This window comes from Gorilla gorilla, chromosome 15 (genome assembly GCF_029281585.2).
Source record: "Gorilla gorilla gorilla isolate KB3781 chromosome 15, NHGRI_mGorGor1-v2.1_pri, whole genome shotgun sequence".
NCBI classification, from domain to species: domain Eukaryota; kingdom Metazoa; phylum Chordata; class Mammalia; order Primates; family Hominidae; genus Gorilla; species Gorilla gorilla.
Window position 1 is genome coordinate 71,330,121 of NC_073239.2, and position 72,089 is coordinate 71,402,209.

General features: G+C 41.5%; 2 protein-coding genes across 2 annotated transcripts; one reads left to right on the forward strand and one right to left on the reverse strand.

The window, feature by feature from the left end:
- The first annotated feature begins 9,118 nt into the window (after positions 1–9,118).
- CDKN3 (cyclin dependent kinase inhibitor 3) lies at positions 9,119–32,429 on the forward strand. The gene is made up of 8 exons (XM_004055192.5): positions 9,119–9,307; positions 12,119–12,201; positions 13,759–13,814; positions 20,952–20,996; positions 23,693–23,915; positions 28,111–28,142; positions 30,066–30,169; positions 32,203–32,429. Exons 1-8 carry the CDS (start codon positions 9,299–9,301, stop codon positions 32,287–32,289), a joined length of 639 nt encoding a protein of 212 aa, XP_004055240.1. The 5' UTR covers positions 9,119–9,298; the 3' UTR covers positions 32,290–32,429.
- A 6,725-nt stretch (positions 32,430–39,154) lies between these two features.
- Positions 39,155–55,720, reverse strand: CNIH1 (cornichon family member 1). Its single transcript, XM_004055194.5, has 5 exons — positions 53,451–55,720; positions 48,587–48,655; positions 44,338–44,450; positions 42,483–42,626; positions 39,155–40,068 (listed from the first exon to the last, which is right to left on the reverse strand). Exons 1-5 carry the CDS (start codon positions 53,733–53,735, stop codon positions 40,041–40,043), a joined length of 639 nt encoding a protein of 212 aa, XP_004055242.3. The 5' UTR covers positions 53,736–55,720; the 3' UTR covers positions 39,155–40,040.
- Positions 55,721–72,089: the final 16,369 nt, after the last annotated feature.

A 72,089-nucleotide genomic window follows, 5' to 3' on the forward strand; every position in this document is an offset into this window, starting at 1 on the left:
CTACCACCATTCATGTAAATATATGAAGAAATTAGAACAACCCTTGACAAATTGACAGTGTCGAATAAATTATTATTCTACAAAGCCATCCCAGATATTTCTCTTCTATGTTGATTTTTCCTTTCTCTTATCTTTTTTCAACCGTTGTTATTTACCTACATGACAGACCTTAGTTTTTCTTCAAGTTCCTTACAAAAAAGATCGTATCCCCCAACAATGCTGTCAACCATTAAGGTAAAATATCCGACTCACTGAGTTTCTTGCCACCATCTGAGAGCCTTCCCACGGCTAAGTCCAAGGAGAGCTGACTAGTTTGTCAGATGAGGTGTCATGGAGCTACAGGCAGTCTCCAACTTTGTCTTCATTCCTCCAATAAATGTTTGTTCACGTGCAAGAGGTTTTTCAGATGCTAAGCAAACAGTAGAGAACAAAGCAGAAAAAACTGAGCTAACATTCTAGTGGTATTGACCAAACCACATATTGATAAAACCCTTCAGTACTAAGGCATTCTAAATTCTAACCAAATCAACAAGAACTCAAGATATAAATCAAATGTTCATATATCATTTACAACAGAGATGTACCTTTCCAGTGATCAACATATCCCCATTAACATATTTAAGATTAAAGTACAGATCCAAGTTTTCCTAAGGATGCAGTATAGTGCTTAAGAGTATCAGCCTCTAGTGTCAACTTGCCTCAGTCAACTTCCAGCTCCACCCCTTACTAACTGGGCCAGTTAACCTTAGGCAAGTTGCTTTCATCTTTTTGAACCACCTCTCAGGAAAACTAAGCAAGTTAAAGGAAAAGATGCAGGCAAACATCTTAAAACAGCGCCTGGCACCTAATAAGCCCTTTAAAAAAATGGCAGCTATTACTAATTATTGTTACTTAAAGACCACTTAGTTCTCAATAACCTCTGCCCAACCACTCAGCTCCATTCTGTGTCCAAAGCAGATTCTTATTCCATCAGCTAGCCAAGAAGTATGTATTTTCTTTTTGAATTTTACACATTCCTGCCTGTGGTTCAGAATAAGTTTTTCTTTTGATGACCTTTTCTGACCACCCAAGGAGGCAGCAATTGTCTCTCGGTTCTTTGGGTCCCCCCTGAATATAGAGAATGAGGGGCATCTGCTAACCCAGATGCTGCAGTTATCAGTCCCGGTCCTCAGTTCCCAGATGACCCCCCTCACCTCATTTATTCTTCCTTCTTTTCAGCCCTCCTGAACCTTCCACTCCATTTTCAACTCAGCTATTTATTTTGCTAGGATCACTCAGTCTCTTCTAGCTTTCTTCCCCCACTAGTATCTAACAGAACAGCTCTATGCAGCACAGGCACACTAAGGCAATATACTTCATTTTAAAAACTTTTTTTTTGGAGACAGGGTCTTGCTGTCACCCATGCTGGAATGCAGTGGCAAAATCATAGCTAACTGTAGCCTTAGACTCCTGGGCTCAAGTGATCCTCCCACCTCAGCCTCCCAAGTAGCTAGAACTACAGGCACCTGCCACCATACCCAGCTAATTTTTTTAATTTTTGTAGAGACAGCATCTTGATATGTTGCCCAGGCTGGTCTTGAACTCCTGGCCTCCAGCAATACTTTTCTCTGCCTCCCAAAGTGCTGGGATTACAGGCATGAGCACTGCACCTGGCCTAATTTCTTAGATTTGGAATACATAAGCAAAACAAAAAGAAGTATAAACATATTAACAGTTTTGTACTAACCAAATAAAATGTAGAGATAATCACATGCCTGCAAAAGGGTACAAGCAATTAGGTGTTTATATAATTAACAACTTTATAAGAAATCAAAATAGCCAGGCACGTTGGCTCACGCCTGTAATCCCAACACTTTGGGAGACTGAGACAGGCAGATAACCTGGGGTCGGGAGTTCAAGACCAGCCTCGCCAACATGGTGAAATCCCCTCTCTACTAAAAATTACAAAAATTAGTCCAGCATCATGGCAGGCACCTATAATCCCAGCTACTCGGGAGGCCAAGGCAAGAGAATCGCTTGAACCTAGGAGGCGGAGGTTGCAGTGAGTCGAGATTATGCCATTTACTCCAGCCTAGGTGACAAAGAGCAAAACTCTATCTCAAAAAAAAAAAAAAAAAAAAATCAGGCCAGGCACGGTGGCTCACGCCTGTAATCCCTACACTTTGGGAGGCCGAGGCGGGGGATCACAAGGTCAGGAGTTCAAGACCATCCTGGCCAACATGGTGAAACCCTGTCTCTACTAAAAACAGAAAGAAAAATCAGCCGGCTGTGGTGGTGCATGCCTGTAATCTGAGCTACTCCGGAGGCTGAGGCAGGAGAATTGCTTGAACCCGGGAGGCGGAGGTTGCAGTGAGCCAAGATCTCGCCACTGCACTCGAACCTGGGCGACAGAGCAAGACTCCGTCTCAAAAAAAATAAAAATAAAAAATTTAAAGTGTTTTGTGCTAACCCCAAATGTGTGAAAGACATAGATATTCATGGGACGATGGGGGCTCCATTCCAGAAAACTTAAAATACTATAAAATCTCTATAAGTACATCTTCATTTTTGGTCAGAATTTTCAATCATATCATTAATGATATTTTGTACGTTTTTCTTCTATTTATTTTCCTTAACAATTTCATGTATGGTTGACGCATGCTAGGTTCATTAAACATTGAATTGAAACAAAGCTTTGCTGCTTTGAATGTGCTTAATATTTCTATCTTAATTTTGATTCTAATGTTTATACTTAGCATCCTATCACGTGTTAAGAATTTTTTTCAATTTCTCATATTTATAAAAAAAGAATGAGTTAAAAATTTCTTTAAATAACAAAGATTTTTCCCCTTTGCCGTACTTTTAGTATCTATAAATAACGTGTAGATTAGTCTTCCAAAATTTAATCCTCTACACACACAATTAAAAGATGAATTGATTGCATTTGCTGCCCCAACAGCCACTTCCTGTGCTTTACCCACTTGTACCATCCATCCATGTTCCTCCCTTCCATCCCTTGTCTCCATCCCAATCCCAGCAGCAGTATATCCAGCTGCTTATTTTTTTTTTGAGATGCAGTCTCCCTCTGTCACCCAGGCTGGAGTGCAGTAGCACGATCTTGGCTCACTGCAACCTCTGCCTTCCAGGTTCAAGCGATTCTCCTGTGTCAGCCTCCCGAGTAGCAAGGATTACAAACCACCACCCCCCCCCCCCACCCCACCCCCCACACCACTACCCCCAACTAATTTTTGTATTTTTAGTAGAGACCGGGTTTCACCATGTTGCACAGGATGGTCTCGAACTCCTGATCTTAAATGATCCGCCTGCCCTCCGCCGCCCAGAGCGCTGGGATTACAGGCGCAAGCCACCGCGCCCATCCCAGCTCTTCTTAAAATGAAGTGGCAATTACAGGTTTGGGGTTATGTAAAAGTTGAAACAGCAGAAACTCAGGGACCTGAGGCAGTGAATGACAAGACCAGGAAGAAAAAGCACCATCATCACCCCGCAGAGGCTGCAGTCAGGGCTGGAGTTGAGACAGAGAGAAGCAGCTAGCCAGAGACAGGCTGACAGGTGATAGGGCAGGGTGGACGTTCTCAAAATCCAGGAGTCAGATAAAGGAGAGTGGAAGGAAAAGGTCAGCTGATTATAAGACCTTGACCTCAAAATACTGAGATTAGGATGGGAATAAGCCTGTGGGTAAAATGGTCCACTAACAAATGACACAGAAGACACCCATGGTTAAATGAGCTTATTCTACTGAATGTGAAGCTGGATGTTAGTTGCTTTTGTGGTCTTCTGCTATCATTTTCAACTTTCCTGGGCCAGGCCCCCTTTTCCAAGGGTACAACCTGGTTCCCATCTTAGAGCTCAATTTCCATTCAGGGGTACTTTGTTTTTAAGCATACTTAAACGCACACCTGAGTGTGCTTCACCATCCCACACTCCACAGCCCACCCACTTTCTGGAACTATTCAGCCCTCAGTAGCCTCGTAGCAAAGCAAGAATGGCAAATGCTTCCACCACTCCCTTTTCCTCCAATACACCAGCCCAACCTTAAGGATCCTCGCCTTTGAGAGAGGAGGGTCAAACATAAGGAATGATAGCCCAAAACACCAACAGCCAATCGTGTTTCAGTGTTTCACCCAGAGCCAGCCTGGTTTACTTTCAAATATATGCAACTGCATTTAAAACTGTCCAACTCTGCTTAAGGAGTCTTCGGTCATAGCCATAAAATATAAGTGTGTGCAGAATCAGTGGGTTCTTGGTCTCACCGACTTCAAGAACGAAGCCACGGACCCTCGCAGTGAGTGTTACAGTTCTTAAAGATAGCGCGTCCAGAATTTGTTCCTTCTGATATTTGGACATGTTCAGAGTTTCTTCCTTGTGGTGGATTCGTACTCTAGTTAGTCTAGTTAGCTTCAGGAGTGAAGCTGCAAACCTTCTCGGTGAATGTTACAACTCTTACAGCAGCGCATCTGGAGTTATTCATCCCTCCCCGTGGCCTCAGGGGTCTCACTGACCTCAGGAGTGAAGCTGCAGGCCTTTGCGGTGTTACAGCTAAGGCAGTGCCTCTGGAGTTGTCTGTTCCTTCTAGTAGATTTACAGTCTCATTGGTTGGGTGAGTGAAGCTGCAGACTTTCACGGGGAGTGTTGCACTTCATAAACGCAGTATGGACCCAAACAATGAGCAACAACAAGATTTAGTTCAAAGAACAAACCACCAAAACTCCCCCAACCACAGAGGCAGACTCCAAATTAGGCGCTAGCTCGCTCAGCCTGCTTTTATTCCCTTATCTGGCACCCCCCCCCACATCCTGCTGATTGGTCCATTTTACAGAAAGCTCATTGGCCCATTTTACAGAGAGCTGATTGGTCCGTTTTGACAGGGTGCTAATTGGTGCATGTACAAACCTTGAGCTAGACACAGAGTGCTGATTGGTGCATTTACAATCCTTTAGCTAGACACAAAAGTTCTCCAAGTCCCCACTAGATTAGCTAGACACAGAGCACTGATTGGTGTGTTTACAAACTTTGAGCTAGACACAAGAGTGCTGACTGGTGTGCATTTACAAACCTTTAGCTAGACATAAAAGTTCTCCAAGTCCCCACCCGACTCAGTAGCCCAGGTGGCTTCCCCTAGTGGATCCTGCGCCCTGGCTGGAATTGCCCGCCAGTCCCGTGCGGCGCGCCGCCACTGCTCAGCCCTTGGGCGGTCCTCAGCCCTTGGGCGGTGGATGGGACCGGGATCCCTGGAGCAGGGAGCGGCGCCCATCGGGGAGGCTCGGGCCGCCCAGGAGCCCACGGAGAGTAGCGGGCGGGGGCTCGGGCATGGCAGGCTGCTGAGGCCCGGGGAGAATTTGAGCGCAGCGTGGGCGGGCCGGCAGTGCTAGGGGACTCAGCGCACCCTCCGCAGCTGTGGGCCCAGGTGCTAAGCCCCTCACTGCCCAGGGCTGGTGGTGCCAGTCTGCCGCTCCGAGTGAAAAATGACAGCGTGCTGACAGTCCTCACAGCCCTCGCTTGCTCTCGGCGCCTCCTCTGCCTGGGCTCCCACTTTGGCGGCACTTGAGGAGCCCTTCAGCCCACCGCTGCACTGTGGGAGCTCCTTTCTGGGCTGGCCAAGGCTGGAGCCGGCTCCCTCAGCTTGCCGGGTGGTGTGGAGGGAGAGCGGGAACCGGGGCTGCGCGTGGCACGCGTGGCGCTTGCGGGCCAGCGGGAGTTCCGGGTGGGCGTGGGCTGGGCGGGCCCCGCACTCCAAGCAGCCGGGCCGGGCAATGAGGGGCTTAGCACCCAGGCCAGCGGCTGCGGAGGGTGTACTGGGTCCCCCAGCAGTGCCAGCCCACCGGCGCTGCACTCGATTTCTCGCCGGGCCTTAGCTGCCTTCCCGCGGGGCAGGGCTCGGGACCTGCAGCCCGCCATGCCTGAGCCTCCCACCGCCTCCGTGGGCTCCTGTGCGGCCCGAGTCTCCCCGATGAGCGCCACCTCCTGCTCCAGGGCGCCCAGTCCCACCGACCACCCAAGGACTGAGGAGTGCGGGTGCACGGCAGGAGACTGGCAGGCAGCTCCACCTGCAGCCCCAGTGCGGGATCTGCTGGGTGAAACCAGCTGGGCTTCTGAGTCTGGTGGGGACGTGGAGAACCTTTAGGTCTAGCTCAGGGATTGTAAATACACCAATCAGCACCCTGTGCCTAGCTCAGGGTTTGTGAGTGCACCAATCGACACTCTGTATCTAGCTACTCCGGTGGGGCCTTGAAGAACCTTTGTGTAGATACTCTGTATCTAACTAATCTGGTGGGGACGTGGAGAACCTTTGTGTCTAGCTCCAGAATTGTAAACGCACCAATCAGCACCCTGTCAAAACAGACCACTGGACTCTACCAATCAGCAGGATGTGAGTGGGGCCAGATAAGAGAATAAAAGCAGGCTGCCCAAACCAACAGTGGTAACCGACTGGGGTACCCTTCTACACTGTGGAAGATTTGGTCTTTTGCTCTTTGCAGTAAACGTTGCTACTGCTCACTCTTTGGGTCTGCATTGCTTTTACGAGCTGTAACACTCACCATGAAGGTCTGCAGCTTCACTTCTGAAGCCAGCAAGACCACGAGCCCACAGGGAGGAATGAACAACTCCAGACGCGCTGCCTTAAGAGCTGTAACACTCACTGTGAACGTCTGTAGCTTCACTCCTGAACCAGTGAGACCACAAACCTGGAAGGAAAAAACTCCAAACACATCCGAACACCGGAAGGAACAAACTCCAAGTCGTGTCACCTTAAGAGCTGTAACACGCACTGCGAGGGTCCGTGGCTTCATTCTTGGAGTTAGTGAGACGAAAAACCCACCAATTCAGGCCATACGAGTGTAGAGCCCGCCCAGCGCGCGCCTACCCAGAACTCGTGCTGGCCCGCGAGGGCTGCGTGCAGCCTCGGTTCCCGCCCGCGCCTCCGTCTCTCTCCACACGGCCCCTCAAGCAGAGGGAGCCAGCTCTGGTCTCTGCCAGCACACAGAGGGGCTCCCACAGTGCAGCGGCCGGCTGAAGGGCTCCCGAAGCGTGGCTAGAGTGGACGCCAAGGCCGAGGAGGCGCTGAGAGCGAGTGAGGGCTGCTAGCACGTTGTCACTTCTCGATAGGTGCACCTAAATACTGGTTCATTATTTGACCAAAGGCGGGATTCTACGTCTAGACATGCATACCCACCTACATTCTCTTGTACACAGTACCATGGCCATTTCTAATATGAAATGGAAACTTACACATCAAAACAATAGCTATAAATATGTGGTGGGTGTGGTCTGTTCCTTAACCCTACTAAGGCCTTCATCTGAGGAAGCAGATCTATATTAAAAGACAGCAGTATTTCCCAAGTAGCCCTTGAGTTCACACAAAAATTTTGTTTTCTAATTTGGCCTTTGATTTGATTTTGTTTTCTAATTTGGCCTGAGATAATCAGCCAATATGGTCACCATATTGAACAGCACAGATCTAAAAGGATTTCCCGAGTATGGAAAATCTCTGTGGGTGTCTAGGATGGTTAATTTTGTGCATCAACTTGACTGGGCCATGGTGCACAGTTATTTGGACAAACATTATTCTGGATGTTTCTGTGAAAGTGTTTTTGGATGAGATTTGCATTAAATTGGGAAACGTTGAGTAAAGCAGACTGCCATCCATAATATGGATGGGCCTCATCCAATCAATCAGTTGACGAGCTGAATACAACAAAAGGCTGACCCTGCCCTGTGCAAGTGGTGATTCCGCCAGTAGACAGCCTTCAGACTTTACATGCAATATTGGCTCTTCTTTGTTCTACAACAGCTTTTGGACTCGAATTACAGCCTTTCCTGAGTCTCCAGCGCACTGGCCTCCCCCCATCAGATTTTGGACTCGCCAAGCTTCCACAAGCACAGGAGCCAATTCCTTAAAATAAATCTGTTTCTATATCCATATATACACATCCTATTCATTCTTTATCTCTGGGCAACCATGACTAACTAATACAGTCTCTAAATCAAACTGTGGTACCTTCTTTACTAAGGAATTCCTTCTAATAGCTCTATACCCATTGGCTTTCACAACATGAATCAGCGTTTGAAATTTCTGCATATTTTTCTCAGATCTGCTCCAGGCGACTTCCTTTCCCATGGCTAGTTAAATGGGGACTGGAGAAGGGGGAGAAATACTCAAACACATTTTTAAAAGATTACAGCTAATTATGTAGACACACTGGCCCTTAGACCTATCTTACCTGGCATTTTATAATTTCCCTTTCACACAATATAATTCAATTCATATTTGGGGGACAGGAATATTGATCTACACTGTAACTTGTCTAGTTTCTGGAATGATAAAGAAAACTTCAAGCATATAAAATATGTTTATACTCTAAATTTTTAGTTTTTTCCCTAGTATTTGTATGTCTAGATATAATTACAAAGTCTATGTGATGTGTTTTTTATGTGACGATCCAATACAGTGCTTCCCCGAGCCCTTAAAAAATAAAAAAAATAAAAATACAACTTAAAGAAACAAAAACTCCCTACCATAGCCGCTACAAGGGAGGCTAAGGCGGGAGGATTGCTTGAGGCCAGGAGTTTGAGGCCAGCCTGGGCAATATAGTAAGACCTCCGTCACAAACACAGAAACTCCCAACCCGGGTTCGAGACCAGCCTGACCAACATGGAGAAACCCCGTCTCTACAAAAAATACAAAAATTAGTCAGGCTTGGTGGCACATCCTTGTAATCCCAGCTATTCGGGAGGGTGAGGCGGAGACTCGCTTGAATCCGGGAGGCGGAGGTGGCGGTGAGCCGAGATCGCGCCATTGTACTCCAGCCTGGGCAACAAAAGCGTACTCCAGCCTGGGCAACAAAAGCGAACTCCGTCTCAAAAAAAAAAAAAAAAATCACCTCCCAACCGTATGGACCACGCTGACATCCTGCCATCAGAAAGCAAAGCTTTCCAGCGTCCCCCAAGCGCTAGGGCCGCCTTCTGACTCTTCCGCCCCGCCTCCGCCCCCTGCACTCTCCCAACTGGCGGGAGGAGGGCGCCCTCCCAGCCAATCAACGGCCCACAGGGCCCGCCTCCCGCGCGTCTTTCAAAGGTCTTCTAGGAACCAATCAGCGATTAGAGGCCGAGTCTTCGGACACCCAAAGGCGGAGTAAGAAACCAGAAGCGGATCTGATTGGTTGCTGGAAGACGCCGCGCCCACCTCACAGAAGGACGAACCAGTGAGCTAAGCTGCGGGGCGCGGGCTCGGCCGGAGCACCGGTGAGTCGCCGGCGCTGCAGAGGGAGTCGGCACTGGTCTCGACGTGGGGCGGCCAGCGATGAAGCCGGTGAGTCGGACGTGCTGGGGCTTGGAGGAGCGAGGCGGCAGGGACGCAAGCGGTCCCGGGGACCCGATCCTGGGTCGGAGGGCAGCCCTAGCCTGGTAGCAGTGCGACTTGCGCCGTAACCGTTCTGCGGGTCGGGGAGGTGACTCTGCCCCGCACGGGCACGAGAGACGAAGGAGCAGGGTCGGTGGCCGACGAAGGAAAGACGGACATTCGCTGTGCACCTGCTGTGGGCTGTCACCTGTCCCCTGCGGGGTCTCATAAGCCTCCCAACCGCCCAGCCAAAGAGGGCCGAGCCTCGTTGTACCGAGGAAACCGAACCGAGGAGCTTGAGTGTCAGCGATGAGTGGGCGCGATACCCCAGCCCCGAAGGGTGGCCGGGCGCTGCCTGCGCCCACAGGGCCTGGCGAAACCTTGAGTACGAATGCCACGCCGCGGCTTGTGGGCGACACCACCGCTGTCACCATGCCCCAGGGCCACCTGGCAATGCTGCTCTTTTCCCGTGACGTTCAGAATCACAGGGCCTGGGGAAGCAGAAACGTCCAGCTCTGTTAGGATTAATAAACCTGGTGAATGGGCCACACAAATTTGAAATATGAATCATCAAAGTTGCTTTAAAGAAAAAACAGATGCAGGCAAGGATCTGAAGATCCCCCACCTAACCCATATTTCCTACTGCCCGGCTTGACAACCTACTGGAAGTCTTTCCTTTGGGTGCAGTTGATTATAATACTTCAGATAGAGCCAAAGCAACAGAAATCCATAGCCTAGGTCCGGGTGGTGGCTCGCGCCTGTAATCCCAACACTTTGGGACGCCAAGGCGGGCGGATCACTTGAGGCCAAGGGTTGGAGACAAGCCTAGCCAACACGGTGAAACCCCGTCTCTACTAAAAATACAAACATTAGCTGAGCGTGGTAGTGCACGCCTGTAGTCCCAGCTACTCGGGAGGCTGAGCCACGCGAATAGCTTGAACCCAAGAGGCAGAGGTTGCAGTGAGCTGATATCACGCCACTGCCCTCCAGCCTGGGCGACAGAGCAAAACCCTATCTCAAGATAAAAGAAAGAAAAAAAAAATCCGTAGCCTAAATTAGCCGTCCTGTGATCTTCTAGTACCAAGACCGTTGTAGAATACAGCTTCAGAGCTAGAAAGGGCATTAGGTGGTTACAATTGCTAATCCCCATGTTGCCATGTGGAGGGACATCAGCTGTCCTTCACTCCTGGCCTCTTTCTCCACCTGTCCCCATTAAGTTATCTGATCCCCGAGTTTGGAAGGAACTGAACACCAGTATCTCAACTTTTTCTTTCCTTCTTTCTTGGGATCTACCTGCCTGCCTGCAGAAGGTGCTTTCTGGTCCACTCTCTGGCACACAGGAGCCCCAGACTGTCCATGGCCCCTGTGACTGGGTGGATACATTTGTCTAATTCTGGGGTGAACAAGGGGCAAGCCCACGTGGCAACAGCTTTAAGCTGCATACTCCATTTGATATACAATAATAAAACTCCATTTCCTTATCTTTCAATTGGTTTCAACTAGGGAGTGAGAAAAGGGTATGGGTTTTGTTCTGTTTTGTTTTTGTTTTTCTTTTTCTTTTGATTCCTTAAAATTTCAACAAGGAGTGTAGAAGTCTTCCATGTCAAAATGCTGCAGGATTAAGTTCCAACTGCTTAGATCAGCATACGAAGTCTATCTCAATCTCTCTAGTCTAGTGATTCATAAAGTTGGAGGCAGGTTATTTCACCTACACCACCCCCACCAAACTACTAGGCCATGTGGGGATGTTTTTTGAGAAAAGGGGTGGGCAAAACTACTTCTTCATCTCCTCTACTCCATCTCTATTTTGATATCACAGTTCCTCAATACACAAGCCCTTGGCTTAACTTCTTTCCTTTCTTTTTTCTTCCTTTTTTTTTTTTTTTTTTTTTTGGCAGAGTCATGCCCTGTCAGCCAGGCTGGAGTGCAGTGGTGTGTTCCTGGCTCACTGCAACCTCTGCCTCCTGGGTTCCAGGGGTTCTCCTGCCTCAGCCTCCCGAGTAGCTGGGATTACAGGCATGTGCCACCACGCCTGGTTAATTTTTGTATTTTTGGTAGAGCCAGGTTTTGCCATGTTAGCCAGGCTGGTCTCAAACTCCTGACCTCAGGTGACCTGCCCACCTTCGCCTCCCAGAGTGCTGAGATTTACAGGCATGAGCCACCGCACCCTCCCTTTCCTATCTTCTTTAAAACCTGCTCTTCCTTCAAAACCCAGCTAAAGCGTTTCCTCTGTGAAGCCTTCTCCAGCTACCTACGTGGTCACTCTCTTCTCTGTTCCACAGTGTATAGTTCTGCTTCCATTTCAGCACTTATATAATACCTTTCTTCTGTAATCTATGCACACATCTGTCTCTCCAGCCATACTGAAGGCAGGCTATTTATCTTATGGATCTTTTGCATCTCCAGTGCTTGGCAAATGAAGGTGGCCAAGAAATATTTGTGAATGAATAAATCTCCTCACTTTATAGTTGAGGAAAATCGAGATCCAGAATCAACTGAAGTGGCTTGTCAGAGAGTATACAGTAAGTGGCAGAACCAAGATCAGAAGCCAGATTTCTTGGTTCCCAATCCAACTCTCTTTCCACTATGCAGTGCTATAATTATTAATAGGAAGGTAAATAGCAGTCATTTATTATTAATATTGCTGATCTCGTTGATATTCTGGATTGATGGCTGAATACATTGCAAATATGAATTCAGTGTGTGTTTAGACAAGGATTAGCTATCCTAAAACTACAAAAAAATTCTTTACAGTTATTTAACATAACATTTCTTTTGAAGCCCAGTTCAATACAAACAAGTGAGTTTGACTCATCAGATGAAGAGCCTATTGAAGATGAACAGACTCCAATTCATATATCATGGTATGTTAGCATTTCTGATCAATGATGAGCTAAAATCACAATCTACATCATAAATGTAAATTTAGTTACATCATAATCTTAGTAGAATATAGTTCACATATTGAAAATGTTAAGGGCTTATCCCCGTCTGATTATATAATTCTAATCATTAAAGGATCTTCTAACTCCATGATTCATTTACTATCTATAATACAGAATAAGACCCTTTTTTTTTTTTTGGCCCGTCTTTATACATTCTAACTCCATGATTCATTTACTATTTATAATATAGAATAAGACCCTTTTTTTTGTTTTTGGCCCTTCTACTAACTTAGTAGAAGGAAGTAAGTAGGAAATAGAGGTAGGATTGAAATGATCTCCCATTTAGTATCAAAATCTACTTATTCTTTTATGACAAAAGAATAATATACCAAATATGAGATGAGATATTTAATCATTTCTCATTAAATCAAATCCTAGGTAATACTTAGAAGTAATGTCACAGTAATGCATCTATCAACAGACTCTGTTTAAGATAAAAGCCACATCAATGCAATAACAAAAAGTTTCTACATAAAATCAGCCTTTTAATCTTGGCAAGTGACTTATGGTTATACCAGATTCTTTACAATGAGCAATCAAATGCTTTCTCTCATCACTGCAAATATAATAGTCTCTCTTCTTAAGAAAGCACTATCCCTACTGTCAGAAGAGAAAGAGTGTCCTAAAGGTCTTTTGTCCTGCTATCAAATAGCATTACTTTCCATTTCCACTTAAAACTCCCATTTAAACACAAAAATTCATCTAATTTTCAAAGTCAGGTGGTATTTAGATGATGCCTCCTGTTTTCCTTTAAATCATCTTCTGACATGCAGACAAGGTGAGCCTCTGTCCCTGAGTACTGCAAAGTGGGAATATGATTTCTTCACATTATTTCTTTTTAACCAAAAACCTGTGGTTTTCATCATATGAAATTATATCTGTTAAGGAAGCTCTATTAAAAAAATCTTAAAACAGTAATGTAGAATAAAATGCTGGGGAGAAAATTGTCCGATAGTCATTTTCCAATTCATTTTCCTAAATCACTAATGCAAATTATCTCAGGTAATATACCACAGGATAACATAAGTACACCGTATACTACCGGTTGGCAATCTAGGCATTATTATCTTTAAGGTAAATTTAAATTAACTTGGTTTTTTGTTTTCTTGTTTTTTGTAGAGACAGGATTTCACCATGTTGCCCAGGCTGGTCTTGAACTCCTGGACTCAAACAGCCTGCCTGCCTTGGCCTCTCTAAGTGCTGGGATCATAGGCATGAGCCACTGCACCCAGCCTAACTTGTCATTTTTAAGACTTAAATAATAACAAAGCAAATAAGTCCCTGTTTTAAAACTTTGTCTATGTTTTTTTTTGTGACCAACATATTGATACTTAACTGTGAATTCTTACTTTGTGACTACTGTAAAACTTTAACACAACTTTATTTGGTGGCAAGCACCCATATTGATTAAACTGAATTTCCATTTATAACTTTTTAAAAACTTAACTAAACATGATAAATTTTTCTTCTTTTCAGGCTACCTTTGTCACGAGTGAATTGTTCTCAGTTTCTCGGTTTATGTGCTCTTCCAGGTGGGTAACACAATAATGGGCTTCCTATCAATATGTATATATTTTTAAATATATTTTTATTGCAGTAGCTTTTGGGGGGACAGGTGGTGTTTGGTTACATGAATAAGTTCTTTAGTGGCAATTTCTGAAATTTTGGTGCACCCATCACCAGAGCAGTATACAATGTACCCAATGTGAAGTCTTTTATCCTTCATCCCCCTTCCACCTGTCCCCACCAGCCCCCGAAGTCCAATGTATCATTCTTATGCCTTTGTGTCCTCAAAGTTTACCTCCTGTTTATGAGTGAGAACATACGATGTTTGGTTTTCCATTCCTGAGTTACTTCACTTAGAATAATAGTCTCCAGTGACCGGGTGCAGTCACTCACACCCGTAATCCCAGCACTTTGGGAGGCCGAGGTGGGCAGATCACGAGGTCAGAAGATCGAGACTATCCTGGACAACATGGTGAAACCCCGTCTCTACTAAAAATACAAAAATTAGCTGGGCATGGTGACACGTGCCTATAGTCCCAGCTACTTGGGAGGCTGAGGTAGGAGAATTGCTTTGACAGGAGGCAGGGGTTGCAGTGAGCCGAGATCGCACCACTGCACTCCAGCCTGGCAACAGAGCGAGACTCTGTCTCAAAAAAAAAAAAAAAAAAAGAATAATAGTCTCCAGTTCCACCCGGGTTGCTGTGAATGCCATTTTGTTCCTTTTCATGGCTGAGTAGTATTCCATGGCATGTGTGTGCGTGTGTGTGTGTGTGTGTGTATGTATATCTCACATTTTCTTTTTTTATTATACTTTACAACCCCACTTTTTGATGGGGATGTTTGTTTTTTTCTTGTAAATTTGTTTAAGTTCCTTGTAGATTCTGGATGTTAGACCTTTGTCAGATGGATAGACGGCAAAAATTTTCTCCCATTCTGTAGGTTGCCTATTCACTCTGATGATAGTTTATTTTGCTGTGCAGAAGCTCTTTAGTTTAATTAAATCCCATTTGTCAATTTTGGCTTTTGTTGCAATTGCCTTTGGTGTTTTAGTCATGAAGTCTTTGCCCATGCCTATGTCCTGAATGGTATTGCCTAGGTTTTCTTCTACAGTTTTTAGAGTTTTAGGTCTTAGGTTTAAGTCTTTAATCCATCCTAAGTTAATTTGTGTGTGAGGTGTAAGGAAGGGGTCCACTTTCAGTTTTCTACATATGGCTAGCCAGTTTTCCCAACACCATTTATTAAATAGGGAATCCTTTCCTAATTGCTTGTTTTTGTCAGTTTTGTCAAAGATCAGATGGTTATAGATGTATGGTGTTATTTCTGAGGCCTCTGTTCTGTTCTATTGGTCTATATATCTGTTTTGGCATGTGTACCGTGCTGTTTTCATTACTATAGCCTTGTAGTATAGTTTGAAGTCAGGTAGCGTGATGCCTCCAGCATTGTTCTTTTTACTTAGGATTGTCTTGGCTATATGGGCTCTTTTTTTGTTCCATATGAAATTTAAAGTAGTTTTTTCTAATTCTGTGAAGAAAGTCAATGGTAGCTTGATGGGGATAGCATTGAATCTATAAATTACTTTGGGCAGTATGGCCATTTTCATGATATTGATTCTTCCTATCCATGAGCATGGAATGTTTTCCCATTTGTTTGTGTTCTCTCTTATTTCCTTGAGCAGTGGTTTGTAGTTCTCCTTAAAGAAATCCTTCACATACCTTGTAAGTTTTACTCCTAGGTATTCTATTATCTTTGTAGCAATTGTGAATGGGAGTTCACTCATGATTTGGCTCTCCGTTTGTCTGTTATTGGTGTATAGGAATGCTTGTGATTTTTGCACATTGATTTTGTATCCTGAGACTTTGCTGAAGTTGCTTATCAGCTTTGGGCTGAGACAATGAGGTTTCTAAATACACAATCATGTCATCTGTAAAAAGAGACAATTTGACTTCCTCTCTTCCTATTTGAATACTCTTTATTTCTTTCTCTTGCCTGATTCCCCTGGCCAGAACTTCCAATACTTTGTTAAATAGGAGTGGTGAGAGAGGGCATTCTTGTCTTATGACGGTTTTCAAAGGGAATGCTTCCAGCTTTTGCCCATTCAGTATGATATTGGCTGTGGGTTTGTCATAAATAGCTCTTATTATTTTCAGATACGTTCCATCAATACCTAGTTTATTGAGTGTTTTTAGCATGAAGGGGTGTTGAATTTTATCAAAGGCCTTTTCCAGATCTACTGAGATAATCATGTGGTTTTTGTCACTGATTCTGTTTATGTGATGGATTACATTTAATGATTTGCATATGTTGAACCAACCTTGCGTCCCAGGGATGAAGCTGACTTGATCGTGGTGGATAAGCTTTTTAATGTGCTGCTGGATTCAGTTTGCCAGTATTTTACTGAGGATTTTCGCATCGATGTTCATCAAGGATATTGACCTGAAATTTTCCTTTTTGTTATGTCTCTGCCAGGTTTTGGTATCAGGATGATGCTGGCCTCATAAAATGAGTTAGGGAGGATTCCCTCTTTTTCTATTGTTTGGAATAGTTTCAGAAGGAATGGTACCAGCTCCTCTTTGCACCTCTGGTAGAATTCAGCTGTGAATCCATCTAGTCCTGGGCTTTTTTTGGTTGGTAGGCTATTAATTACTGCCTCAATTTCAGAACTTGTTATTGGTCTATTCACGGATTCGACTTCTTCCTGGTTTAGTCTTGGGAGGGTGTATGTGTCCAGGAATTTATCCATTTCTTCTAGATTTCTAGTTTATTTTTGTAGAGGTGTTTATAGTATTCTCTGATGGTAGTTTGTATTTCTGTGGGATCAGTGGTGATATCCCCTTTATCATTTTTTATTGTGTCTATTTGATTCTTCTCTCTTTTCTTTATTAGTCCGGCTAGTGGTCTATCTTGTTAATCATTTCAAAAAAAACAGCTCCTAGATTCATTGATTTTTTGAATGGCTTTTTATGTCTCTATCTCCTTCAGTTCTGCTCTGATCTTAGTTAGCTCTTTTTTTTTCTTGAGACAGAGTCTCGCTCTGTCGCCCAGGCTACAGTGCAATGGCACAATCTCGGCTCACTGCAAGCTCCACCTCCCGGGTTCATGCCATTCTCCTGTGTCAGCCTCCCTAGTAGCTGGGACTACAGGCACCCACCACCACACCCAGCTAATTTTTTTGTATTTTTAGTAGAGACGGGGTTTCACCGTGTTAGCCAGGATGGTCTCGATCTCCTGACCTCGTGATCCACCCGCCTTGGCCTCCCAAGGCGCTGGGAGTATAGGCATGAGCCACCGCACCCGGCTTGATCTTAGTTATTTCTTGTCTTCTGCTAGCTTTTGAATTTGTTTGCTCTTGCTTCTCTAGTTCTTTCAATTGTGATGTTAGGGTGTCAATTTTAGATCTTTCCCGCTTTCTCATGTGGGCATTTAGTGCTATAAATTTCCCTCTAAACACTGCAGATTCTGGTACATTGTGTCTCTGTTCTCATTGGTTTCAAATAACTTCTTTTTTTCTGCCTTAATTTACCCAGTAGTCAGGGGCAGGTTGTTCAGTTTCCATGTAGCTGTGCAGTTTTGAGTGAGTTTTTTAATCCTGAATTCTAATTTGATTGCACTGTGGTCTGAGGGACTGTTTGTTATGATTTCTGTTCTTTTGCATTTGCTGAGTAGTGTTTTGCTTCCAATTATGTGGTCAATTTTAGAATAAGTGCGATGTGGTGCTGAGAAGAATGTATATTCTGATGATTTGGGGTGGAGAGTTCTGTAGATGTCAATTAGGTCTGCTTGGTCCAGAGCTGAGTTCAAGTTCTGGATATCCTTGTTAATTTTCTGTCTCGCTGATCTGTCTAATATTGACAGTGGGGTGTTAAAGTCTCCCACTATTACTGTGTGGGAGTCTAAGTCTCTTTGTAGGTCTCTAAGAACTTGCTTTATGAACCTGGGTGCTTTTATGTTGGGTGCATATGTATTTAGGATAGTTAGCTCTTCTTTTGCATTGATCCCTTTATCATTATGTAATCCCCTTCTTTTTCTTTTTTTATCTTTGTTGGTTTAAAGTCTGTTTTATCAGAAACTAGGATTGCAACCCTTGCTTTTTTTTTGCTTTCCATTTGTTTGGTAAATATTTCTCCATCCCTTTATTTTGAGCCTATGTGTGTCTCTGCACGTGAGATGGGTTTCCTGAATACAGCACACCAATGGGTCTTGATTCTATCCAATTTGCCAGTCTGTGTCTTTTAATTGGGGCATTTAGCCCATTTACATTTAAGGTCAACATTGTTATGTGTGAATTTGATCCTGTCATTATGATGCTAGCTGGTTATTTTGCCCATTAGTTGATGCAGTTTCTTCATAGCGTTGATGGTCTTTGCATTTTTGTATGTTTTTGCAGTGGCTCATACCAGTTGTTCCTTTCCAGGTTTAGCGCTTCCTTCAGGAGCTCTTGTAAGGCAGGCCTGGTGGGGACAAAATCCCTCAGCATGTGCTTGTCTGTAAAGGATTTTATTTCTCCTTCACTTAGGAAGCTTAGTTTGGCTGGATATGAAATTCTGGGTTGAAAATTATTTTCTTTAAGAATGTTGAATATTGGCCCCCACTCTCTTCTGGCTTGTAGGGTTTCTGCAGAGAGATCTGCTGTTAATCTGATGGGCTTCCTTTTGTGGGTAACCTAACCTTTCTCTCTGGCTGCTCTTAACATTTTTTTCCTTCATTTCAATCTTGGTGAATCTGATGATTATGTGTGTTGGGGTTGCTCTTCTCGTGGAGTATCTTTGTGGTGTTCTCTGTATTTCCCGAATTTGAATGTTGGCCTGTCTTTCTAGGTTGGATAAGTTCTCCTGGATAATATCCTGAAGTGTGTTTTCCAACTTGGTTCCATTCTCCCCATCACTTTCAGGTACACCAGTCAAACATAGGTTTGGTTGATTCACATAGTCCCATATTTTTGGAGGCCTTGTTCATTCCTTTTAATTCTTTTTTCTCTAATTTTGTCTTCACACTTTATTTCATTAAGTTGGTCTCCAATCTCTGATATCCTTTCTTCTGCTTGATCGGTTCAGCTATTGATACTTGTGTATGTATCACGAAGTTCTCCTGCTGTGTTTTTCAGCTCCATCAGGTCATTTATGTTCTTCTCTAAACTGGTTATCATAGTTAGCAGTTCCTCTAACCTTTTATCAAGTTTCTTAGTTTCCTTGCATTGGGTTAGAACATGCTCCTTTAACTTGGAGGAGTTTGTTATTACCCACCTTCTGGAGCCTACTTCTGTCAGTTCATCAAACTCATTCTCTGTCCAGTTTTGTTCCCTTGCTGGCGAGGAGTTGTGATCCTTTGGAGGAGAAGAGGTGTTCTGGTTTTTGGAATTTTCAGCCTTTTTGCTCTGGTTTTTCCTCATCTTCACGGATTTATCTACGTTTGGTCTTTGATGTTGGTGACTTTTGAATGGGGGTTTCTGCGTGGGCGTCCTTTTCGTTGATGTTGATGCTGTTGCTTTCTGTTTGTTAGTTTTCCTTGTAACAGTCAGGCCCCTCTTCTGCAGGTCTGCTGGAGTTTGCTCGAGGTCCACTCCAGACCCTGTTTTCCTGGGTATCACCAGTGGAGGCTGCAGAACAGCAAAGATTGCTGCCTGCTCCTTCCTCTGGAAGTTTAGTCCCAGAGGGGCACCTGCCGGATGCCAGCTGGAGCTCTCCTGTACAAAGTGTCTGTCGACCCCTGCTGGGAGGTGTCTCCCCGTTAGGAGGCATGGGGTTCAGGGACCCACTTGAGGAGGCAGTCTGTCCGTTAGCAAAGCTCGAGCACTGTGCTGGGAGATCTGTTGCTCTCTTCGGAGCCAGCAGGCAGAAATGTTTAAGTCTGCTGAAGCTATGCCCACAGCCATCCCTTCTGCCAGGTGCTCTCTCCTAGGGAGAAGGGAGTTTATCTATAAGCCCCTGACTGGAGCTGCTGCCTTTCTTTCAGAGATGCCCTGCCCAAAGTGGAGGAATCTAGAGAGGCAGTCTGGCTCCCGTGGCTTTTCCACACTGTGGTGGGTTCCGCACCCAGTTCAAACTTCCGACTGGCTTTGTTTACACTGTGAGGGGAAAACTGCCCACTCAAGCCTCAATAATGGTGGATGCCCCTCCCCCCACCAAGCTGGAACATCCCAGGTTGACTTCAGACTGCTGTGCTGGCAGTGAGAATTTCAAGCCAGTGGATCTTAGCTTGTTGGGCTCCGTTGGGGGTGGGATCCACAGAGCAAGACCACTCAGCTCCCTGGCTTCAGCCCCCTTTCCAGGGGAGTGAATGGTTCTGTCTTGCTGGCATTCCAAGTACCACTCAGTTGGAAATGCAGAAATCACCCGTCTTCTTTCTGCATTGGTCTTGCTGGGAGCTGCAGACCAGAGCTGTTCCTATTCAGCCATCTTGCCCGGGAATCCCACATTTTCTTTATCTACTCATTAATTGATGGGCATTTGGGCTGGTTTTACATTTTTGCAGTTGGAAATTATGTTGCTGTAAACATGTGTGTGCAAGTGTCTTTTTCATATAATGACTTCTTTTCCTCTGGGTATATACCTAGTTGTAGGATTGCTGGTCAAATGGTAGTTCTACTTTTAGTTCTTTAAGGCATCTCCACACTGTTTTCCATAGTGGTTGTACTAGTTTACATTTCCACCAGCAGTGTAAAAGTGTTCCCTTTTCACCACATCTGTGCCAACAATATATTTAGAACAAGTATTTGGTCAACTAACACATCATTCTCTATACTGGGCAATAAGTAAATTTCACAGACCATCAGCACTGGGGAACACACTTTGCGAAGCCCTCATGGTGGACTATAGTTAAAGGAACATAGATTTACCTTTCAGCCCTTCCAGATCTGCAGTCACAGCCCTACACTTGTACTTTGCCAATCTTAATAAAGCTTAAAGCCTGGAGTACAAATGAGGCTGAGGACTACAACCAGGTACTTGTTACAGAAGAAACACAGAATACAGAATCCTTGATTAGGATGAATCCCTGTAATTATATTCCTAGAAATATAAGAAATTGAAATTCATATTCAAAATATAATTGAAACATATAAATGATTATGTGAAATGAATTTATAAAGTAGCTATATAAGTGTTTAAACATACCTGTTACATATGACGAAAAACTGACTTTTTTACTTGCTTTATTATTACTTATAGGTTGTAAATTTAAAGATGTTAGAAGAAATGTCCAAAAAGATACAGGTAGGTGTAATATCACGCAACCACACTCATGGGTTTTTTAAATAAATAGCATTGAAAATCTCTCTGTCAAAAAGAACAAATCAGTTTATTTTTAATATAGCAATAAGTTTTCAATATTGTGTGAAGTTCCAAACTATAGACTTATTCTGATATGTAAAGAGGTATTTGTGAAGACCATCATTTACCTAACCATGGAGTTGCTTTTCACTGATTGTTGTAGTTATATTATACATATAAACTACATTTGAGGTTAGAATGTAGAAGTTGGCATGAAAAAAAGTATGCAAATAGAAAACTGACATATTGCTCCCCCCAGGTCTTTACTGTTCCTTGCAGACTTGACTGTGGTAGTAGAAATTAAACATGAGCTGGGAACTCCAAGTTAGCAGTGAAATTGTGAATCCTGGATGGAAAATTTTGAGAGCCAGCATCTAGATGGAAAAGACAGAATGGGAACTGGTTGTTGCATGCTCAAGGATGTTCATACCATTATAGCCACAAGTCTAATAATCCTCATAATCTGCCCCAATTTGGAATTTACATATTGCATGATACTAACAAATGTGGATTTTCAAAAGATTTTATTCTGATTGGCCTGGAATGTCTCAAACCTACTAGTCCTACCAATATCCTTATAGTATGGCAAATTAAAATGTATATATTGCTTGATTCTAACCAGTATAGATTTTCTGAATCTTAAAAACTTTTCGTGGTTATTCTAGAACATCAGTTTGCTAATGTACTTTTAAAAATTTATTCCTGGTCAGGTGCAGTGGTTCACACCTGTAATCCCAGCATTTTGGTAGGCCGAGGCGGGTTGATCGCTTGAGCTCAGGAGTTCGAGACCAGCCTGGGCAACAAGGCAAAACCCTGTCTCTGCAAAAAATACAAAAATTAACTGGGCATGATGGCGCGTGCTTGTAGTCCCAGCAACTTGGGAGGCTGAGATGGGAGGATCACTTGAGCCCAGGAGGTCAAAGCTGCAGTGAGCTGAGATGGTGCCGAGATCACAAGGTCTTGCTCTGTCACCCAGGCTGGAGTGCAATGAGCTGAGATTGCATTACTGCACTCCAACCTGGTGGCAGAGCAAGACCCTGCCTCAAAAAAAACAAAAAGGATTCCTTACCTACCAAAAAAAGACTTAAAGACAGTAATAGATAGTTGACCCTTGTAGTATTTATAAAACTTTTCTGCTTTAGACACACCCACCATGCTAGGAAATTTCTATTTGGGGAACATTTAGGTCATAAGCAAAATATATGTAATTTAAATCATTGGTTCAAAGTCAGTCTTGTACATTTTGGAATGTCATATTCATTTAGCATTTTCTATAAAAACAGTTTCCAATTTTTTTCAAAAAACTTTTTGTTTTCTGCAATGAAATCTTAAATGGAATCCAGTACATAAAACAGGTCAATATGTTTGATTGGAGACCTAGAATCTCCCTGCAGCAGTTCCTGAGATACTTTCTTAGCCCTTTCTCAGAAAGTTGGAAAATCGCTGGATAATAAAAATTACCAAATGTGTACAAAAGGCAAATAGATGTATAGTACTGTACATCTCAGGGATTAGTTCATGAGAAGGTACTTTGTACTTAAATAGCTACATGTCCTTGGATTTAAGGGACAGGGAGAGGGCTGGAGTTGGGAGCACTTAGATCATCCAGAGTTATTTATTTTAAACCAAATGCTCAATAGTTAATATTGCCATAAAGAAGTCCTAGTGTATAGAATGCCTATAGTATTCATATCATTATAATGAGAACAGCTAGGTCACAGAAGTTTAATACAGGTAATGTTTTATTTACTGGCGACCTAGTCTATAAAATTAAATACACAAGGATGTGTTACAGTGCAGATATGAGGGAGAATACTAGCACTCTGACACCATGGCCATGCTGGAGATTTTATATACAATACTCAGAGTCAAGCAGACAGCTAAGTGATGAAGTAGCAGACATGGTTGATTTTGTGAGAAAAAGAAAAAAAGTGCTATCATCCTTAATTGAACATAGATCTATCATACCTTAATTGATAGCACTTTTTTACTTTTTCTCACAAAATCAACCATATTTGCTACTCAATTTAAAGTGTTTTAAGAGTTATTTTATGCCAGGCATGGTGGCTCATGCCTGTAATCCCAGCACTTTGGGAGGCAGAGGCAGGCAGATCACCTGAGGTCGGGAGTTCAAGACCAGCCTGACCAACATGGTGAAACCCCATCTCTACTAAAAATACAAAATTAGCTGGGCATGGTGACACATGATTGTAATCCCAGCTACTTGAGAGGCTGAGGCAGGAGAATCACTTGAACCTGGGAGGCAGAGGTTGCAGTGAGCTGAGATCGTGCCATTGCACTCCGGCCTGGCGACAGAGCAAGACTCCATCTCAAAAAGAAAAAAAAAAAAAAAGAGGGGGGGTTATTTTAAAGCAGTATTCATTGCAAAAAAAATTTTTTTGCAAGAACAGCAATTGAATTATTTTGAAATTCAGTAAAAGGCATTTTGACTTGTAATATGAGGTTTAATCCTAGACACCTTTTGATTCAGACATATCAATAGGCACTTCAGATTTATAGATTGTCATTTGGTATTAGTTTGGCTTAAGAAACTTAACTTCATATTCTCCCTCTTGATGGTATTTAAATGTGTGATGTTTTCTATGTGTGTGTGTCTGTGTATCCTGGTCTATTGGCAGAAGAACTAAAGAGCTGTGGTATACAAGACGTATTTGTTTTCTGCACCAGAGGGGAACTGTCAAAATATAGAGTCCCAAACCTTCTGGATCTCTACCAGCAATGTGGAATTATCACCCATCATCACCCAATCGCAGATGGAGGGACTCCTGACATAGCCAGCTGCTGTGAAATAATGGAAGAGCTTACAATCTGCCTTAAAAATTACCGAAAAACCTTAATACAGTACGTTCTTCTTTTCTCCATACACTACGTGAGAAATGTCTCAGTCAAAATGATTTCTGGAATTATGGTAGCCCTATTCAGTTATTACCTATTTCATTGTTGTAAGGATTAAAAAGTACTAGAAAAGCACTGGCACAATGTCTGGTACAGGGTAAGTAGTCAAATATGTGCTGTTATTACTTTTCAAGAGTAGGGACAATAAATGAGTAGATTTGGAAATTATTAGAACAAGGTTACAAGCTTTTTTTTTTTTATTTCTTTCCTTTAGTCTTAGACCTTTAGTTGCAATTTTGGGACCCTCCTTTCCCCTCCTCACCATCACTGCCTCACTTATTAGCTTTTCAATTGCTTAGTTGCTTTCAATAGCAAGAAAATCAATTTTTTGGCCAGGTGCAGTGGCTCGCGCCTGTAATCCCAGTATTTTGGGAGACTGTGGTGGGTGGCTCACTTGAGCTCAGGAGTTCAAGACCAGCCTGGGCAACATGGCAAAACCCCATCTCTGCAAAAAATATACAAAAGAACATGCCAGGCATGGTGGTACGTGCCTGTAGTCCCAGCTACTCAGGAGGATGAGGTGGGGGAACTGCTTGAGCCTGGGAGACAGAGGTTGCAGTGAGCCAAGATGACAGTACTGCACTCCAGCCTGGGTGACAGGGAGACCCCATCTGAAAATAAAAAAAAAAAAAAAAAAAAAAAGAATAAAGAAAGTTGATTTTTTCAAAATTAGCTACCAAAAAAGTTACCTCTAAGTAATAAGCAATCCTAAAAATATGACTTGAAAATTACATTTGATGATATGACTCTGCTAACAGATTGAAAGAGGGCCTCTTATTGTGTGTCAGTGGCTATAAAAACGCAAGCTGCTGGTGTGAAAGTTTAAAACAAAAGAAGATGGGTTAAGGAAAGGGGACAAAATGAGGAGGAAAGAAAAGCAGCTTGGAGGAAGGCCGGAGAGAGTGACAATGGGCAGTAGATAGTAGCATGGCAAAGATTCAAAGGGGCGATGTGGATAAAAAACAAGAGATGCTCTGCCAGAAGTAAAACACACAAAGCAACAGAGAGCCAGCCATGGGGAGGAAACTGGCCTTTGCTGTGCATAATGTATATTTCATATTCTAATAACCTGCTTAATCCTTTCTGGAATAAGGTAGGGTATTAAATAGTTCACGACCTCAAAAGCCCCAAGTTCCTTAAGGGCATTGCTTTGAGCTAGAAGTGTAGAAATTATATCAAATAGCCATGAGGTTCTCAGGGCACCTAGTCATAGGACAAGCCCAGCCAAGTTCTCCTCTTAAACCTATAGCCCAGGGGCCTCATGCCAACACTGTCAGTTCTGAAGGCAAACCAACTAGTACGAGGGTCTTTGGGGACACACACCTGTTTGTGGCCAAACTGAACTCTGACATACAGAGAAATATAATTTGCAGAATATGCAGTAAAGAACTAGAAGCCGTTCTACATCCTATTGTTTCCCATCTTCCTCTATGGAAAAAGCATAGTCACTTAACCAGTACTAATTATAAAAGCTAAATTTCAAATAGATCCAGTTGTTGATGTGAAAGTTTCTGATACATATAGGTAAAATAGTATTAGACAGTTAAATGTAGCTGGGGGAAAATATTTTCCAACATAGGGCCCTATTTTTCAAACCATTTTGAGATTTTTTTTTTTTCAAATAAATTTTTGAAAGCAGCCTCTACTGAAAAGTTTCCAGAAATCAAACTAGCTCTGTTTAGTGAAGTGAAGCTTAACAAATTCTACTCTAGCTGGTTCTGGCAACCCAAATGCTCTGATGTTTGTGCAGAGTACAAACAGGATAGACAGTAGATGGGTGACTTTGCATATGCTGAATGTTTCAGTCTCCCATAAAATAAAGCATCTGACAACTGGCATTTTTCATTGTCCTAGAGCTTTCGAAGGTGTCCTACAGTGACTAGTTTATTTTCTATCCATTCTGCCATCTTTGAGGACCCACACTTCTAGACAGCTATAGAGCTTATCCTTCAGCAACAGGATCTGGTAAACCTTTTTCACTGTCCTGTTGTCTGCCAGTGCTGTCTCACTGGTTCTGCCTGGACATTTGCAGCCCTTTATAAAATTAGTGAACAACACTGCTTGCCTACTGTATTTTGTAGTTTCTTGGGGCTATTGTAACAAAATACCACAAACCAGGTAGGTGAAAACAACAGAAATTTCTTCTTTCCCATTTCTAGAGGATGTAAGTCCAAAATTAAGATGAGAGCAGAGCCATGCCCCCTGAGACTGAGGAGAGTCCTTCCATGCCTCTTCCTAGCTTCTGGTGGTGGCCGTCAATCCATGGCAGGCCTTGGCTTGCAGCCGAATCCCTCCAGTCTGCCTCTGTCATCACACGCTTCCTCGGATGTCTGTGTCTTTGCATGGTGTTGTCCTTGTGTAAGGACACTAGTCATCTAGGATGAGGGCCTGCTCTAATTCGTCTTAACTTGAATATACCTGCAAAGACTCAAATTCTGAATAAGGTCCCACTCACAGGTACAGGATAAGGACTTCAGCATGTCTTTTGGGGGGACATAATTCAACCAGTAACACCTACCATGTACCACACGCCGAGACTGCCAAAGGAGGCATAGTCCCCACCTTCGAGGAACCTATAACTAACACTACCATTTAACTGCAATAAGACAGGAGAGGCAGCACACAGGAGAATGATCCTTTCTGTAGGAGCACAAAGGCATTTTAGGAAATGAAATTTGAGGTTTTAAAAGATGAGTAGGAATTCATCAAATAGAAGAAAAAAGATGAAAATAGCAAAAGGTATAAAATAGTATTAATCTTGCAAAAAGACACTGAAGTGTTCTAACCTGATCTTTTTTTTTTTTTTTTTTTAGTAAGGCAGCTGTCTCTCTCTGTCACCCAGGCTGGAGTGCAGTGGCACTGTCATAGCTCACTGTAGCCTTGAACTGCCGGGCTCAAGCGATCCTCCCACCTCAGGCTCCCGAGTAGCTAGGACTTCAGGTGTGCGACACCGTGCCAGCCTTTTTTTTTTCTTTTTGTAGAGACAGGGTCTCACTTTATTGCCAAAGCTGGTCTTAAACTACTGGACTCAAGCAGTCCTCCCACCTTGGCCTCCCAAAGTGCTGGGATTACAGGCCTGAGCCATCATGCCCAGCCTCTACCTTTATATGGTAGATCCAGATCTCTGAAACAGGCCTATGTCTGGAACACTTTGTGGAAAGCAAGTTCATGAGTAAGACTAGGGGTCAGTACCTATTCAGTCCTCTATTTCACATCCTAAAGCAAAATATATATCTACAGCTTTACCTACAATACAATACAATACAGTAATTGATGTCCATAACGATAAGTCATCCACACTAAATTAGGCTCAGTATACCCTCTAAGTACATTAGGAAGCATGTAGTACATTTTTTAGGATCTTTGAAAATGACTTAAATGAATAGTTTTGCTACTGAGGATTAATCTCCATTTTTCTGGAAAATCCAGTTATACAAAACTGCTAATTTCTTTACAGTGCTAGATAACAGCAGCTAATGTTCATTTACTTCTTACTCTGCGCAAAGCTGTGTTCTAAGTCCTTGGCAAATGCTCACTCATTTGTGAGCCTCATTTAATCCTCACTCTGATGTACATACTATTGCTATCACCATTTTAAAGGTGAAAAGGCTGAGTCCCAGAGAGATTAAATAACTTGCTTAGCTTTACACATCTAATAAGTGGCAGAGCCAGGACTGAAGCCCAGGCAGTGGTGCTCCAGAGCCCATGCTCCAGACTTCGGTGATACCCTATCTCTGGACTCCTTTAGATACATGAACAGTTATTATCTACATGGCATTTGTCCAGTAACCACTCAGATTTTGTTTAGACAGAGGAATAATCAAAGTGACAGTTGGTAAAAGTCTGATTTCTATCTATTGGTAACATACTCCATTTCTCAGATGTGGATCTTGGAGCCTAAAGAGGTCAATAAGAAGACTCTGCCTATCTTGACGCTTAGAGGTGTTCAGAATTCCTCCCAACAAAGAAATAAGCACACCTTGCTCTCAGTTGATTAAATCAAAAATATTTATTAATCTTCGTGTGCAAGGCACTGTGCTAGACATTAGAGTTGTAAATAGAAGGCAGAAAGAGCAAGTCTTTAGTTGTAACTAGGGATGGAATGAAGTGTACAAACTTCAAAACTGTATTTCCCTTTCAGCTGCTATGGAGGACTTGGGAGATCTTGTCTTGGTAAGAAATATATTTCTATTATTTTTTTAACCACAAAATAGACAAACTTCTGTTTCCAGACCATATGTTCATTTTGTATTAAAATGGAACCAACCAAAATATAAGTTTGCTAAGACTCAAAGGATTACTTAAGGCCCTAAACATGGTGTTCCCTGGAAAGCTTGGGTGGGAGTGGGAGGTATTTTCAGCATTGTTCTGGAGGATTCTGGCAAAACATCATTTACAAGTCTTAACACCTGCATTCTTATTTTTTAACATTTTTTGATGTTCTTCCTGTGGAGGTGTTATAATAGAGTAACTTCCAAATAGTTTCCATGGGTAACTATTTATGAATACCAAAGTTAATTACTATATGTTAATTTAAAAATTTTTTTAATGTACTAGGAAAAACAAAAAGAGTTCATGAAATGCCACACTGGAGTAGTAGTTATTTTTTTAGTGTTGGATGATATCAAAATTGAAAGCTTTTGTGTTTCAAAGAATACTATCAAAATGACAAGACTGCCCACAGAATGGGAAAAAATATTTGCAATCTATATATTTGATAAGGGATTTGTATCCAGAATATTAAAAGAACTCTTACAACTCAGTAATAAAGATAGGCCGGGCGTCGTGGCTCATGCCTGTAATCTCAGCACTTTGGGAGGCCAAGGCAGAAAGATCACCTGAGTTTAGGAGTTTGAGAACAGCATGAGCAACATGGTGAAACACCATCTCTACAAGAAATACAAAAATTAGCCAGGCATAGTGGTGCGTGCCTGTAGTCCCAGCTCCTTGTGGGGCTGAGGCTGGAGGACTGCCTGGGCCCAGGAGGTCAAGGCACCAGTGAACCGAGTTTACACCACTGCACTCCAGCCTAGATGACAAAGTGAGATCCTCTCTCTCAAAAGAAAAAATAATAATAACAATAATAAACAAACAACATAATTGAAAAATGGGCAAAGTATCCGAATAAACCTTTCTACATGCAAGATACACATATAGTCAATAAGCACATGAAAAGATGCTCAACGTCATTAGTCATCAGGAAATGCAAATCAGAACCACAGTGGATACCACTTGACACCAATTAGGAAGGGTATTATAAAAAACATGAAAAATAACAAGTATTGGCAAGGATGTAGAGAAATTCGAACCCTCATACACTGTTGGTGGGGATGTAAAATGGTGCAGCTGCTTTGGAAAATAGTCTAGCAGTAGTTCCTCAAGCAAGTAAACATTAACATATGACCCAGCAATTTCACTCCAAAGTATATACCCAAAGACTTGTATACAAATGTTTATAGCAGCATTAATCATAATAGCCAAAAAATGGAAACAGCCTAAATGTCCATCAGTTGACGAACGGATAAACACAATGTGGCATATCCATACAATGGAATATTATTTGATCATAAAAAGGAATTAAATACAGACATATGCTACAGTATGTATGAACCCTGAACACATTATGCTAAGAGAAGTCAGACACACACAAAAAAATATTGTATGTTTCCGTTTATGTGATTGCTCAGAATAGGCAGATCTACAGAGACAAAGTACACTAGTGGTTGCCTATGGCAGGGGTTGATGGGGAATAGAGGATGACAGCAAAAGGGTACACTTCTTTCTAAGGTGATGAAGTGCTTTAAAATTGACTGTGGTGATGGTTGCACATATCTGTAAATATACTAAATCACTGAATGGATGAACACTTTAAATGGATGAAAGAATGAAGCCAGTGTTAAACTTTAATTCAACCATACGGTCATTTAAGATCATAATTTAACTGTGAAAAACACACACTAAAAGTCTCAGTCTTTTAATTCATTTGGAACAATTACACCAGTCTTCTGTATCAACAGAAGTCTTATTAAATATAAAATGCTCTACCCTGTCACTAGTTATTTAATAACATATTATTTTTCTGTCATGTTCCATTAGTAGCTGCTTGTCTCCTACTATACCTGTCTGACACAATATCACCACAGCAAGCCATAGACAGCCTGCGAGACCTAAGAGGATCCGGGGCAATACAGACCATCAAGGTGAGGAGGTGGGCGGTGCTTGCTTGGTTGTGGTTGGGGTCGTTGTTACAAATACAGATTCATGTGTAACCAAAAGGTTACATATGAAAATCAAAAAGGGCAGTGAAATGAAAATCCAAAGCACTCTGTTATTCAAATACCACTTGCTTATGCTTTTAGTTTTTAAAAATTTACACGTAAATATAATCCAGGTAGTCTAAAAAAGCACACAGGATTTCAAACAAGATAATGAAAATTTGAACTTCCTGGTTTACTTTTCCGGGATCTACCTACTTCTCAGTTTTTGCCCCAGTCCGTTTTGGGAATGGATCCTGTCACCTAGAACAATGAGATGGTTATTATTAATACAAACTTGGTACGTTCTTGGGTAGATTCTTGACCAAAAAAAATCTATGGAAGATCCTGTTATATCACCAAAACATTTAATAAAGACAGATGAATGACTATAATACAAAAAATGGAAAGCAGTGCTAATTATCCTTTGCAGTAGATAACTGGGGACATCTTCCACATGTACATTCCCCTAACACTTCAAAACACTGCACTAGCAATGCCAAGGATATTGCATTAATCATGTTACTGAAAAGATTCTGCAGATTTCACTTCATTTTGTAGATCTGTAAAGCTAATGTGCCTTCTTTTCAGAAGCGTGCCCTCTCAGCATTAGAATCCGCTCATCAGAGGAGTGGGCACCAAAGAATCCTGGCCGTTAGGCAGCTCCCTAGACTTGAGAGCCCATCTTCCCAGGGTTGGAGGTCTAATCCAGTGTCATTAACAGTGAATTATCATAATTACTGATAAATTCACCAAGCAACCTGATTCTTAGGGCTTAAATAAGGTCATTAACGGGACAATCCATACAGGATCCACTCCACTGTACAGGTCTGAAACAGACAACTCTCTTTATGTTAAAATCAAACGATGCGGCCAGGCGCGGTGGCTCATGCCTATATCCTAGCACTTTGGGAGGCTGAGCTGGGTGGATCACTTAAGGCCAGGAGTTGGAGACCAGCCTGGCCAACATAACGAAACCTTGTCCCTACTAAAAATACAAAAATTAGCCAGGGTGGTTGTGTGTGCCTGTAGTCCCAGCTACTTGGGAGCCTGAGGCACAAGAATCGCTTGAACCTGGGAGGCAGAGATTGCAGTGAACCGAGATCACACCACTGCACTCCAGCCTGGGCGACAAAGTGAGACCCTGTCTCAAAAAAAAAAAAAATGATGCTTCAAATCCAAAAAGTTCGCCTCTCTTCTCTTGAAAACAAAATACATGGCCATGGCCAGATGTATATATGAATATCCATATGTTTTACATCTTTAACATTGCGGATAATTAAGTCCACATTACTACAGACTCAGTTTATCACCTCAGCATTCTGTGGCAAACAGGCTTGCTGGTGTTAGCAATGCAGTGTCCACATCTCAATAAGGATATGAAATGAGATGATTGGCAGAGTAAGAATATCTTTTGGGAAGCTATTAAAACTCCAAATAAATTATTTAAAGCTTTTATTTTGCTTATCTGCTGAGATTAGCAATAGTTTGTTTTTAAAAAATATTGTCTATGAAAATTATCCCTAGTGCATTATGTCATCACAAAAAAGCAGAAGACTAGGGCTTCTATAAATTGAGAAATGGATTTTGTTAAATATACCAGTTACTTGCTACAGAAAGTGCTCTGTCCTTCTTACCGGGGGGAAAAATGTTAGCAAAAATAATGCCATTATGTACTGTTTTAATCTTATTTGGTCCTGTAAGTAAAGAGAGAAAGGATTTTAGACTTAAAACATATCCATCTACATTTCATTTCACCTTCTGATTTTTAGAGACTTGTAGAACAATAGTTTTTCACACTATATGGCTTTACTAAAAGATAAAACTTCCCCATGATGCAAATGCTTCCTTACCCAAAAAGATGTAGAATTGTGCTTAGCAAGTATTTTTTTTTTTTATTCCCGATACCTGCTAATATTGTGCCCACACTGATAACTAGTTTTCTACAGTGTATTCCAATGTATCTTTACTTTTTTCAGCAATACAATTATCTTCATGAGTTTCGGGACAAATTAGCTGCACATCTATCATCAAGAGATTCACAATCAAGATCTGTATCAAGATAAAGGAATTCAAATAGCATATATATGACCATGTCTGAAACGTCAGTTCTCTAGCATAATTTGTATTGAAATGAAACCACCAGTGTTATCAACTTGAATGTAAATGTACATGTGCAGATATTCCTAAAGTTTTATTGACAAAACTCGTTGTGTCTTTCATTTCTTATAGGAATAGGAAAATTGGGATAGGAAAACTGGTATGCAATTTTCCTTTTAGAAATGAATTGGTTGTTCTGGTATATTTTACCTGGAGGTAATGCTGAAAACATGCATTTGGAAAAATATTTGAATGCCTATTTTTAAATACTTAGTACTGCACTTTTACTTCATTTTACTGTTTGTAACCACTGGGTAGCATATGACAAAGTAGTAAGTATGAGAATTGGTATGAGTGCCCAAACTTACTTTTAAATGATGTCCCCCTCCGTCTCTATTCCTCCCAAAACTTCTTCCACTTTTTACTTCATAGACCTCCGGAACTGAAAAGGATCCTGTGAGTCTTCCACTCGCCCCCTCCCAGTACTGGATCAGCCCCAAGGGTGTTTATTCACTTTGTGCTGGAACATTTTCAGAGACGAGGAATTCACTGGTTCAGACAGCTGCTCCACCTTTTTTCCGCCCTAGGAACTACACGGAATGAGCTTAATCCTTTCACATTTAATTTCATAAAGAATTTAGCTACAGATTAACAATTTCCAACTCTCTCACTCTTTCACTTCCCCCTATACTATGAAACCTATCTTTTTTCATCTTTAAATTCAACTTTGAGTTACCCAAAACAGTCATTTGGGCTGTAGACAAGGATCACACACAATGTGTCAAACAAACACACTTGTTTTAACAGTCAGTGGTTTCAGTAGGTCTTACAGTAGTCACATGGCTCTCTTGGCTACTGGTAATTACAAGTGTGAACCAATGGCAATTTGGCAATGACCACCAGGTTGCAGACTCATAGGCACTTCCACAAAAGACAAAGTTTCACTACATCAAAATTTCATTTTTAAATAATTATTCAATGACTGGCTGGGCGTCGTGGCTCACGCCTATAATCCCAGCACATTGGGAGACCAAGGTGAGCAAATCACTTTAGGTCAAGGGTTTGAGACCAGCCTGGCCAACATGACGAAACCCCATCTCTACTAAAAATACAAAAATTAGCCAGGCGTGGTGGTGCACGCCTGTAATCCCAGCTACTTGGGAGGCTGAAGTAGGAGAATCACTTGAACCTGGCGGGGCAGAGGTTGCAGTCAGCTGAACCCAGGGGACAGAGGTTGCAGTGAGCCGAGATCACACCACTGCACTCCAGCCTGGACGACAGAGACTCCGTCTCAAAAAAAAAAAAAAAAAAAAAATCATACAATGACTAAACATCTTATTTTGTCTCACACTACTCTTCTTGCTGCTGATTAACTGCTTGAATTTCATTACAAAATAATGCAAAACAATGACCAGCCTGTTTGGGAATTTCAGAGCACTAGTATGTATTGTAATATAAAATCAATATATTAATAGAGTCATCCCTTGTTATCCTCAGAGGATTGGTTACAGGACCCCCCACCCCACCCCCAACAGCAAAATAAATGGATGCTCAAGTCTCTGATATAAAATGGCATAGTATTTGTATACTTTAAATCATCTCTAGTTACTTATAATACCGAATACAATGTAAATGATGTGTAGTTATTATACTGTATTGGTTTTATTTGTAGTATTTATTTTTCAAATAGTTTTAATCTGCGGTTGAGTCAGCGGATTTAGAACCCATAGATACAGACGGCTGACTGTACTTTTATACATAACGCTGCTTCTAGAACTTAACATTTTATGAGGATACTAAGGAAGGTAGGAGGATCACATATCCCAGCAGTATCTAAATGGTTAACCTAGGGATTTCATTTTCTCATATAATTAATACCAAAAGTTATAGCAAGAAAGGTTTTTTTTTGTTTTTTTTTTTTTTGAGATGGAGTCTTGCTCTGTTGCCCAGGCTGGAGTGCAGTGGCATGATCTCGGCTCACTGTAACCTCCGCCTCCTGGGTTCAAGCGATTCTCCTTCCTCTGTCTCCTGAGTACTGGGACTACAGGCGCGTACCACCATGCCTGGCTAATTTTTTGTATTTTTAGTAGAGGCAGGGTTTCACCGTGTTAGTCAGGATGGTCTCAATCTCCTGACGTCGTGATCTGCCCGCCTAGGCCTCCCAAAGTGCTGGGATTACAGGCGTGGGCCCCCGTGCCCGGCCCAAGGAAGGCATGTTTTTTAAGTACACGCTATAATAACAGATTGGCCTTCTTCATGATTTTTGTATTATAACCATATACAATTTAAAAATCACAATTTCTATTAAACTTTAGACAGTCATTGATATTTACATTAGCCAATCTTTTACAGACAGTCCCCAATCTACAATGGTTCAACTTGGGATTTCTCAACTTTACAATGCTATGAAAGAAATATGTATTCAGAAGAAACTATAGTTCAAGTATTCACACAACCATTCTGTTTTCACTTTCAGTACAGTACAATGTTTGAGATATTCAACACCTTATTATAAAATAGGCTTTGTGTTAGATTATTTTGCCCAACTGTAGGCTGATGTAAATGTTATGAGTACGTTTAAGGTTGGCTAAGCTATGATGCTTGGTAGGTTAGGTGCATTAAATGCATTTGCAACTTACATTTTCAACTTATGATGTCCGGAGATAATTCCATTGCAAGTTAAGAAGCATATATGTTATCATTCTCTCAACATAAATACATAACTTATTCATGAATACTTAGAAAATTGAGAGAAAATATTGGCATGGATTAATCAAATACTTTAATAATCAACTGAATTTTGAAAGTATTTGCATCTCTCAATTCCCACGGCAAGTGCTATTTAAGCCTCTACATTTAAAAAGCTTCAGTAGGCCAGGAGCAGTGGCTCATGCCTGTAATCCCAGCACTTATGGGAGGCTAAGGCAGGCAAATCGCTTGATCTCAGGAGTTCGAGACCAGCCTAGGCAACATGATGAAACCCTGTCTCTACTAAAAATACAAAAATTAACCAGGTGTGGTGGTATGCATCTGTGGTCCCAGCTACTTGGGAGGCTAAGGTTGGAGGATGACTTGAGCCCAGGGAGGTAGAGGCTACAGTGAGCCATGATAACACCAATGCACTCCAGCCTGGAAGACAGTGAGACCCTGTCTCAAAAAAAAATTTAAAAATTTTTAAAAATGCTCGACTAAACTACTTTAATATTAAGTATACGGGAAAACATCAACTATTCTATAACAAAGAAACATGAGATGTCAATTACCAAAATATAATTGTCCAGTTAAACATTCCAGCATTCCAGGGAAAAGTATTTTCTCTACCTAACCTGTGTGATATTCCCCAAAACAATGAGGAAAGAGGGTGGAGAGAGAATCAGAGTCCTGGTCATTCACAAACTAGTGGCATTTGAAATTGAATTAACACACAGACTCAACCATTATGCATAAACTACACAAGGAAACATTTAAGACAGCTTTTATTAAATACAGAAGCAAAATAAGCTCTAAGGAGTAAGGTAGGGCTACTTAAGGGCGTTTTCTGTGGACAGCGGATACAGCACCATTAAGGTTAGCTTAGATTTTAACAAACCATGAGCAGACAGCTAACTACATGTTATGTTTCTCCTAGTAGTTTTAGGGTCTGCCTAGTAATCAAGAAATTTTACTTCTCCAGAATACATGAACATGGGAACCAAAGAAATGTAAATATTTAGAAAAAGCACTACACAATAAAATTATGAGATGCAATCCTTATGCATGTCCAGATGTTCTCCACATCTTCTACAATGTGCATTAACAAAACTAATGCAGATAAGACCTTCACTCCAACCCCAAAGATCTTACATGGTTAATACTATTTTCCAAAATCAGCAGAACAAGCTGCAGTTACTTCTTTTAGACATTTAGCTTTAGAACTTTGAATTTCAAAGTAAAATTGTTATAAGAAAGCTAGTCAATATATTCAGCAATAGAACCACCTTTTACTTTTGATATCATTCTGAGGTATTAATTCAGAACCATCTTCCAAGCTATACTGGTAGCACCACAGACTTACTAGCTGCTGGTCATACCGCAGATCAATGATTGTTTTGAGCAAAGGAGCTTAAAATGATCTAAGGCTAGCATGATTAATAGTTTCCAAAAAGGATGAACATGAGTACTTTTATGAGCAATGCTAGATAAGGTATCCATGTTTTTCTTTCCCCTAAAGAATGTTTTAGAATATTTTTGCCATCAAAATTTCTGATTTACAATCATGATATACAACTGAGAGATGTACATTTATGGATGTTAAATGACATAAATAAGTAAACTAGACACATACTTTTAAATATAGATCATTATTTGAGTGGGCTTGATACACTGCTAGGATATAACCACACCTAAGGTGAAAGCTCACCCCTACAGGGTATAAGTGATACACAGAAGTCATTATTTGCACTATGGCAATATTCCACGAACTCTATTCATAAACATAGAAGGAAAAGAGAGTTGTTGTACAAAGGAAAGTATTTTGCTGGTTTCAAAGCACATACAACTTTATTTCCTTTCTATGTAAATATTTGACATAGCTTCAAAATATATTGATTTGGGGAGCAGAGAAGAGCTCTATGAGAACTGTTTGCAGGAGTGGTCGTCAAGGTGAAAACACTGAACTGGCTTTAAAAGAGACACATACTGCAAACTGCTGTGTACTTTGTTGCCATGTGAGAGACCATTATCTGGGTACATGAACTTGACTGGTAGGTCTGTCAGTTCATGGTACAATCAGTGAGGCTAGGAATCTATTACTTATACTCGATCCATACTCAAGTCAAAAGTGGATGGTCTTGGTCATTTCCTATCACTTCCCTTTCCCATGAAAAATAATTCAAACTTCAAACAAATTAGCAGTTTGTCCATAGCCTGGGACCAAACCCTCCTCTACCCTGGAATGAGGAGTGAGGAATATCATTAAGCATTGAGAAAACTGTCAAACATCATGAATAACATTTGGATATGAATGTTCAAATAATTTCTACACCATACCTCCTTAGTATTAAAGGGCCATACTGCCACGATATAGTATTATTACTCAGTAAAGTAACGGCTAAACAGACATTTATTATGTTAGGGTTTTAATTCAGGACAATCTGTGGTATCCATAGCAACAAAAAGTTGTTGGTATAGATATAACCACAGTGTTACACAAGATGCAATAAAATAGACACAAACGGGGAAAACAATTTCCTAGAGCTAGAAAGCTTTTAAAGATAAAGCACATAATACCAAAAGTAACTGTAATAAGGAGAAAAAAAAAAGAGTACCTAAATGAACAGCTGTTGCTGCACAGGGAATGTTTAACGTAAACTAATTATAAACCCAGGATAACCATGCCTCAGCTGAACCCACAGGAATAATAGGCTAGGGCCACCCCAAAAAGATTGATGTGGAAAATAAATCCAGAGCAATGAAAAGAGCCAGTCGGATATTGTCAGATTCAAGTATTTCGTTTCTGCTTTCTCTTGGTAAGTGATCTAATTCATAAAACACTGACATGGTAAAAGTGGGTAGACATTAGGAGAGCAGGTACCCAATCTCTTAATCACTTACATGCCTAGGAACTAACAAACTATCACAAAGATGGGTGAAACTCCCTGTCAATCATCTTTGAGGAATCAGCTGAAGACTACATATCTTATTTGGGAAACATGAGAAAATGGCTTCCACAAATCCCAACCAGTAAACTTACTCCTGGAGAATATTCTGGAATAGATTATTAAAAGGATGTTTGTTAACACTTATGAAGTAGTGTTTGCTAAGAGAGGCAGGGTTCACGAAAATATTTTGACAGGAATACTCAAGTAACAGCCCCAGGAAACGCATCTGGATTATAGAAGACTTGGCCAGGTCTTGCATGATCAAAAGTCCTTGTGAACAAGAAAGAAAACTAAGTGCATGCTGATGTAATCAGGTGGACTGGAAACTGAATGACTGCCTGTGCTCAAAGCATGAATCTTGAGCGCCCAGCAAGTACTCAATAAATAATTTGTTACATGAACTGACCAAGAGTCAGATCCCTCTAGTTCTGCAGACTGTAAAATACAAGGTCTTTAAAGCTTTCCTTGTTATGGAACAGTTTGAGTCTCTTCACTCTTCTGGTTCTAAATCTCTTCCTCAACATACTCACCCCCATTACCCAGAATAGTTAACAGCTACTCTCTCCCAACCATGGGAAAGCACTGAAATAAAGCACTTTTCACTTAGTAGAGAATAAAACAGCATCTAATCCAACAAGTTCATAGAGTAAGATTTCCACAAACGCATCCATAAACTTCCTTGATCATGTGAAATTTCTATATATTGGTTCTCTTTCTTTTGATCCTCTTCTCAAGAAACTTCCGAACCACTTATTTTATTTTCAACTGCCTTAACTTCCTCATCCCAAATAAAGCACAAGATTTATTTATGCTCATGAAAACATGCAAGCCATAATTTACCTGCCTTACAAGCAGCAGCAAAAACTCAAATTTACAAGCCATTTTACCTTAAAACTGACTGTTCCAAAAAGGAAAAATCAAAGTAAAATATTTTAAGTGCCACCATAATTTTTCTTAATCGGTAAGAGAAATGATGATGCTATGCCATCCACGTTTATGAATCCTGTCAAATGACAAAAGAGGTTAATGTGCTCGGCATTTAAAAATTTTCCTTTTTAGATCTAGGCATGGTATTTTTCAGAAAAACCATAATGTAGTACGTCACTTTTTAAAAATGACAGCAACATGTCTTTATCATGGATTAAGCAAGTTTAAGAAATACTACTTTTAATCTCAAACAATGCACTGAAAGTGAGTCTTAATTTCAGAGTTTTATTGTATTGCACTAAAGGAACAGCAGGATGGTTATACAATTTTCTCTCATTCAGTTTTGAAAATCTGTAGTACCTGCAAATTCTTAAGAATACCTTTACCACCAGATTAGAACAGTAAGCATAATAACCAATTTCTTAATAAGTAATGTCTTACAAATAAAAACACATTTAAAATAGCTTTAAATGCATTCTTCACAAGTAATTCAGCATATATTTTTATATCATGTTTACTTATGCTTAAGAATTAAAGCAAGTATATTTATTACTCTGATGGAAATATGGGAAATCTCTCATTCATGCAATATACAGGGATAATATTCAAGCGAAGGGAAAATTCCCGCTTTTTATTTTTGTAAATGTATCCATATATAATCATCTACATGACAGATGAGGAAACCCATGAAGTTTCCCACTGGTCAGATATACATTTTCACTTCATCAGAAGCACCTGATATCTACAGCTAATTTATAATTAGATACTGTTTCAATGAAACCAAAATGAGCCCTACAAGTTCCTATAAACAAAAGCTTCCAATGTACTAGGACAGTCAGTAATTAATGCATCATTCAGAGGATTATGGCTGTTCCTTAAGAAGTGCAAGTTCAAACCTGTCAACACCAGAGGTAATCATTTTATATTAATTTATACGTAATACCATTTAAAATCTTTATCCGAGTATAACATATGAAAACAGTCTTTCCACAAGCAAAAATGTGGAAACATTTAAAAAATAAGGAGTCATTTTTTAAAGTAACTGATCAGATTCCACAGGCTACTCTTGGACAGGATCTTGCTGGATAGAATCCCTTCATTTGGTGGCTTTTTGCATGCACTTAACTGGACCAATTCTTCTGTGTGTTGTTCTAAGAGCTCACCAAAACATAGATCATGCTGAAAAGAAGAAAAAAGATGTTAATTTGAACATTCCTAATTATTAAAACTCAAGAGCATGAGAGAGTATGCTTTATATAGCAAACTAGTATCACAGAAAATGACAAGACTAATGACAAGTTCACAGTGATTTTAATTTGCATTTATGGACTTTTGCCTAACATAGGACTTGGCTCAGTGCATATGCTGTAGTTGTCCCCTATTCCCTTTCAATTTTAGCAAGTAGAATGGCACAGCTGAAAGCTTAATGGCGGATCAGAGCTTAGAGAAGCCATCCAAACATCACACACTCTGGAGTCGTGTCTAATAATAGAATGAGTATCTCTGGAGGGCTCACTTCACGCCAGGCCCTGTTAGGTCTTTTATATACATTACCTTGCTTAATCCTCCAAGCAGTCCTAGAAGGCAGGTACCATGTGTATCCCCATTGTATAGAAAGGAATGATCAATCAAGGATCTTTCCCATTACAGAAAGGATCTAAGCAATAGCAACTTTTAGGAAGCGGTTAAAAAAGAAAAGGGGGGAAAACAGCAAAATAAAAGGCAATGACCTTTTGATTTAGGTTTAAGAACTGCCAAGGGCAATTCTACATAGAGTGATATGGGAACGGCATAGGGGCATGATTCAAAAAGCACATATCTCTAAACAGAAATACAAAGGAGTTGAATAAGCTTGATAGACAACCTTAAAACAGAACAAATGTCCTGGTGCTACCATATCCTGCTGAACATTTTCCCACAGCTGCACATCTCCAACTTTATCATTTATTCAATCATTCATTTCATTTCTTTCATTCAACAAATATGTTTGAAGTGCCTATCATACACCAGCCCGTTCCAGACATTTGCTATGGAAACTTACGAAATGAAAATTAACAGGAAATTAAAGTGACACATAGATTTTCACTTTTCAGAGCACTTCTTTGTTTCATAGATGAGTAATATCTGCATATGCACTAAAGGATACTCATTTTCACAGTAATAGCCTCTAAAGGCATAAAAATACCAAAAATACCTTTTTCCTAAATTTCAGTCTAACCATTCATCTTTCCTATGATGGAAACTTATGTATGAAGAGAAATATGAGTATGAATATAAGCCTATCTTAGCAAGTTTTCAAGTAATGAAAAAGAGAAGGGAAGCTTATGCTGTTTTTTTAAAGCTTACAGCTTTTTCGGAGATATTCTGAAAATCAAGGAGAAAGTCCTCTCTAGTTAAGTATGTATTAATAAAAAATGAGAAAGTATTTTTTATAAGTGATGTGTAAAAGTATATTCACATAGCTTAAAGAAATTTATAATTCTACATTTAACAGTGTCCTTTTCTAGTTTTAATAAGCAGTCATTTCACTGCACCTACAACACACCTACAGCAGTGGTTCTCAACCAGGGCAATTTTGCCCCTCAGGACATCTGGCAATGTCCAGAGACATTTTTGGTTGTCATGAGGGGGGCAGGAGGGTGCTAATGGCAACTAGTGGGTAAAGGCCAGGGATGCTGCTAAACGTCCCATGATATACAGGACAGCTTCCCACAGAAATTCCCACACAGCCCAGAAGCGTCAACAGTGCCGAAGTTGAGACACCCTGACCTAGAGGAACAATGAGTCCATGAGAGTATAAAAGGAAAAAAATCAGGCTGGGCACGATGGCTCACGCCTGTAACCCCAGTACTTTGGGAGGCCAAGGTGGGCGGATCACCTGAGGTCGGGAGTTCAAGACCAACCTGGCCAACATGGTGAAACTCTGTCTCTACTAAAAATACAAAAATTAGCTGGGCGTGGTGGTGCACGCCTGTAATCCCAGCTACTCAGGAGGCTGAGGCAGGAGAATCGCTTGAACCTGGTGGGGCGGAGGTTGCAGTGAGCAGAGATCGCACCACTGCACTCTAGCCTGGGCAACAGAGACTCCGACTCAAAAAAAAGAACAAAAATCGGAAACTGCACCACCCTGTAAGGTAGAACTACTTCTTTCATTCATACCACTCAAATCAAGCAAATCAGAAAATAAACGGCAGAGCACACCACTTACGAAGAATGATAAGGAAAAAATGAAACATAATGTCTGGAGAGACCCTGAAGACAAGCAGAAATTTCTGCAAACTCACACATCCCTATCCTTCAATGACATCACTTTGCCATGGAGAATGAGGACCATCCTTTACTGACTGTGTCTGAAAAGTTATGAAGCAGGATCCCTGACCAAACCTTCTGCCTCTGATGGCAGGCTGGTTTACTGCCTTGACAAGCGCCAGTGTGGGCCACACTGAATGTGTGCGAATTTGCTGGTGTGCACCATGCACACTTAAGACACCAAGTTATTCTTCGAATGGATTTTGAGGTGTGAAAACCATAATGCCTGCAAACTTTTAAAGCAGCAAAGTGAAAGCATATTTCATTTTACCTTTTCAACTTACCCATATAGGTAGTAAAAAAATGCTAGAAGATAAAAAGCTAATTTGCACCATCCTTCCTTCTGACAATATGCTAGAATATCTGCATTCATGATGGTTGTAGGGTCATAGAGTCCTGGGCCACTCATCACTGGTCTACTCATATACCTGGAATAAACACAGTCTATTAGGCATTCAGAAAGGGCAGTAAATGTTCAGATAAGAAAGCAGGTCTTTCTTCTAAAACATCTGTTACGAGAGGTGGTCCATAAAGGGAAGCATTCCTTTACTTATGGGTAAAATGCTTTCCTTTTACCATCTTAATTTTAAAAGTAGAGCCCCTAAATAAGCAGAATGAGATAGCTAAACAAGTTTCTTCTAGTCTCTGCCTTTTCAGAAATCCAAGAAAAATAGGAAGAACTGTAAAAAGAAAATAGGTGTTTTGTTTTTACTTATCTTGGCATAATTTTAGACTTACAGAAAAGATACAAGAACCTTTCACCCAGATATTCCAAATGTCCATTTTTACTATATTTGCTTTCTCCTCTTTCTCATTCTGAGTACTGGTTTTTTCCTGGTTTTTTGTTTTGTTTTTTTGTTGTTGTTGTTTTGAGACAGGGTCTTACCCTGTAACCCAGGCTGCAATATAGTGGTGCAATCTTGGCTCACCACAATCTCAGATTCCTGGGCTCAAGCAATCCTTCGCCTCAGCCTCCCAAGTAGCAGGGACTACAGGCACACGCCACCATGCTTAGCTAATTTTTTTTGTATTTTTTTGTAGAGGGGGGTTTTGCCACGTTGCCCAGTCTGTTCTCCAACTCCTGGGCTCAAGTGATCCACCTGCCTCAGCCTCTCAAAGTGCTGGGATTACAGACATGAGCCATTGTACCTGGCCCTGAGTAAATTTTTTTTTTTTTTTGAGACAGAGTCTCGCTCTGTTGCCCAGGCTGGAGTGTAGTGACACGATCTTGGCTAACTGCAAACTCTGCCTCCCAGCCTGAAGCAATTCTCTGCCTCAGCTTCCCAAGTAGCTGAGTTTATAGGCGCCCGTCACCACTACTGGTTAATTTTTGTATTTTTAGTTGAGACAGGGTTTCACCATCTCGGCCAGGCTGGTCTTGAACTCCTGACCTTGTGATCCACCCACTTCGGCCTCCCAAAGTGCTGGGATTACAGGCGTGAGCCACTGTGCCCGGCCAAGTACATTTTTTTCTGAATCATTTCAGAGTCCATTGTAGACCTGATACCACTTTACTTCTAAATATTTCTTCAGTATATGTCTCCTAAAATCAAGGGCAATAAGGTTTTGACATGCCTATTTAAAACAAAAACTTCTAACTCTATATACGGCAGATATTACTATGGAAGTTATAAAATACTATCTTTTACAAATAACCAAAATTAGTCATAAACACAGAAAGAAATTAGACACATACTGTACATTTTGACTTACCTGAAGTTCAAGGACAAGCAAAGCTAATCTAAGTTGATAGAGGTCAGTGGTCTTGGGAGGTGTGGAGGGTAACTGACTTAAGATGGGGCACAAGTGAATGCTCTGGAGGCTACAACTGTTGTGTATCTTGATCTGGGTGGTGGTTTAACAGGTGTATACGTATGTAAAAATTCATTGAGCTATATACTTCAGACTTGTGCACAACACTAACTTATACTTCACTTTTTAAAAAAATTCCTTTAAAAATAAAGTAAGCTCTATATGAGGTATTGAAATAGTTTTTGTTCATCCACTTGATTTTTAAAAAAATAAATGCCAACTAATCTACCATTTTTATGTAGGTGACTAGCATGTAAGATAACCATATCAACCACAGTATATTTAAGTTTTAATTTAAAAAATATTAAAAGTGTATCTAAATATTACCTCCAAATATGATATGCCAAGAGGGGCATATTGAGACCCAGTGTAAGCCACTCTGCTGCACAAAGAAACATGACACAGAAGAAAGCGTGGATGAGGTACTCTGGGAGTACAAGCTGGAAGGAAAACACAAGCCAGTTATCAAAATGCCTCAGCATTAAGTCAACTACTAATCTGGAAAGCAAGCGGCAACCAAGTTTCCATAATGAAAAATCACTGTTTTCTTAGACTCAGAAATAAAAGATGCTACTGAGTTTTATTTCCATGTTTAACTATCTACCAAAAGTAGGATTACAGGCAAACTGACCAGAGCATATAGCTTGCACTAACATAGTAAGATACATGACTTAAAATTCAAAGCTCAAATTATTAGAGTAACAGATCAAATTATATAAAGTTACCACCCAGATTGTTAAACAATTTGCTAGTCAACTAGAATACTTTTTCTTTTCACCATTCAACAATGATAGAAGTACAAAAATGAGATATCTGATCACATGCAACATATTAAAAATTCCACAGAAACAAAACTCCCCTTTAGAATTTTACATATCAGTGTTTTTAAGCCTTTAACAAAAACCAGAAATGCTACATACACAATATTTAGCAAACCACATTGCATTCCCACAGAAGTAATTTTTTAATGGAAAGCCAATCAGCCAATAATCTCAGCACAGTGAGGGGAAGAACACTAATATGCACAAATGTAAAAGACTCGCTTTCTGCAATGTAGGAGGGAAAAGACTGAGTTCTTAACCATGAAATTAAGATTTTCCAGGTTCCCAAGTTCTCATTCTTAGGTGGCCTTTCCGTTTCTTTACCCCTGCTTGCCAACAAAATGCTACAGACACAACAGAAGACCAGTAGAAGCTCAGAACCCAAAAACAAAATAAACCTTTTGGTAGTAGGTAATATTAAGTGAAGAAAAATTAATTCGAGCAAAATGCTTTTTATAAAATGACCAGGAGTTAATGCTTTATGTTAAATTATCTTTCTCATCCTAAAGATTTCAGCCTGAGGACTTTGTTAAATAAAAATACCAAAACCTCTCATTGCAAGTTTCAGCCGAAGTATCTCCTGTAAGTCACAGCTACAAAGCCAGTTTCTCACATGTTTACTTCATACCAAATGGAAATCATATGAATACTTATCATCATCAGATCACTCCTGAGGGGAAACCATGGCTGTAGATATTGTAATCACACTACATACTCAGGCCCATTTTCTCATACTCCCAAATTACTCTTTCCAATTTAAAGCTGTAGAGGGGACCTTCTAATGAATACTATTTTAAAAAAAAATCCAGGTAAACAACTCATCTACACCACTAACCAAATATTTTCTACAAACTTAAGCAATACAATAACAAAGGATAAACTCTGCATATGTACCTAAACTTCTAAATAACATTTAAGCCAGCATCTATTTAAGATCAAAGTTCTCTAAACAAGAAAAGGGCCATTGGACTCTGAAACTCAAGGACTATAATCAGAACAAACCAAGAAAAATATACATTTTATTAAGAATTCCACTAGAGTTGCTTTTATAATACTTGTTTAAATTACAGACGTTGTCTTTAAAATATAAGCCTATTTCAGCCCTAAAAAGCCAACTGATACCTAACAAACAAATCCTCATGCAAGGTTTTATCCTACACTTACAGACTGAAGTATGGAAAGAATGATTTTGAAAGCATGACCCCCTCCCGCTCTTAATATTACTTTAATAAAAGTGTTAATAAAGATAATCTACAACTCTACCAGTTCTAATATGAAACAATGCCATTCCCTCCCTTCTCCTCAAAAGGAGTCCAGAAACATTTACTACCCATCTCTCTTAAAAAACCAACCCTCTCCGTGCATTCTTTAATGACAAAATTTACCCATAAGAGACACAAAAATTATTCAATTTAGGAACCAAGGTTCAAACAGAAACTAGTATCCAGAAAAAAAACCTCAAGCAAATATGGCTGAAATGATAGCATTTAAACATGCAAAATATAATATTCTCTTGTTAAAGTTCACAATTTAAAAAACAGTGATATTTGTCTTCCCCCATACTTTGGCAGAACTGTCAAAACAAATTTAAATAGGGAAAACTGTCAGATGCACTGCTATTCAGCCAATTATTGGCACCCTATCCAAAAGGCAACCTGTGCTGCTATAAAAACGTCCTTCAACCTCCTGCAGCATTAGGATGTCCCAAGCACATGTCTCTTCTCAGTGAGAATTTCTTTCCATTAAGAAAAGCCAGGAATCGCACATTACCTGTTAAAATGAAACCTGTCCCTCCTAAATTTACAATACATTAGGAAAATACAAGAACTTGAGCTTCAAAAATTAGGCTGTCTTGAGTTCAAGTTCTGACTCTATCTTAGCTGTATAACATTCGGCAAAGTGCTTTAACCTGGCAAAGCTTCAGTTTACTCTCCTATTCATGAGATAACAATATACCTACCTCAGGATTGTCATGAGAATTAAATTTAAAAATTCAGGCAAAGTGCTTACCACAGAGCCTAGCACCCAGGAAAATCCTCATCTGATTTCAAATATTTTTACCTTCATCATCATTTGGTTATTTGAAGTAATGAAAAGACAAACAGCACAGAATACTACTAATAAACAGCTATCAAAAGGGGAAATTTCAGTTTCTTCATTTCCTGGTAACAACTTCAACTACTTAGGTTAAGATGTTTTACAATTAACACTTAATGCTTTCCAAGAGAAGGCAAATTCATCTTCTTATGTCTTGTTTCATACGAGCAAAGAAACAGCTAATAAGTTAATACTTTTAATTGTACCTACATCAACTCTTACTGTAACGGTTCTCTAAAGACAAACTAGAAATCTCTTCCACCATCCACATTTATCTGGGAAACAATAATAAAGTACCAAACTAACTTTCTAGATGCTTTTCCAAATAAAATCCCTCTAGCACCTAGTGCTAGTACACTAGTATGCTAGACAATTAAAATCTACACAAACTCTCCCCTTCGTTAAGTAATTTTTAAAGCTGAATTACTGTATTTTATTTCTTGAAGACATACCCACTGCTTTCTTATAAACAACCAACCTTTCAATTACTGACCAGTCAGGCAAAATCAAATACACAGGCTAAAGGAGTATCTTCCTAAATGCAGGCAAAAATACAAAAAAACAAACTGGGTACCCTGGTGTGTGCCTGTAATCCCAGCTACCCAGGAGATTGAGGCAGGAGGATCACTTGACCCAGGAGTTTGATACGAGCCTGGGCAATATAGAGAGACCCCCATCTCAAAAGAAAATTTAAAAATACATACATTTATATTTTTTCAAAAACCCTAAGCACGATGGAGCTACATTATCACTAAATTCATGATGGCTCAGAACTCAGTGTAATTCAGGCCTGTTTTAGAAACAGAAAGTAGATACACACTAGAAATAATCACATAGACATTTGTATACAAATTGTTATCTACAAAATTATGGCACCCTAAGTCCAAAGAATGGCATTGCTGCGAGATCCCAGAGCCCCCAGAACAGAGCTATCCACCTAACAGGCTCTGAATAAACATCAGCTGAAAGAATGACTCATTTATTCCAGAATATGCAAGCCAAAGATAAAACTAGATATGGCAGATAAAGATTTCACTCACATACTACCTCACAATAAGTCACAACCCGAGAATCATCTCACCATCTATTAGTCATTTTATGTTAACCAACTTTCAAGTACTGCACCAAATAATTTCACATAGAAGTGCCTATGGCTATAACATAAAAAAACGCATACGCATTTAACAGCTTTCCCTACTTGACTGGGCCAGCAAGCATATATTTGCATAAAATATGAAATTTCATGAAATCATAAACCTCAACAGGCATATGAACGAGCACACTGAACAAAACGTTACAAATACAAATGCCCTAACCCTCCCCATGAAATGAATATAGCATCAAAACATTTAACTAAAAAGCAGTACACACCTTTAATGCAATTTTGACTCTTTTAATCTTTTTGACCTTTTCAACTGTCTTTGGCCGACAATGTAAAAAGCAGATTGGAAGAATGTTAGTATGACAGCTGACAAGATCACCAGCAGATTAATAATAGAATAGTCAAGCACGACAGGAGAAAGATTTTTTAAATTCTGCCTACTTCAAAAAGTACAAATATATTATGCTACTCAGAATACTGGCCATTTTCAAATTACATCAAGTTAAAAACAAACACATTTTTAAAATCTAAAGATGAATCCTATATTATAACTTACGGGATTCAGGGTATTACACTGGTCTATAGGATTTTTGTAATCAGTCTTCAGCTCATCAAATGCTATAATCTAAAATAAAATTAAAACAGTTAGGACCACTCACTTTAATTAAAAGCAGCAACAAACCTGCCCCATCTTCAAACAATTATTAAAGTTAATAAAACAAGAACAAAAGTACACCAAGATCACAAATACCAATTTACAGTAAACTCATATATGACAAAAAGAACCAGAATGCGATTTAAAGTGAAAACACTCTTAGTATCACTAAAATTTGGTATTACTGTAATAAATACCTTAAATTTTCAATTTCTTCAATGCCTCTGCTCAAGTTATTTCAACTTATCTCTACTCGAAATAATCTTCTGAGTAGAAAAATAATTTCAACTGTTTATCCAAATTCCTCTTTATCATAAAAAAAAAAACCTCCCTAGGTCAACTTCTTTCTGCAGGCTTTCCTAACTCCTTTGGGCAGAAGTAATTGCATCCTTGCCCACATCTCCACACAGCATGGGACTCTATAATGCCATCGATATAGCCTTTCTCACACTGGAGTGTGGTATTTACACACAGGTCTGTCTGCCCCTCTACACTCTCAGGGAGAAGGACCATTTTTATTTATCTGTGCATGCTCCTCCTCGCTTGGCACAGTGCTCAGTGGGACACTAGAGATGGACTCGAACTCTTCAATGTGTTCCCATTGGTGCCCAAACACATACATTTCTAAGGATGCTTTTGTCCACACTCTGGAGGAATGTGGCTTCAACCTCAAGGGTCACTAGAATGTACATTAAGAGTCAAAATAGGGACTCTGCACCACTTTGTGGCATCATTTCAGGTGACAAAGAAAGAAAACAAAGGCAGCAAGTTGATGGGGGAGCCATTTTAGTTGCTGACACTACTCACCCCAGGGACACACAAACTAAGCTACCCTTCCCTTAATGAGTTAGGAATAGTATCTTTATATGTGAAAGTGTTGCTCAATATTATCAGTAATTCCATCTTTTAACATGACTGTTTATTTCCCTGTTAAAATTTAGATTCATAAAAAGATGGTTTTTTTAATTTCTAGAGTTCTATAAAATTCACCAACCTGCCCTAATAAAAACTCCAACCAAACAACAATAGAAGGAAAATAATAAAACATTAGAATGTAATCTCTGAAAGAACAAAGATTGTTGTATTTACTATTATGTCCCCGGGCCTAAAATATAAAATAGTGCCTGGCACATAGTTAAGTGTTCAATAAATATTAACTGGAAAGAGGGGATGAAAAAAATAGCACTAGGGATTAAAAAAAAAAAAAATGCAGAACTCACCAGGGGGATTTTCCTTGGCTAATGACACCTAACACAAATGTTAAAAACATAAATGTGTAATTAGAAAATACTAATTTCTGATTATTTATGAACGTTATTAGTCTGCTACTTGACGTCAGCTGTGGTATATAACCCCAATGCATTTTAGTAATAAAGCTCAAGACAAGGATGATAATCATAAGTACTTGTCTATAACAAGATCCAACTTAACAGAATACAAAACTTGTCTTTAAAACTGACATTTAATTGGACATTTTCTTCAGGTGACTTCAAGGGAATTTTTTTTTTTTTTTTTCTTGAGACAGGGTCTTACTCTGTCACCCAGGCTGGAGTGCAGTGGCACAATCTCGGCTCACTGCAACCTCCACCTCCTCGGCTCAAATGATTCTCCTGCCTCAGCCTCCGGAGTAGCTGGGACTACAGGTGCACGCCACCATGCCTGGCTAATTTTTGTAGTTTTTGTAGAGATGGGATTTTACCATGTTGCCCAGGCTGCACTCAAACTCCTGAGCTCAGGTGATCCACCTGCCTTGGACTCCCAAAGTGCTGGGATTACAGGAATGAGCCACTGTGCCTAGTCACAGGGATTTTTTAACTATGTTGTTGAATGGGTTTCTCTTTGAGTGCTATAGGCTAGGGTTTTCGAACCTCTTCTGAGAATATTCTTAATGATTTTCAAATCTTTTTGCAGCTATGTGGCTGAGCAAAGACACCCACAAAATTTCCCACAGAAGTATAACAAAAATAAAACAGATAAATCCCTAAAGATGCCCAAGTACACAATTCAGAATACCTTCCAATTTGATACACATCTTTAAGGAATGACTTTTAAGCTTTTAATTTTTCAAACAATCTATGCTCCCGACTCTATTTTACACAGAGCATCAATGACATGAATTAGGACTAAATTGACAGATATAATCATCAGCATAAAAAACATTCTCTAATACAGTGATTAATGTAAATAAGATTTTTGGAATGTAATTTAAAAACTGTAAAATGAGTCTTCTGAAAGATACTTCAACTACCTGCTAGAGTTTGGTTTAACTCCTCCAAATCTCAGGTTGAAATCTGATCCCCAATGTTGGAGGCGGGATCTAACGGGAGGTGTTTGGGTCATGGGAGCAGATCCCTCATGAATGGTTTGGTGTCATCTTGGAGGGAATAAGTGAATTCTCCTGCCATTAGGACCCAAGAGAACTGGCTTGTAAACAGCGCCTGGCACCTCCCGCTCTTTTTCCTTTGCTTCCTCTCACTATGGGATCTCTACACACTACTCCCCCACCATGAGTGGAAGCAGGCTGAGACTTTCACCAGATGCCCAGTCTTATAGTCAGCAGAATCCTGAGGTAAATAAACCTCTTTTTTCTTTGTAAATTACTCAGCCTCCCGTATTCCTTTATAGCAACACTATAAACACTATAAAGGAATGGACTAAGATACTACCTAAGATGATAAACATAAGGTTATATGGGTAATACAAAAATTAAAACTATCTATTTATTTAGAATTGTTTCCAAAAGGATACTAATTCTCTGAATGAAGAAATCCCTAAGCATAAAAGCTCTCCAGGAATCTGTGGTATAATTTTTTTTCATTGTATAACACGACTTAAAATTATTTACTTCACCCAGAGACGCATTTGTTCAAGCTGAAATTACCCATTTTTTGAAAGTGCGGTTCAGGTTTTCCTTAAGCCAAACACAACCTGGTTCAAAACGTAAAAATGTGAAAAAGCCTACCCCACCACTCTAAGAATCCCCATCATCCCAGAGAAAAGGAACACCCATCAAGCAGAGTGACTTAAAGCTACATCTACAGATGGAATGGAACCACACATTTTCTTTATTTCTTTTTTTTTTTTTTTTTTTGAGACGGAGTCTCCGCCCAGGATGGAGTGCAGTGGCGCCATCGCGGCTCACTGCAACCTCTGCCTCCTGGGTTCAAGTGATTCTCCTCCACCTCAGCCTCCCGAGTAGCTGGGATTACAGGCGCCCACCACCATGCCCGGCTAATTTTTTTTGTATTTTTAGTAGAGACGGGGTTTCACCATTTTGGCCAGGCTGGTCTCGAACTCCTGACCTCGTGATCCTCCCGCCTCGGCCTCCCAAAGTGCTGGGATTACAGGAGTGAGCCACCGCGCCCGGCCATGGAACCACACATTTTCATCAGAGGCCTACTAAGGTTGAGCTAGTCTGTATCCCAAATTATCTTAGGTACTGTTCTTCCATCAAAGCAGGGCTGAAGATGCTCTTCAAATTACTGCTCCTACTGACAAGCATTCTGAGGTAGCAGTTATTTCCGACACAGTTAATAGCCTACATAAGTATTCCTGATTACAATAAGCAGTCAGGTCCTAAAATAATTGTAAACATAATCACACTGCTTAGCAAAAAGGAATGGATTTGTGATATGCTTCCACTTTCGAGACTTTTTTGCACAAGACGCTGCTGCTGTTTAATCATTCTGCCCCTCCGTATGTTTCATAGAAATCCTTGTTACTGGCATGATGAAACCTGACTTAAAATCTACATAAGAGTGAACGTGGTCATTCAAATTAAAAGCAACATTCCAGAAGGTACTGGAATATGGGGAAAAGAGAAGCAAGTATGAGATAAATTTTTAATGAATGATTTCCAGAAGGCTCTCAATGCTTTTAATTTTGTGCTAAAGCAAGAGAAATTCTTATCTCTGTAGAACTATGTCACAGGGAACTTACGACTTTTTCCTTAGAGGGACCAGTGAGGCTGTGCTTCCACCCCGCAATAGTGATGATGGTGTGTGTAACAGAAATAAATACTGCCCCAGAAAAGCTTAAGGTTTCGGAGCATCTCAAAATCAAATGAAAACTCCCTCTACTAAATCAAGCAATCCTGAATATAAGGGTGGCGTGGAAAGCTGCCGGTTGAAACTCCAGCGGTCAAAGTATGATTTGGGGGGGAAACGCGCACATGCAATCAACAAAGTAATCAATTGAACTTCATCAAAGTTCACCAGGAAACAACGATCTAGAAAAAGAGAAAAAAAGTGATTTGATTTGAAGAGCACCCAACAAGTGCTGAAAAGTAGAGTTGGAAATTCACCCTAAGTAGGTTACATTTTGGCCACAGTTCTGTGGAAACCCTAAAAGAAAGCCAATCTATATTAACAAAAATTCGGAAAACTTCATTCACACTACGCCCGTCCCACCGCGCCGTCGACATCCTCCCCGGGGATGCAGGGCCGCGGGCCGGCAGAGGTCGGTGCGAACGCAGCGCGGAACCGCGGGCGCCCGCCTGGACCGCGGCCGCCCCACCCAGTCGGGGAGGAGTAGCGGTGCGCGCGGCCTGTGCCGAGACAACGCGGGCGCATCCACCTGGCGACCGCGCGCCCCGGCTCCTCCAGTACCCGCGGCCCCCAGACCCCTCGCCGCGCGGCCCGTGCCAGCCGGGCCGCATACCCGACGCGCAAAGCCCCGGCGGCCGTGGCGGCCCGGACCGCGGGCCCGGGGCGAAAAGAGGCTGTGTTGCCGCCTCGCCCTCCTTTCCCCAGCCCCAGCTACTCACGTGCCAAATGGCGAAGAAGATGAGCGCGGCAGTGAGCAGCAGCGCCAGCATGTAGCAGAAGGCCGCGAACGTGAACGCCATGGCTGGGGAGGAGGAGCGGGGAGCGGCGCCGTTGCCAGCAGAGAAAGGCGGCGCAGGGCCCTCTGGGTAAAACCATTCACTTCCCCCGGCCACAGCCGCGACTGCCACCGCTACCGCCGCGGCGCCAGCCCTCTCAGCGCGCCTGCGCACCAGCCCAGCCGCCCTGGCGCCCTCTGATGGCCGGAGTCTGCGTTGCACTGACATTGTCCGCACAGTTGTTGATTGATTTTTCCTTCCTTCTTGCGTTTATTCTTTCAACAAATATTTATTGAATGAATGCCTAGTTTGTTACAGGTACCGCGCTTCTCGCTTCAGATACAAAGATGAATAAGATAGTACCTGCACTGAAAGAACTTAGTATAGTGCCGGAAATGAACACCTAAATAAATAATTACGTTATTATAACCCCGTAAACGGATGTGTGTGGGATGCTCTGAAAGGTCAAAGAAGGACAGCCAGCCCGCCCTGGAGCATTTAGGCAGGATTCCTGCTGTAGGTGTTTCCTAAGTTGGCCTTAGACGATGAGAAGTTCTCCAGGCAAAAAGAAGGTAGAACTGGCACTCCAAGGAAACGGTTCAGAATGAGGAAACGCAACAGAGATGGAAAAAAGAAAAGAAAAATAAAGCTTCGTGTCTCAGGTGAAACCAGCAGCAATTCTGAATTAATGGAACCTAAGTGCAAGACAGTGGTGAGACTTAGAAATGAATTAGCAAGGGATCAGATCATAGAGGGCCTTATAATGCTTCATTACGGAGCTCAGACTTCTTATCCCATAAGCCCAAATTTTTTGCTCACCACACACAACTAGAAAGATTTTTTTCATTGCAACCCAGTGGAATATCATACAGACATCAAGTTATGAAGAGGTGGAAATCTAGTTATAGAGGCAAAGAAATATAGATATGACCAAAACAAAAATTTCACAAAACTGTACTAATGATCCATAAGTACTTTCCCTTCTACTCTCTTTTGCTACTTGTTTTTAATGCTGGTCTTAACACACAAAATTGATTCAAAATTGATTAACTTTCCATTACAACCATTTTTAAAAGAAAAAAACTCTATTAACTGATTGCTGCTGATGAAAGAGAAAATCATTGAAGGCTTTTGAGCAAAAGAAGACCATGTTTAGATTTGCATTAAAGATCGCTCACCTAGCAAATTGCGTACAATAGTTTAGAAGCAGGGTCTGTCCAGTGCTGTGCAATAGAACCTTCTGTGATGGTGAAAATTTTCGATACCTACATTGCCCAATACAGTAGCCACTAGCCACATGTGGCCATTGGGCACTTGTAAATTGTCTAGCATGACTGAGGAACTGAACTTTAAATTTCACATCACTTTAAGTAAAATGTGGCTAGTGTATTGGACAGTACAACCTGTACCACCAGGATTATGTGGCACCTGTGTGCAAATTATCAAGTTACTTTTGGCCAGGCACAGCAGCTCATGCCTGTAATCCTAACACTTTGGGAGGCCAAGACAGGAGGATCACTTGAGCTCAGGAATTCAAGACCAGCCTGGACAAGGTAATGAGATCTTGAGAGGTGACAGCGCGCTGGCAGTCCTCACAGCCCTCGCTCACTCTCGGCGCCTCCTCTGCCTGGGCTGCCACTTTGGCGGCACTTGAGGAGCCCTTCAGCCCACCGCTGCACTATGGGAGCCCCTTTCTGGGCTGGCCAAGGCCAGAGCCGGCTCCCTCAGCTTGCAGGGAGGTGTAGAGGAAGAGGCGCGAGGGGGTAACCGGGACTGCGCAGGGCGCTTGCGGGCCAGCTGGAGTTCCCGGTTGGCGTGGGATTGGCAGGACCCACACTCGGACCAGCCAGCCGCCCCCGGCGGCCCCGGGCAATGAGGGGCTTAGCACCCGGGCCAGTGGCTGCAGAGGGTGTACTGGGTCCCCCAGCAGTGCCAGCCCACCGGCGCTGCGCTCGATTTCTCACCCCGCCTTAGCTGCCTTCCCGCGGGGCAGGGCTCGGGACCTGCAGCCCGCCATGCCTGAGCCTCCCACCCCCTCCATGGGCTCCTGTGCGGCCCAAGCCTCCCCAGCGAGCGCCACCCCCTGCTCCATGGCACCCAGTCCCATCGACCAGCTAAAGGCTGAGGAGTGCGGGCGCACGGCGCGGGACTGGCAGGCAGCTCCACCTGCAGCCCCAGTGAGGGATCTGCTGGGTGAAGCCAGCTGGGCTCCTGAGTCTGGGGGGGAAGTGGAGAACCTTTATGCCTAGCTCAGGGATTGTAAATACACCAATCAGCACTCTGTATCTAGCTCAAGGTTTGTAAACACACCAATCAGCACCCTGTGTCTAGCTCAGGGTTTGGGAATGCACCAATGTGCACTCTGTATCTAGCTACTCTGGTGGGGCCTTGGAGAACCTTTAAGTCTAGCTCGGGGATTGTAAATACACCAATCAGCACTCTGTATCTAGCTCAAGGTTTGTAAACACACCAATCAGCACCCTGTATCTAGCTCAGGGTTTGTGAGTGCACCAATGGACACTCTGTATCTAGCTACTCTGGTGGGGCCTTGGAGAACCTTTGTGTGGATGCTCTGTATCTAAGTAATCTGGTGGGGACGTGGAAAACCTTTGTGTCTAGCTCAGGGATTGTAAACGCACCAATCAGCGCCCTGTCAAAACAGACCACTGGGCTCTACCAATCAGCAGGACGTGGGTGGGGCCAGATAAGAGAATAAAAGCAGGCTGCCAGAGCCAGCGGCGACAACCCACTGAGGTTCCCTTCCACAGTGTGGGAGGTTTGTTCTTTTGCTCCTTGCAATAAATCTTGCTACTGCTCACTATTTAGTTCCACACTGCTTTTATGAGCTGTAACACTCACCACAAAGGTCTGCAGCTTCATTCCTGAACCCAGCGAGACCATGAGCCCACCTGGAGAAACGAACAATTCCAGACGCGCCGCCTTAAAAGCTGTAACCCTGCGAAGGTCTGTAGCTTCACTTCTGAGCCAGCGAGACCACGAACCCACCAGAAGGAATTCACTCTGAATGCGTCTGAGCATCAGAAGGAACAAATGCCAGACGCGCCACCTTAAGAGCTGTAACACTCGCTGCGAGGGTCTGCGGCTTCATTCTTGAAGTCAGACCAAGAACCCACTAATTCCAGACACAATCTCATCTCTATTTTTTAAAATAATAAAATCCAATAAAATTTTTTGTAAAGTTACTTTCTGCAGATGGACAGAGGCCCACCCCAGAGTGTAGGAACACAGGCTATACTTCAGCCCCACCAACCCTGGTCATGCACCTATGTGCAGTGCACAAGCTGCCCAGCTGTGCACAATGACCCTGATTAGAGGAGTGTTAGATTGGAAATGGGGTCCCACAGCAATGGTCAAGCAAAAGTTGCTATGGATCTGAACTAGAGCAGTGGAAGGAAGGTGGGAAGGAAAGAGGTAAACATGTTTGATAGTAGTTGGGAGACAAGCTCAGCTGAACTTGATTAACTGGGTGCCCTGGTGAAAGCGAGGAAGGAGGCAAATATGATTTAATTCAGTACTTAAGGCCACGGGCACGGCAGAACACAGCATCAGGCAATATTTATACAAGAGAACTCACAATCTAATGAAAGGCAGATGCAGCTTTCTGGGTTCGGGAGAGAGAGAGTTTGCAGGGAACTACTCAAGCCAAACCATGAGATTGAACCCCCTTTTTCCAGATGAATCCCATCTACAACTTGGGAAATGTTTCATCACCGATACCAAGAAATCCTACCTTTTGGCAACAAGCTTTTCTCTGGCTTCACTTGAAATGTGTGTTTTCCTTGTCTGCTGACGAGGCTAGCACCTTATCTCATAGAATGAAACTATCTCCCAGGCACCCACCGTTAATTAGAAGGGGCTACCCCTATTTCACCTGAGGAGAAAGAGGAAATTTGTAAGAGAAATTTTGCCTGCCTCAACCCCTACAGCGGTTACATAAAACCCAGGTTCCCCCACCAACTTTCTTCAAGGGTAGCATTTTAGGTATTTCAGCAAAGGTTTATTGAGCACCTGTTCTATGCCAGGTGGAGTGCTGATTGATTCACACAGTTATATAAGCTGCAGTGGGATGAAGCCCCCTTCACATATTACCAGAGCACACAGGTAAACTTTAGACTTGTGCTGTCTAATACAGGAGCCACTAATCATGTGACTATTTAAATTTAAATTAAGCTGGGCAAGGTAGAACACACCTGCAATTCCAACACTTCAGGAAGCTGAGGCACAAGGATTGCTTGAGGCCATGGGGTTGGAGGCTGCAGTGAGCCATGGTTGCGCCACTGCACCCCAGCCTGGGTAACAGAATGAAACCTTGTCTCCAAAAAAAATTTTTAATTAAAAAATAAAAAATTAAATAAAACTTAAAATTCAGTTCCTCAGCTACGCTAGCCATATTTCCAGCGCTCATATTTCCAGTATTCAATAGCCTCATGTGGCCACTATATTAGACAGCATAGATATAGGATACCTCCAACATAGAAAGTTCTACTGGGCAGCAGTACTTTAGACAATATTAAGCAGCTATAATCTGTTAGAGAATACACCCTTTTGAAAGAGGATTAAGAGCTAGTTGGATCAACCAACCATAGACAAGGTAGTGAGGAAAATAATGAGTTTACTTGACATTTTGGAGGACCATTATAGACAGTGAGAAATCTATACTCTCTGTGTTCAAACAATTCCTAGTATTCTTTGGAATTTGCATTAATTCTTTTAGCCCATAGGAGTACTTTTGCAGTAAATACTGAATTAAGTTCCTGCTTTGACTTGCATGTATGAATGGGGCTGGATAATATTTCAAAGAAGGATTAATTTATATGCTTGTTCTCTCTCTCCCTCCTTCTTTCCCCTCCTCCTTCCCTCAAATTCCTTTGTTCAAATTCTTTCCATCAATTTACCATCACTGCCCCCACTAGCCATGTTCCCAATCTGGGCAGCTAGACACAAGTCAGCTGCCTGGAGCCCTGGAAAACAAAGCCCGCAAATACAAAGCATCTAGTCTAAGAAAAACTTCAGATACACAGAACAAGTTCAGATACACACCTGAGAAATTTTCCAGCCCCCCCCCCACCCACCCCCAACTGGATAAAGCTGGTATTGAGGAAGGGAAGGGGGAGGCGCTGAGCAGTTAGGAGAACGTGACCTCAAGAAACTTGCAAGGCTCTAAGGAAACAAGCACCACCTTGCCAAACTCCAGGGAGTTGCTTGGCAGCTCAGCTCAGGGTTTCTGCCAATTGACAGCAAGCCATACTTCACCACTGATCATCCAGGTGGGAGTGAGGCTTGGCACTCTGCCCAGCACTCCTCCAGTGCCAAGGGCAGGGCAGGTGGGGGCGTAGGATGCTCAGAGACATGGTGGTAACATAAAAGGGAAAGCTCTGCATTGGTGTAAATTCATCCTCAACCAACTAACTAGTGAGGACTCCCACAAAGGGAGAATAATAGGAGAACATCTCATCCCAGTTACAAATGCCATATGCAATCCACTATGCTTTCGGAGGATCTGGGCCCTTGCCTTGAATAATGAGGCACTTCCAAGAGGAAAGAACCCTGGGCACAGAAGACTATAGGTCATCAGTCCCCAGTCTTCTGGAAGATGTTTGTGTAATTGGGGAAGAAGCAATTTCACCTGGTAATTAGTGGTGGTTGTGGGTGGGCTATGGATCTAGACATGTGACTCAGACATAAGACTTGGAAAGAATAGTTAGGAAGCTGGGGAAAATGGGATGCGTAACTGAAAGTATTGCTTGCTCCCAAACCCACTCCCACTTCTTTCTTGTTGGCAGAGCTCAGAGTTTGTTCAAGGCTTTATGCCCCCTATGCCACATGCTCAGAAGAGAAGCCTTTCCCAGGATTCTCTTTTTTTTTTTTTTTTTTTTGAGAAAAGGTAGCTCTGCCCCTCCAGAACAATGTGTGATTCTTAGTTATTTTCTGTATGTGGCAGAGCTGACAATGTGTTCATGTTTTTTTCTGCTCACTATGTACGTTTCCAAAACCTTGGGTTACGGCAGCATGCAAGTAGAGAGCTTCAGGCTGTCCAGCAGGATGTAGTTTCTCAATATTGGTGGCTGTGTCATCCATTCTGCCCTTTGCACTGGGAGTGCCTGTTACACAACCATGATGAAGGGAGTTAATGTGCAGAAATGACTTAGTCAACAATTTCATATGTGCAAAAAAAATCACTTTGTTTTGTTTTGTTTTTGTTTTTGGAGACAGTCTCGCTCTATTCCCCAGGCTGGAGTGCAGTGGCACGATCTCGGCTCACTGCAACCTCTGCCTCCCATGTTCAAGCAATTCTCCCGCCTCAGCCTCCTGAGTAGCTGGGATTTCAGGCACCCGCCACCATGCCCGGTTAATTTATTTATTTATTTATTTACTGAGACGGAGTCTCACTCTGTCCCCCAGGCTGGAGTACAGTGGTGTGATCTTGGCTCACTGCAACCTCCGCCTCCCAGGTTCAAGCAATTCTCCTGCCTCGGCCTCCCAAGTAGCTGGGATTACAGGTGCATGGCATCAGGCCTGGCTAATTTTATTGTATTTTTAGTAGAGACAGGGTTTCACCATGCTGGCTAGGCTGGTCTCGAACTCCTGACCTCAGGTGATCCACCTGCCTCAGCCTCCTGAAGTGCTGGGATTACAGGCGTGAGCCACCACGCCAGGGCTATTGTTCTTAATTTTTATGTGTCTTTCATAAGCCACATAGTTTAAAGATGGTGAAATGCACAGATCTTAAGTGTATAATTCAAGGAGTTTCAATACACATATACACCTATGTAACCTCCCTCCTAAAGACAGAGAACATTTCCATCACCCCACAAAGTTCTCTCATGACCTACCCCCTAGGCAACAATTGTTCTGCTTTCTAGTACCATGGATGAGTTTTACGGGTCCTTCAACTTCACTAAATGGAATCATATGATATGTATTCTTGGGGTCTGCCTTGTTTTGGCTCAGCATAATCTTTTGGGGTTTTCTCTTCAAAATTCATCCATATTGCTGCATGTATCAGCAGTTCATTCACTTTTTAAAAATCGACTTTATTAAGGTATAATTTACAGAAAATAATATTTACCCATTTTAAGGGCACAGTCAATGAGTGTATGGAAAATTATACACTCACCCACCCACAATCAAAATGTTCAACATTTACAATACCCAAAAAATTTCCACCATGGTGCTTCCTAACCCACAGCCAAGGCAACCACTCATCTGCTTTCTGGCATTATAGATTAGATTGGTCTTTTCTAGACCATCATATCATTGAAATTATATAGTATGTACTCTTGTCTGGCTTCTTTCATTCAGCATATTTCTGAAATTCACCCATCTTGTGTTTTCACAGGGTTTTTTTTCATTGCTCTATAACATTCCACTGTATGAATATATCACAATTTGTTTATCTGTTCTCCTATTTATGGACATCTGGGCTATTTTTAATCTGGAGCTATTATAGACAAATCTGTAACATACATTCTTGTACATGTCTTTTTTCTGAATATGTATTTTCTTTTCTCTTGGGCAGATACATGGGAGCGAAACTGCTGGGTTATGGCGAAGGTGCTATATTCTTTATTATGTTTAAGTAGCTTTATTCCAACTCCATTTCCCTTTCCAGTGTATTAGTGAAAAATTCTGTCTCAGGCATTATTGGTGGTCTCCCTTCGGAGAGTCATACTAGTGTCCTGGAAATGTATGTGATCACTGTAGCAGAACGGACAAATATTAGAATCTATGCCAAGGTTGGGAACTCTGGTACCTCTTGGCACCCCAGGGTTGTCCTCTCTATGATGCCACTGCCTCCCCACAGCCTACAGAACAGGGGACGGATCCTTACTGCCTGCAGGACTCACAGATCTCTCTCTGATCCCTTCCCAGTTTAGGAAATTAGCTGCTCTCTCCTCTCTCCTAGACCCCCAAAAGCCTTCACTCACCATCCTCCCACTCTGGGACACCTAGGAAATTCTCTTCAGTGCCATGAGGGCTTTCACAGGAGGCAAGAAGAGCTGTTGATCAGATGGCTTCTTCTTTCTGTCCTTCCTGCAAAAATTCCCAAGGCAAGGAAGCCTAAAGGGATTCATCACTGTCAAAGTGTGGAGGGAGAGAGGAACACAAGGGGAAAACACCAATAATTAGTTCAAGAAATGATTTAGCCACCTTTTAAGTACCAGGGAGTACTCAATCTTATTTTTGGTAGTTTTGCACATTTGATTTCCTGAAGTTGTAAACTGAATGTCCTCTTTGTTGAATGAAAGAAGTTTTGAAATCTTTGAAAGAAACTAAATGATTCTATGGAACATATTGCTCTCTAATTTCCTTTATTGAAGATTTTACCATTTGATGTGTGAGTGGGTTAGTCAGGCTCATTGGGATTGCAAGGAAAAGAGTCATGCCCAGGTTTTATCGTTCTACGGAGGTAGACATAAGGACACACTGAGAAGTAGAGGAGCTAGGAAGGGATTGCAGCCTTCACAAATAGCCTTTTAAAAGACTCTGGAATGCCAGTGACCCAGAACCTGAGAGCCTCTGAGTGACTAGCATGTGTTGTCCCTCATTCCAGTGGCACATCCCTATGGTAACAACATTATCTCAGGCCCAGGGGCAGCTTTCAGGGGCCATAGAACTCAGAGAGTGTTGAACCCACATAGGAACCTAGACCCACCTTAGCAAACTTGACGTTACAGCATCATGCAGCAATTTCTGGGCTGTCTTAGTCCATTTGTGCTGCTACACTGAATAATTTATAAATAACGGAAATTTATTTCTCACAATTCTCGAAGCTGATAAGTCTAAGATTCAGGCACCAGCAGGATTGGTGTCTGGTGAGGGCTGCTGTCTCCTTCCAAGATGGCGCCTTATTGCTGCATCCCCTGAAGGGGAGAAACACTGTGTTCTCACCTGATGGAAAGAAAGGAAGGGCAAAAAGAGCCCAGGCTAGTTCCCTCCAGCCCTTTCATAAAACATGAATCCATTCGTAAAGGCAGAGCCCTCATAACTTAATCACTTTCCAAAAGGCCCCAGCTCCTAATACCACCACAATGGGGATTAAGTTTCAGCACGAATTTTGGAGGGGACACATTCAAACCATAGCATGGGCTTAGGTTAAGCTGGCAGCCAGCAGCTTGCAGAGCACCTAAGATGGATGCCAAGCTTTCCAGAAACATTGATCCATAAAGACTCTGAATTTTAACGTTGAACACATAAATAATCAAAAACCTAAAAACTCTATGAATAATAAAAGCTTCTGAATGCCAGCCTTGTAAGTGGGAAATGAGACTACAATGTAGGACCTTCTAGAAAATCCCTAGTAGCTGCAAACAGAAAAATCAAGCTACCACCTAAACTGTTCCCCTAGCCACGTGGGTTGAGTCATCACCACCAGTTCCTTATTAAGGAAGAACTAGACATCCACATTGAAACCAGATGTGGGGAAGCATTGCTGAAGGTTAAAAGGGCACCACTGGAGTCAAAAATCACTGCTCTACTCATAACTCTAGAGTGACCTTGGGGAAGTAACTCTGACTCTCGAAGTCTGTTTCATTTTCTGAAAAATGTGGAAGATAATAACACCTACCTCATAAAGTTGTTTTAAGGATTCAATGAGGTATAAAGGTGTTCAGCTCAGATAAATAAAAGTGTCGCTAATCCCTGCCAAGAAGACAACGGACTCAGTATGTTTGACGAAAGAAAACTTCAATGCAAAAGCAAAGATTAAAAGTGAGGAGAAGGCCGGGCGCGGTGGCTCACGCCTGTAATCCCAGCACTTTGGGAGGCCGAGGTGGGTGGATCACGAGGTCAGGAGATCGAGACCATCTTGGCTAACGCGGTGAAACCCCGTCTCTACTAAAAATACAAAAAATTAGCCGGGCGTGGTGGCGGGCGCCTGTAGTCCCAGCTACTTGGGAGGCTGAGGCAGGAGAATGGCGTGAACCCAGGAGGCAGAGCTTGCAGTGAGCCGAGATCGCGCCACTGCACTCCACCCTGGGCGACAGAGCGAGACTCTGTCTCAAAAAAAAAAAAAAAAAAAAAGTGAGGAGGTGAGATTCAGAGCCCAAGTGAAAAAAATGTATATTTAGGAGAAAGACATTTATCCACACCCAGAAAGAAATCCAAGGTCATGTTCAGACATTCACTAACTTAAAGAGAAGTTCATTAGGTTATGAAGGCTTGCCAAACTCATAGTGTCTTCTGAGGAAAACCGACCATGCAACCATCCTGTGACAGCTGACTGGACCCAGGCTGTGTCTGGGCCTGCCAATCAAGCCACCAGCTCCCCCAGGAGCAAGGACACAGCAGCAGTGGTGGAGGCCACCTCCGTGATGCTCTGCCTCAGCAGATGCATCTGCCATACGACACCCCAGAGCAGAACACACAGATCCTTTGTCTCTTGGGGATTTTGAATGTGAGACATACAAGGACACTCAGTAACTGTGAGCAAGGCCACAGGTGGAGAGATACTCAAAGAGAAAGCAGTTCACAGAGCCCAGGAGTATGCGCAATCCCAGACTAAGCTGAAACTCTAAATAATAGCCACATTTAAGCAGAAGCAGCCCACTTCCCCGACAGGCGCTTGCTTGCCTTCCTAAAAAGAATGTGGCCATGGTGGCTCACACCTGTAGTCCCTGCACTTTGGAAGGCCAAGGCAGGCAGATCGCTTGAGCCCAGGAGTTCAAACCAGCCTGGGCAACATGGGGTGAAAACCCTGTCTCTACTAAAAATATAAAAATTAGCCAGGCATAGTGGTGCATGCACACCTGTAGTCCCAGCTACTCAGGAGGCTGAAGTGGGAGGATTGCTTGAGCCCAAGAGGTGGAACTTGCAGTGAGCCGAGATTGTGCCACTGCACTCCACCCTGGGTGATAGAGTGAGACCGGTCTTAAAAAAAAAAAAAAAAGAGGGGGGGGGAAGCTATTCAGAATCAATAATAGTCAAAGGTTCAATCTTGCCTTAGTCTGTTATCTCATAGTTCTGGAAGCTGGGAAGTCCAAGATCAAGGAGCTGGCAGATTCAGTATCCGGTGAGAACCCAATTTCTGATTTATAAATAAGGCCTTCTAGCTGTGTCCTCATGTGGTAGAAGGGGCAAATGAACTCCCTTGAACCTATTTCATAAGGACACTAACCGCAGTCACAAGGGCACCACCCTCACGACCTACTCACTTCCCAAAGGCCCCACCTCCTAATACCATCACTTTAGGGGCTTAGGATTTCAACATAAGAACTTGGGCTGGGACATAAACATTCAGACTATTGCAAATATGTTTGATGTCACTGTCTGGTTGCCACTTACATCTCCTGTTCATGTCAATTTAGGCCAACCTCTTTAGATCCTGAAGCATCATAGAATTTGACTTTGGGAGTCTAGTACCTTAACAGGCTCAGAAAACAAAAACAAAGAGCAAACCTCTGCATATGTAAAACAGCATGTCCTAGTGCATGGAGGTGCCATTCAGTTGATGCTGAGAACCCTTCTCAGTGCTTCTATGTGTGGTAATTAGGTTGGATAATGATGCATGAGTGTATATTTTATCTCTGTTAATCTTTAAAAAAAAAAAATTTTTTTTTTTTTTTTGAGATGGAGTCTCGCACTGTCACCTGGGCTGGACTGCAGTGCTGCCATCTCAGCTCACTGCAATCTCCACCTCCTCAGTTCAAGCGATTCTTCTGCCTCAGCCTCCTGAGTAGCTGGGACTACAGGCACCCGCCACTACACCTGGCTAAATTTTGTATTTTTAGTAGAGACGGGGTTTCGCTATGTTGGTCAGGCTGGTCTCAAACGCATGACCTCATGATCCATCCGCTTCGTCCTCCCAAAGTGCTGGGATTACAGGCATGAGCCACTGTGCCCCGCCATTGATCTTTAAATTTTACAGTCTTCTGTGATTAATCTTTAAATTGTAGACTTTTAATTTTTTTTTTTTTTTCCCAAAACACGGTCTCACTCTGTCACCCAGGCTGGAGTGCAGTGGTGCAATCATGGCTCAGTGCAGCCTCCATCCCTCAGGCTCAAGTGATCCTCCCACCTCAGCCTCCCGAGTAGCTGGGACTACAGGCACACGCCACCACACCCAGCTAATTTTTTAATGTTCTGTAAATATGGAGTCTTGCTATGTTACCCAGGTCTCAAACTCCTAGGCTCAAGCAGTCCTCCTGCCTCAGCCTCCCAAAGTGCTGGGATTACATGTGTAAGCCACTGTGACTGGCCATTAAAGTTTTATATACTTCTATTATTAGGAACATTTGTAACTTTCTTAAGTAAAAATGTTATAATTTTAAAAGAAGAACCGTTTGCCTCTGATTCAATTAGACTAATTCCATTTCTGTTTCTCAGAGAAGCAGGCCCACAGGCCAGAAGAACAGTGATGAGATTGCATCTCTCACTTCCAGCATTATAAGGAGTCTTACCTAAGGAAGACCGGCTGCATCCTAGGCAGGATAGGCCTGAGGCAGGTGCCAGCCCAGTCATGTACCACATTGCAATGCACTGAACTGTTTGCAAGCGTGTGAGCAAAGTAGGAGGAAACTAATAAGGGGCGGTACACTGTGGCCCCAATAGCCAGAAGCCATTACCACTCAGGCCTAAAAGTATTAAAGAGAATTTATATTCCAAGAAAGGCAATGAGGCAGGAGGACTAAAATGGACTGTGAGTGAAGGGAAAGCAGGTTGGTTTTGAGTAAGCCAAAGCAATGAGATGAAGAAACTATTAAACAAAGTAGAGGGTGAGGTGATTTGTCTGCAGGAATAGTGGAACTAGACAGGGAAATGATTTATTACTCTAATGACAAATGATCAACAAACTTCTGCATCTGAAGTGAAAATGAGAAAAATGAGTCTGCAACTAGAGCTGGATGCTTCCAGTTCCCAGGCCACATTAGAATTTTTTTTCTTTTCTTTCTTTTTTTTTGGAGATGGAGTTTCACTCTTGTCACCCAGGCTGGAGGGCAGTGGCACGATCTCGGCTCACTGCAACCTCCACCTCCCAGGCTCAAGCTATTCTTCTGCCGCAGCCTCCCGAGTAGCTGGGATTATAGGCGCCTGCCACCATGCCTGGCTAATTTTTTGTATTTTTAATAGAGACAGGGTTTCACCATGTTGGGCACGCTGGTCTCGAACTCCTGACCTCAGGTGATCCACCCGCTTTGGCCTCGCAAAGTGCTGGGATTACAGACATGAGCCACTGCACCCACCCCCACATTCAAATTCCTGTGAGGTTTGGCTGTACAGCCACCCCTAGGTTCAGTCTCTTTACTGTGATGAGTAATCTCATAGTTAATCCCAGGACTAAAAGTTGCCCGAGTGAATCTTTATTCCTGGCAATCTTAAGAGCTTGATTAAAATGAATAGCCAGAAGCTTCAACAGGAGTGTGTGCTATCAATGTGAAAAACATTTTACTACCTCATTGAGAAAAACAAAAGGCCTAAATAAAAGATTTTCCATGATGGAAGTTTATAAAGATGTCATTTTTCTCTCAAATTGATCTGTATTACCATGGTTGTAATCAAAATCCCTAAGAGATTTGGAACAAAATTATTCTAAAGATCACCTTAAGAATAAATACATGAAAATACCAAACAAATATTTAAAAATAAGGAAAGGTGAAAAGAAACTAGACTTACCAAATTTGAAACACATTCTATAAAGTTGTAATCACTGTAAGTATAGACGAGGTACAAGAATCGACAGTTATCCACATATTAAAATAATTATTCCAGAAAAGACCCCATTCCATGTAAGAATTGTATACTTTTTAAAGGAGTCACCCCAAATTATTGAGAAAAATATTTGTAATAGTGTTAGACCTTTGTTGAGGTAAATTATTAATGTAAATTCTCTAGTGATAGCATAAACTTAGGCAAATCCAAGGCTAGTCAGAAACTGACAGAACACAGAAGAGTTCTGAGCATGGGCATACTTTCTGAACTAAAAATTGGTAAATTACACCCTCCCCCCCAAAATTAAAAATAACAGATACCCAACAAACAGATTCAACTATGCATAAAAATTATAAACATAAAACACCAAAATAAAAAAGGAAGCAGAGGCCAGGCATGGTGGCTCATGTCTGTAATCCCAGCACTTTGGGAGGCCGAGGCGGGCCGATCACTTGAGGTCAGGAGTTTGAGGCCAGCCTGACCAACATGGTGAAACCCCATCTCTACTAAAAATACAAAAATTAACCAGACGTGGTGACACATGCCTGTAGTCCCAGCTACTCGGGAGGCTGAGGCAAGAGAATCACTTGAACCCGGGAGGCGGAGGTTGCAGCGAGCTGAGATTGCACTGCTGCACTCCAGCCTGGTGACAGAGCGAGACTCCGTCTCAACAACAACAACAACAACAAAACGGGAAACAGAAATATTACCAGCAAAAAAAAGACAAAGTGTTAAGTACATTGAAAGCTCACTAAAATCATTTCCACTAAACCCCAGTTTATGAATGGACAAAGGACAGGATCACACTATTTGCCTTGTAATTGATTAAAAAGTGTTAAAAAAAAAAAAACGTGAAAAAAATGGTCAACACTTTGGACCAAAAATGGTCCTAGTAATCAAAGAAAAGCAAGTTGAAAATGAAAGACAGCCATTTGGATCAATTTAGTTAGGCAATACTTTAAATAAATGAAAGTATTTAATGTTGGCAAGCCTCTCTTGTCTCTAGTAGCTGGGAGTCTAGTTCAGTATAATAAGCATCTTCAAAATAATTCTAAGCATAGAAAATAGATTTTTTTATATATTAAAAAATAGCATACAAAAATATCTCTAGCAATAGTTTGAACCATCAAAATATCAAATAATAAGGGAATTATTAAGTAAACAATGATATATACAGTCAAAAATACTATTAGACTAACTACACTTATATGTTTTTTAATGCCGAATGTTTATGTTACTCATAATATGAAACTGGATACATACCCTATACAATATCTTTTTTAAATACATGGAAAAAGATTGAAAGGAAACTAATATATATTAAATTAACAGTGATTAACGGGTGCAAAGAAAATTTTCCGCTATTTTCATGTCTCTACATTTACCATATGCTCCATAGTTAAAAAAATTTTTTTATCCTATTTTATAGTTTTTACAGACAGGGTTTTCCTCTCCCTCTGTCACCCAGGCTGGAGTTTAGTGGTGTGAACATAGTTCACTACATCCTCAAACTTGAACTCCTGTGCTCAAGTGACCCTCCCACCTCAGCCTCCCAAAGCACGGGGATTATAGATGTGAGCCACTTCCACCCAGCTCCAAAAAATATTTTTCAATAATTATTTTAAGGAAAGAAAGTATGCAGATACAGTTATGCACTGTATAATTCAGTTAATGACAGACTGAATATACAATAGTGGTCCCAGAAGATTTTAATGGGGCTGAAATATTCCTTTCACCTCATGACATCATAGCTGTCTACATAGCTACTACGTGTTACTCACACGTTTGTGGTGATGCTGATGGAAACAAACCTGCTGTGCTGCCAGTTGTATAAAAGTGTAGCACATAAGATTATGTACAGTACATAAGACTTGATAATGATAACAAATGACTGTATTACTGGTTTATGTATTTACTATACTATATGTTTTATTGTTATTTTGGAGTGTACTCCTTCTACTTATAAAAATAATTAACTGTAAAAGCCTCAGGCAGGTCCTTCAGGATGTATTCTAGAAGAAGGTAGTGTTATCATAGGAGATGACAGCTCTGTACATGTTATTACCCCTGAAGACCTTCTATTGGACAAGATGTGGAGGAAGAAGACAGTGATATTGATGATTCTGACTCTGTGTAGGCCTAGGCTAATGTGTGTGTTTGTGTCTTAGTTTTTAACAAAAAAGTTTTTAAAGAAAAAAAAGTATATTAAAAAAAAAAAACTGGTGCAGTGGTTCATGCCTATAATCCCAGGACTTTGGGAGACAGAGACAGGAGGATCACTTGAGCCCAGGAGTTTGAGACCAGCCTGGGCAACAGGGCAAGACCTCATCTCTGCAAAAAAATTAAAAATTAGCTGGGCATGGTGGCCACACCTGTGTTCCCAGCTACTCAGGAGGCTGAAGTAGGAGGATCACTTTGATTGCACCATTGCACTCCAGCCTTGGCAACAGAGCAAAACCCTGTCTGAAAAAAAAAAACAAAAAACACACACACACACACAAAAAACGTACTGACTAAGAATATAAGGAAAAGAAATATTTTTGTATATCTGTACAAGGTTTTGTGTTTTTGGATTTTAAGCTAAATGTTATTACAAAAGAGTCAAAACTTTAAAAAAATTTTAAGTTTATAAAGTAAAAAAGTTACAGTAAGCTAAGGTTAATTTATTATTGGAGAAAAAATGTTTTAATAAATTTAGTGTAGCTAAAGTGTATAATATTTATAAAGTCTACAGTAGTGTGTAGAAATGTCCTAGGCCTTCACAGTCACTCACCGCTCACTCACTGACTCACCCAAAGCAACTTCCAGTCCGGCAAGCCCCATTCACAGTGAGTGTCCTATACAAGTGTACCATTTTTTATCTTTTATACTGTATTTTTACTGTACTTTTTCTACGTTTGGATATGTTTAGATATGTAAATTCTTACCACAGTGTTACAATTGCCTATAGTATTCAGCACAGTAACAGGCTATCCAGGTTAATAGCCTAGGAGCAATAGGCTATACAATGTAGCCTAGGTGTGTAGTAGGCTATATCTTCTAGGTCTGAATGAGTACAATCTATGATGTTGACACAACAATGGAATTGCCTAATAACACGTTTCTCAGAATGTTTCTCTATTATTAAGTGATGCATGACTATAATATGGCCTCAATCCAGTGTTAATTTGGAGGGCACTCTGAGGTTATCAACTATTGTTTTCTAAGTACACAAATAATGTTTAAACAAGTGATAAAATTGCTGTTACCCTGGAGCAAATGCCCAGAGGAAGTCCAACTTTCTTACATAATTGAATATTAATTTTATTCAAAAGAATGCATCATTTATAGACTTCAACCCTTTTCTGTAGTATATTCATAATTCAAACTCAGAGAACTAAAATTCAACTTGCCTACCCTTCTCAATTTTCAATAAATGTGGTTTTATTGTCCAATCTATAACCCAAACATAAATAGTACTCATAACAAATTATTTGAATGGTGATATACTTAGGCTTTGTGTCCCCACCCAAATCTCATCTTGAATTATAATCCCCAGGTATTGAGGGACAGACTTGGTGAGAGGTGACTGGATCATGGAGGCAGTTTCCCTCATGCTGTTCTCATGATAGTGAGGGAGTTCTCATGAGATCTGATGGTTTTAAAAGTGTGGCACTTCCTCGATCACTGGCTTTTCTGTCTCCAGCTGCTGTGAAGAAGGTGCCTTGCTTCCCCTTTGCCTTCTGCCATAATTGTAGATTTCCTGAGACCTCCCCAGCCTTGCAGAAATGTGAGTCAATTAAACCTCTATCCTTTATAAATTATCCAGTCTTGGGCAGTTCTTTACGGCAGTTTGAGAACAGACTAATACAGTAAATTGGTACAACAGAGAGTGGAGTACTGCTATAAAGGTACCTGAAAATGTAGAAGCAACTTTGGAACTGGGTAACAAGCAGAGGTTGGAACAGTTTGGAGGGCTCGGAAGAAGACAGGAAGATGTGGGAAAGCTTGGAACTTCCTAGAGACTTGTTGAATGGTTTTGACCAAAATGCTGATAGTGATATGGACAATGAAGTCTAGGCTGAGGTCTCAGATGGAGATGAGGAACTTATTGGGAGCTGGAGCAAAGGTCACTCTTGCTATGCTTTACCAAACAGACTGGTGGTATTTTGCCCCTGCCCAAGAGATCTGTGAAACTTTGAAATTGAGAGAAATGATCTGAAATTGGAACTTATGTTTAAAAGGGAAGCAGAGCATAAAAGTTTGGAAAATTTGCAGCCTGATGATGCAATAGAAAAGAAAATATCATCTTCTGGGGAGAAATTCAAGCCAGCTACAAAAATTTGCATAATTAATGAGGAGCTGAATGTTAATTGCCAAGACAATGGGGAAAAAAGTCTACAGGGCATGTCAAAGGTCTTCATGGCAACCCCTCTCATCACAGGCCCAGAGGTCTAGGAAGAAAAACATGGTTTTGTGGATCAGGAGATTTGGGAGGGGCCAGGGGCAGAATGATATGGTTAGGCTTTGTGTCCCCGCTTTGTGTCCCCACCCAAATCTCATATTAAATTGTAATCCCCAGGTATTGAGGGAGAGACCTGGTGAGAGGTGATGGGATCATGGAGGCAGTATCCCCCATGCTGTGCTTGTGATAGTGAGGGAGTTCTCATGAGATCTGATGGTTTTAAAGGTGTGGCACTTCCTTCTGGCTGGCCTTTCTCTCTCCTGCTGCCTGTGAAGAAGGTGCTTGCTTCCCCTTCACCTTCTGCCATAATCATAAGTTTCCTGAGGCCTCCCCAACCATGGAGAACTGTAATCCCAGGAGTTTGAGACCAGACTGGGCAACATGGGAAACCTATCTCTACAAAAAATACCAAAAATTAGCTGGGTGTGGTGGCACACACCTGTAGTCCCAGCTACTCCAGAAGCTGAGGT

Excerpts from the sequence above, each read along its gene's own strand:
- CDKN3 (XM_004055192.5), top strand. Across the intron at positions 12,202-13,758 it reads ACTCCAATTCATATATCATG|GCTACCTTTGTCACGAGTGA; the intron begins GTATGTTAGCAT and ends TCTTCTTTTCAG. Across the intron at positions 30,170-32,202 it reads GGGCAATACAGACCATCAAG|CAATACAATTATCTTCATGA; the intron begins GTGAGGAGGTGG and ends TACTTTTTTCAG.
- CNIH1 (XM_004055194.5), bottom strand. The coding sequence starts at position 53,735 with ATGTCAGTGCAACGCAGACTCCGGCCATCAGAGGGCGCCAGGGCGGCT. Across the intron at positions 44,451-48,586 it reads AGTGTAATACCCTGAATCCC|CTTGTACTCCCAGAGTACCT; the intron begins GTAAGTTATAAT and ends TTTTCCTTCCAG. Across the intron at positions 40,069-42,482 it reads TTTTTTTACTACCTATATGG|CATGATCTATGTTTTGGTGA; the intron begins GTAAGTTGAAAA and ends TCTTCTTTTCAG.